The 72,089-nt window shown below is 35.3% G+C and overlaps 1 long non-coding RNA gene across 3 annotated transcripts; it reads left to right on the top strand.

Moving 5' to 3' along the window:
• Positions 1-12,752: 12,752 nt before the first annotated feature.
• LOC125095770 (uncharacterized) lies at positions 12,753-63,085 on the top strand. Of its 3 annotated transcripts, none has more exons than XR_007125947.1 (4): positions 12,753-12,843; positions 13,347-13,374; positions 60,667-60,729; positions 62,800-63,085. It is a non-coding gene; the product is annotated as an uncharacterized LOC125095770 (long non-coding RNA). The 3 variants fall into 3 exon arrangements; XR_007125945.1 differs by lacking the exon at positions 12,753-12,843 and adding an exon at positions 12,957-13,241; XR_007125946.1 differs by lacking the exons at positions 12,753-12,843; positions 13,347-13,374 and adding an exon at positions 39,207-39,344.
• Positions 63,086-72,089: the final 9,004 nt, after the last annotated feature.

Here is a 72,089-nt window from a genome sequence, read left to right as displayed (position 1 = left end):
TTTTAAACAGGGAAGATGGATATTCTTTAAATTCCATTGTAATGTGGTTTGACTACAAATCTGTGTTTGTGAGGGAAGGCTGAGAACATTTATTTTAATTTGATGATTGACATGAACAATTTGCTGACATGGAGCAGAGTGAAAGGAGTCCTCATCTGGCTGTGGATAAAAATGCTGAGCACGACTGACAAGAACCCATCAAGGAATTATGTGAGTTAACCCACACCATTGCAGATAGGTCTTCCAGAAACCAAAGCCAGCCAGGGATTTATTCAACTGTGAATCAAATTGATTTGTTTCTTTGTTTGCCAGCAGTGTTTACTTTATAAAATTTGACTTTAAATATTTTATATGGGTCACCCTCCTCAGCTCATTCTTGTTCCACCCATGGCTTGTGCTTTAAACTCAGCTGCTACAAAGAATATTGCCTGAACTCCGAAAGCTGAGGATTTGCCATTTCAACCTCCAATTGTGGCTATCTATACTTCAGAAGCTAAGGTATTTTTTTTAAGATTTTATTTATTTATTTATTTATTTATTTATTTATTGACAGAGACACAGTGAGAGAGGGAACACAAGCAGGGGGAGTGGGAGAGGGAGAAACAGGCTTCCCGCAGAGCAGGGAACCCAATGTGGGCTCAAGCCAAGGATCCCGGATCATGACCTGAGCCAAAGGCAGATGTTTAATGACAGCCACCCAGGCACACCTAGGGGCTAACGTCTTATATTAGTCTTAGGTGCATGTCTCTCTCTTTCCCTAGGCTGAAATTTTCTTGGGAAAATCAGTCCAATTATATAAGCACAGATAAAAAATTTATATTCCTGTTCAAAACCTCCCTTGGGACCACTGAATCTATAACTTGGTTTACTCTTCAGTTACAAGTCCCTTCTTTGTTTCTGATACCTGGATATTACACTTTATTTCTTCTGGATCAAATATACTTTTTTTTCATGTTTTTATAATATACTGAATAAGAATTTCCATTTGTTTTGGAAGGAAATGGGTGTTGAATTTTATCAACTGTTATTTAGGCATCTGTATGAATGACTTATTTTCTTCTCATCCTCTATTAATATAGATGATAGTATTGACAAACTACTAATATCGAACCAAGTTTATATATATATATAAGTCTTATATATATATATAAACCAAGTTTATTTCTGATAAACTTTCTTGCTATATTTCATAGTTCTTTAAAGACCTTAAGCAAACATCAGCCATGTGAAATGAATAACCTGATTTCATAGCTACTCAGGGTTATTTATTTCTTAGAAGCTTCATTGAAATCCACTATAAAGCTTCCAGGGCCTTGTTCCACTCTGTGGGTCAGATCTTGATTAGTACTTCAGTGTCTTCCTTATTTCTAGTTCTATTTCAGTTTTCTCCCTCTTCTTGAGATGATTATCATTCATATTTTCCCAGGAAAGTGTGCCATTTCCCCACAGGGTAAAAATATGTGGGTGTAGGAGAGTGAGGTCAGCAAAAATGGCCCAGGAGGCAGCTCTGAGTGCCTCTGCCTCCACAGAAACATCAAGAAATCAAGCAGAAACAGAACTAACTTTGTTAGAACTCTGAAAAATGGTCAAAGTTTACAGTATCCAACTGAATCCTGAATCAAGGAAAAGGCAACTTGAAAATAGTAGGAAAGCTTTGTGGTATTTTTAATTCCTTTTGTCCCACTCCCTCCTGGATCACAGCACTTTTGAAGATGACAGCCCACATTCCCAGAGTGGGACCCCAATTCCACTCTGGAGGGAGCACCACATGGTCACAAATAATTGTGCTTCCTGTTTCAACCTGACTGGGGGAATCCTGGAGCTCATTTAGGGTGGAAAAACATTGAGTAGTCCTCAAAAGCATTTTAAGTTTAACTGTACAGCTCACAACAATCCTGGGCACAAAGTTAAAATGTTTAGATATTTAAAACAACATAGTCTTAAACAATCAATGTGTTAAAGAGGAAAGCACAAGAGAAATTAGAAAAAAAACCTTAAGATAAATAAAAATGAAAACATGACATACCAAAATGCATGGGATAAAGCCTAAATGTCACTGAATTGTTCACTTTAAAATGATTATAATTTTGTTTTGTTAATTTCATGCCAATAGAATATATTTAGATTTACAAGTATAAAATTGTATGCATTGTATTGTTTTCAGATTCACTCCTGGCAGGCAAATATATCTAATACATTTTGGCTAAATAATAAATGTTTGTTCATCTCTCCTTTTTGTATGTGTCTTACTCAAGGACTTAACTTTCTTTTTTCTGAAATATATTCCCTAATTCATACTTTAGAAAAGGTCAGTAATTGATAGAGTTTTTGTCATATGCATGTATAATGTTATCCTTTTACTCTCACCCTTTAACACAGTTTGGCTAAATGACTTAGCTTAAAATTTTATGCTTAAAGTTACTTTCCTTCAGAAAATGGAAGATATGACCCCCTTGTCTTCTGGCAACTAGTGTTGCCAAGAAGCTTAATGTCCACCTGTCCCTCCTTGCTTTTTAAATAATCTATTCCTTCTCATCGGGAAATTTTAGGATTTCCTGTGTTTGTAGGAGAGGATTGTTCGTTTGCTTATAAGCTCAACTTAGAACCTAATTGCCTTTTCAATACGAAAATTCATCTCTTTATTATATTCTTTTATTGATTCTTTAAATATTTATCACATTTTCCCCTACTGACATTGCTTTTAATTAGATGTTGGATATTCTTGTTTTATTCTAATTTCTCTTTTAAAATCTCTCCTATGCATTTGTACAACATTCTAGGAAAGTTCTCTCACTTAATTCTTCATCTCACTAAATATTCAAATTTTTATTTTAACTCTGGTTAGTTAACATATAGCATAAGATTGATTTTAGGAGTAGAATTTAGATTCATCACTTACATATAAAACCCAGTGCTCAACTCCTTAATACCCTTCACCCTCCTTAAGTACCCTCCTTAATACCCTTCACCCATTTAGACAATCCCCCACCCATCTCCCTTCCAGCAACGCTCATTTTGTTCTCTATAGTTAAGAGTCTGTTGTGGCTTGCTTCCCTCTCTCTTTTTTTTTCCCTTCCCCTATGTTCATCTGATTTGTTTCTGAAATTACACATATGAGTGAAATTTTATGTATTTGTCTTTGTCTGACTGACTTATTTCATATAGCATTATATTCTCTAGCTCCATCCACATTGTTGCAAATGGCAAGATTTCACCTTTTGATGGCTAATCTTCCATTGTGTATGGATACCACAGCTTCTTTACACACTCATCAGTCGATGGACATTTAGGCTCTTTCCATAATTTAGTGATTGTTGATAATGCTGCTATAAACATTGGGGTGCATGTGTCCTTACAAATCAGTATTTTTGTATATTTTTGGTAAATACCTACTAGTACAATTGCTGAGTGGTTAGATAGTTCTATTTTTAACTTTTTGAGGAACCTCTATACTGTTTTCCAGAGTAGCTGCACCAGTCTGCATTCCCACCAATAGTGTATATCTTTTCTTTGATGTCCATTTTTATCAATATCACCTTCTGGCTTTTAGAAATGCATTATTTTAGGGGGCATCTGGGTGGCTTAATTGGCTAAGAGTGGGACTTTCGATTTCGGTTCAGGTCATGATCTCATGGATGGTGGGATCAAGCCCCATGGGGCAGGGGTCAGGTTCTGTGCTCAGCAGGGAGTCTGCTTGAAGATTTTTCTCCCTTTGCTCCTGCCCCATGCATGCATGCGAGAGCTCTCTCTTTCTCTCTCTCTCTCTGTCTTTCAAATAAATAAATCTTAAAAAAAAAAGAAATGCATTATTTTAAAGCTCTGTTTCACCATTCTATAAATTTTGTTTCTTCAAGTGTAAGCTGTTCAGTTTGTTGAGTTTGTCTCATTTTCATGGTGAGTTTTGAAGCTGAGATGCACTGTTGCATTTACCTGCTGTATGTGTGTATGACAGCCTGCAAGCATGGGAGGTGGAGTATGGTGATATAACTCTATAGCTTATATTCAGTCTTTTTATAGGTGAGAGAGGCAGAAGTTTTTGATGAGCCACCCAACAGGATACTACAATGACTGGTCTTCTGTGTATGTTCTCCAAGCTCCTCCCAGAGATTATCACTGTCATGTGTCTGTCTGACCTGCTATGTCCCAGGTAAAGGTGGGCACCTCAGTTATGGCAGTCTAGACAAAGCTGCGAGGAGAAGAGATGTGTAGAGTTTGAACAGTGATGACCTCTGATGTAGTACTTCCAGGAAATCCTCTGCAAATTTCTGCTGGATTCCCTTCCTCCTCTGGCACCTCTCCCCTCTGGGTGGGGAAACACTCTCAGTCTTACTTCAGTACTTGATCTTGCTGCAACTGTCTTATGCACGGTTTTAGATGTCATTATATTTTTCAGGCTGATTCTGTTTATTTTACAACAGAGATTCTTCACAGCCCTGGTTTTTCCTTTGTGTTACAGTGACTGCCAATTTTAAAATTGTATTCTGTGTTATCTACGGATTTTGCAGCAGGAGAAGGTTTTGGCGCATGCTTACTCAGCAATTTTAAGAAACAAGTTCGGTCTTTCTTTCTAAAACAGTTACTAACTATAAAATAAACCACAATCATAATACCAAAAACACATTTCCTTTATTCTCTGTAACTTTCAAGACATCCTTACCAATCTTACATGGGTCTTACATACCCAACTTTCTTTGTTTCCTTCACTTTATCTTCCTTAATTGTCTTTATCATGTAGAAGTGATCCTTCCTTGTCTTCACACACTATCTCTTCCCTTTGGAACTTTGCTTTTTTTAATGTCTTCCTTGCTCACTTGGCTTCACCCAGGATGGTCTTTGCCTCTCTTCAATTTATCAAGCAAGCACCTGCCTCAAAACTTCCACATTTTATTTTTCCCTGAGATGCTCTTTCTTCAATTCTTGATTTGCATGACACCTTCTCAGTGTGGGTTATCTAATTAAAATTACAATCCTGTCCAACCCTCTTGATATTCTTTCCCTGCTTTATCATCACCATTCTCATCTTTGTCCATTTTTTTTGTTAATTTATTCTTCTCACAACCTGTGTTGGAATCAAGGGCCAAAGAGAAACCAAATCTACTCACCCTCAATATAACTAGTAAAAAGTATTTAGTGACAGAAAGGTTTGAAACTAAAGTTGCATTTAGATTTCAGAATTACTGGCAGAGTGATAAGTCATCAAGTAGCCATGTTTCTCCACCGTAGAGTGAATCAAATGTTGCTTTATAGAGTCATACTGAACCATGTTTCATAGGACTGGTAGATTCAAAACTTCTTGAGAAGTTCCTACAGATAATCAACCACAGCTGCTTGCTCTCCTTCTTTGTCATCCCCTTTTTGTGATCAGTTCCAGAATCAGACAAAACTGAGCACAGTTTGACAGGCAAATCCACATCTGAAGACATGAAGAGGGGATGGTTCAAAGGCAGGGATGAACAATTATCCCAACTGATCGTTCCAACTGATTTGATTGCAAAATGATAAAACAATTTATGAAAAGAAATTGGTTAACAGGAAGGTTTCTTTTCATTTACCCAAAAAGGAGTATCATCAGTTGTCAGGTATTAATTCTTATTGATTGGTACAACATGGAGTTTTCTCATTATTGTATAAGTATATGACAATTATTTGAGAGTTAAAGCATAAACATGAGATGACACATTTTTATTCATCACTCTAAATATCTTACTTTTATGTTTTAATACAATTAAACATTTCAAATATATTATTTCAGATATATAAAATATATTGTTTGGGTTTATAAAATATTGTAAGTTTATAAAACAAATGTTGGAACAAAATAATTGACCAGCAATAGTGAGTTAGTGGAAAATACTTTAAATGTCATAAATGAATAATTAGTTGGGATAAAGTTTCAGTGATAGAGAATTAGTAGGAGAAAACTTAATAATATGATATTTATTAGAACAACTTATTAGAACAACTTAAATATACAAAGGTAAGTTATTACACAAAGGTAAGCTAAATATCTAGCCATAAAACTGTAGTTGGAAAAAAATGGATGATGTCACATCCCTGCTCAGAACCCTTGAATGGATTCCAATTGTATATATGATAAAACCCAAAATATTTATAATTGCATATAACTTATTGCATGATTTATCCCCTCATTTACTCTCATAAATCCCAAACTGCCTCCTTCCCACACTCACTCTCTGGCTAGCTGATCCTTTAACATCCTGGAATCCCCTGAGCACTCTCAGCACCTATAGGCCCTTTGTACATGATGTATTCTTCATTTGAAACATTTCCCCCTCACTTTTTTGCCTGTATTTTCCTATTATAGTTCCTTTTTCCTTTATGTGTATGATTATTTTATAAAAATATGTCTCTCTCCCCAGACTATACATTGTGTGAGGGCAGGGACTCTTCACCTTTCATTACCACTGTCCCCCATGTCTAGCATAGCACCCAACACATTATAGGTACCTAGGAAATAATTATTGAATATGTGAACAAATGAAGAAATGAATAAGCAGATTAAGTCTCTAATTTACTACTAAATACTTGAAAAGTATGTAAAACATATTTCCATAGCAAAAGAAATTATATATAGAATAGGAAGGCATGTCCTAAATTCTTAAGAATGATTATCACTGGGTAAATAAGATAAAGAATATAATTTTCCCTAGTTTTCCATTGTTTTATTTCTCTAGTTTGTGGAAATGAATATGTATTGTTTTTTAAATTAAAAACATAATTTAAAAACCCTAAATATAAATCCTGTTATTAGACATTCTTTATTACTAACCCAAATTGTTAGACATTCACAATTACTACTATTTGCCATTAATAATAATACATAATGAGCATCAGTTACTAAAAATTCAGAGAGAAATCAATAAATGGAAAAGCAGAAAAATTCCTGAGTTAGATGAAAGTGAGTAAAGATACAAAAACATGGCAAACCAAACCAGTTTGGCTGTGTCTAGTGCAAGGCGAAATACTTTTAAATATAACCATGGGCCAAATACTGACTCAGTCACTTAGCTGTAACTATTTTCCATGTCTGTTTTCCTATCTGAAAGGTTGGAAGACCTCACAGGTTTTGTGAGAAATAAATTAGGTATTAGAAGTAAATATTCTTAAAATTATTGCTTAGTACAAAAATGACTGGGTTTTCAATAGTATCCCTTAAAAACTGATACTCATCCAGGACTTCAGGATGTGACCTTACTAGGAATTACATAGTAATTGTTCTCTTGCATCTTGCTGATTTCACTTAGCATAATGTCCTACATGTTCAGCCATGTTGTAGCAGGTGCCTGAATTTCCTTAGCTTTTAAGGCTGATGACATTCCTAATATTCACATGCCACACTTTGTTTATCCCTTCATCCATTGTTGGACATTTGGGTTGTTTGACTATTATGACTTATGCTGCTATGAACATTTGTGTAAAGGTTTTGTTTGGACATGTGTTTTCACCTGTCTTGGATGTGCATCAAAGAATGAAATTGCCGAGTGGTGACTCGACATGGTGACTCATGATTAAACCGCCAGAATTTCCTTGATGACTAATGATGTTGAACATCTTTTTATGTGCTTGTGGTCATTTATATATGTTCTTTGGAGAAATGTCTATTCAAATCCTTAGCCCATTTTGCAATTGGAGTTATATTTGTTTGTTTTCACATTGTAAGACTTCTCATACTCTGGTTATCTCATATCTCAATGTTATTAATTTTACTTTCTCCAGGATCAATTCTGTTCGTGTATTGTCATATGCTTTTAAATTTTATTTTTCCCTGTAATTGTCCTTTACATATACTGTGCCTCATTTATATCATTCTGTAATACTCTATGTCAGAGTTGATATTTTGAAAATTTCCATGAGTGGAAATTGTGTAATCTAATAAATCTTCAGGGATAAAGTACAATCTGTCAACAGATTTTACAGGTAATTTAATTTGCTGTGATATTTGAAAGGTTCATAATGTTCTCTCTCCATTTGATTTACATTGTTCTTATAAATACAAGAATTAATTGACTTCTGGAGTTTGAGATATAAACTTGGATTTTATCTTAACTTTAGGGTGGATGAATTATCTTTATTTTTTTGTAATTCTTTTCAGTAGTTTTAAGAGTATATAGTGGACAAAGTTGGAAAGATATATTATTCTGTCTTTTCTCTCTGAATCCTTTAGAAATTTTAGATTCAGTGGCAGCTATTATAGGGTACTACTTTCTGGAGAGCACTATGGATTTGATCAAAAGTAAAGTAAAGAAATATACTTTCAACCTTCTTTACTACCTGGGTTGTTTTCTATAATGAAGCAAGTCCTCTGGACTCTCTTGTGCCTTCTCTGGCATACAATCATAAACCTGGGCCAAGAGGAGAATGTGTCTTTTGCTCATTCCAGGTCATGATCTTTTAATAGCTGCCCTCAAAATCCACCATTGATTGTAAAACCTCAAAATAAATTACTGTCATTCGGGACAATTACAATATGACTCTATTCTGGAAAATACTTGCCTCATCACCTCTGGAGAAGTGTTAGTTTTTCTTTTGAAAACCCTACTTTTATAGAACTTAAAGGGTTAACCAATGACATAGCTTCAGCTCAAGGAGTGGGAGTAAAGTTTCTTTAGTTCTCAGACTAAGTCTTCAACCACTAAACCACACTACTACTCCCTCTAATTACTCCTTTAGGTAATAGGTGTAAAAATATGTTTTTGAGGTGATGAGATAAAATTAGAAGTTAGGTTATTGGGTTGAACTTCACATCTATCTTAGCCACTAAGACAAAAATCCACAATGAATAAATGGGGACAAAGGGTTTCTTAGCAAAATAAAGTTAACAGAACCTTTAAATAAATTCACACCACAAAACCAAAGAGGTATTTAGGAATTTCTCAGAGACCCCCAAATTCAGAGGTTTTCTAGTACTTACTGGAAAATGATACAGTAAAGAAGATAGATGTTTTTTCATACAAAGGAAACATTTTTTTCTAAAAATTCTTGGCAATTTTATCATCAGAGTTAAAGATATCTATGCTGTTTGGTTTTGTTCTTTCAAATTTTAAAATATATATAATAAATTAGAAAGACGTTTTCATATCTCTGTAATAATTTTAGTAATCTTAATCTTAAGTAGTCTTACTATCAAGATTACATACTAAAAAGGACTGGAAATTTATTCCCAAATGGGAAATATGGATATTCTGCAACGATTGTCATTAAAAATCTTGAAGTAGTCTCAGTAGCCTTCTCTGAGGAACTGTGTACAATTCTTTTTTTTTTTTTTATCATTTTTTTAATTTATTTTCAGCATAACAGTATTCATTGTTTTTGTACCACACTCAGTGCTCCATGCAATCCATGCCCTCTCTAATACCCACCACCTGGTTCCCCCAACCTCCCACCCCCCCACCTCTTCAAACCCTTCAGATTGTTTTTCAGGGTCCATAGTCTCTCATTGTTCACCTCCTCTTCCAATTTCCCCCAAATGCCTTCTCCTAACTCCCCATGTCCTCCATGCTATTTGTTATGCTCCACAAATAAGTGAAACCATATGATCATTGTATCATATGGTTTCACTGTGTACAATTCTATTCCTGATATAATGAATGTTACTCCTAACATCAGATTTGTGGATGCTACTCACATCGCTTAGTTATTAATACAGCTGATCAAGTAGGTCAAATCTATTTCAATCCTTGGCCTCAACATTTTTAAAAAAAGGTTATGAATCCTTGTCCTCTCTCTTCATGAGCCTTCCAAAATATGTGAAACTTTAAACATTCCAAATTATACTAATAAATTTGAAGTACAATCTCTTAAATAAAGGAAGTTGAGAGGAAAATACTGCAGAACACTTTGTTGCTTTCTTTTATGATTTGGCCAGTCAACATGCTTCTTTATCCCACTAGAGGGTGGTCTGGTCACCATCGAATAAGAAATGAAAACATATAGGATGTGGAAAAAAAGGATCAAACTTTATTTGATCATAAAGCATATGTGCTATACTTCATCTTATGCGATTCAGTTACTTATTGACCCAATTCATTTTTCTAATGTCCTTTTCCCCTCCTTCCTTTACTTCTCTGTGTTTTTGTTTGTAACCATAGTTCTCTATTACATTTGTATGTATAATGTGTATACGGTTGTAAAGACCTATGGGAAATTAATAATACATACTTTTAACTTTAACCTATTTCTTGGTTCCAAATGAATATTGTGTCAAACCAATATAATTAACTGTGTGTTGGGGGGAAGTATTATTAACACAATATAATGTTACTTTTCAAAAACACAGATGAAAATTTATGAATTTGTAGATGGGTTGAAAATTGTTCTGAATTATTAAAGTGGCTGATTATAGAATTCTGTGGTTCTAGAATTACAGTTTTATTACTTTAAAAGAAATCGAGTAAATTCCAGTAAAGATGAAGTAAGAGAGTTGGATTTAAGAACCCTACTCCCCTTGCTCCCCACACAAACACTCAAACTTAAACAAATATAAATGTGGGTAAAAGGAAAACAAAGAAAACCTATGGTTGTATTAGCTAAATGCCTAGAGGTAGTTTCAAGAAGAACCCAAATAGAGCCTGCCATTCTCTCCAAATTGAGGAAACTGAAATGGAAATTCAGGGAGACTAAGCCACATAAAATTTATAGGGCAAGACACATAAAGGAGGAAGCTGCACAGAGAGAGCTATAGAGGGGGTAGCCTTGGAGTTTATGGTGAGTACCAATCTGTGTATGCATGAGTCAAAATGACCCAAGGCTAGGGGAAAAAAAACAACAACAACAACTAGAAAAGAGAAGATAGAAAAACTGCCAGGATTCACACAAAGCTGGGAATAGTTTGTGTTTCCACTGGAGTGCTAAGGCTACTATAACTAGACATGCCTTAGCAGTGTTGTTAAATTAGTTGTACATAAAAGGCTTCTCTAGTCCTGACTGACCAAAGCTTAAAAGTTAAGTCTGAAAACAATCTGATTTCAAGTAATATAATTACAAGCCAGGAAAAAGAAATAACACTATTTATAGGAATACAACAAACTCCAGTGGACAATAATATTCACAGTATCTGCCTTCCAATAAAAAACTACCAAGCATGTAAAAAAAAGTGTGAAAATGTGACTGATAATGAGGAGAAAACTTAATCATTAGAAATATGCCCAGAAATGACAAAGAAGGGAAACTATCAAGTGAGAATATATAGCTTTTATAACTATTCTATTTTGTCCTAGTCTGTGATCTTACTAAAAATCCATGGGTTATCAAGGGGTGAGGTAAGAGGGACTTATTAAAACAATGGACACAAGTAGAGTGATCAGGAATTTATCAGAACAAGGTAAAATTATCCCCAGCTAAGGTAATCATAAGTTATTGAGGTATAACTGCTGAAGTAAGCAGGCATGTGCTGGGTAATTCCTATCTTCCACTACATAGACTTACTTCAGAGATAGGAGTCTTTGTTCAATAAATTGCTCCTCTTCACCTAATTCCTATACTCTTGCAGGCCCTTTTCCTGACAGTCAACATAGAACCTCCTTCTTGAACAATCAAGATTTTTTTCACTCTTTTCTTCCCTCTGCGCTCTACTGACATTTCCATCTATTACTATCTTTATTTTCTGTATCCATTTGCGACCATAGTTCCAAGTAATATAAGTTGGCATGATGGAAATGAGTGATTTATGTTTTGTTTATAAACTGAGAAGTGATGTCAATAGTAGAAAGGATGGGGATTTTCAAAACACTCTGGTGATTGTGTTTTTCATGAGCATGTGATAACTCATTATATATTCAAAAGTCCCCCCACACTCAAGGAGGAGATTATACAATGCATGTAGACCAGGGTTGGGGAGGAATCTTGGGAGCCATTTCGGTAGTGTCTATCATGTGAAATGTTGGAAAATAAAATGCTCCATGTCAATACAGAGAATTTCTGCAGGAAGTCCCCATAAATGAGTTCACATAGCATGTACACATTTTTTTTCTGTTTTCTTTCAATTAGCATAATGATTTTTTTTAGTTGAAGTAAAATTTACACACAATGTTTCAGGTATTGGCATAATGCTTTTAATATTTAATATTTAATGTTGGATTGTATATCATTAGTTCCTTCATTTTCTCTGAGCAACATTTTGTGTTTTCAGTGTCAGGGTTCATATATTTTGTTAAATTTATCCTTAAATACTTCATGATTTTATTGTTATTTTAATGGTAATTATATTACCATTTAACTTTTTGTGCTGGTGGTATGTTGACATACAGTTGTTCTTAGAGATGTACCTTGTATCTGCTTCCCTTCTCCTTTCTAAATCCACTTATTTAATTCGAGTAATTTCTTTGTAAATTTATAAGGATATTCTGTTTAAGCCATCATAGTTTCTAACTATGAAGACAATCTTACTTCATCCCTTTCCATCTGTGTCTCTTTTGATCCTCTTTCTTGCCTCATTACACTGAAGATGACCTCTAATGAAATATTGTTAGAAGAGATAAAAGAGGAGGACACCCTTGAATCATTCCAAATATTAAAAAAGAGAGTGCCCAATGTGTGACCATTAAATATAATTTAGCTCTAGCTTTTTTGTAAGTGGTCTTTTTCAAGCTGAGATAGATCTCTTATTCTTAAATTAGTGAGACTTTTTTTTTATAATCAATCACCTACTAATGTAATTATGAGAACTGACTATGAAATGTTAAAAAAAATACAACCATATATATATATATATATATATATATATATATATATATGACCAACATTGTAGTGATGTATCATCCTTTTTAATAGTAGCCAGAGATTTAGCTTTCTTGTCCAGAGCTGTTTATAAGCACATGTATAAAAGTATTTATCTTTGTTTATTTTAAAAATATGCCTTAAATATGTGCATATTCCCCCCAGCAGTAATAGTTTAAGTAAATTATTATAATTAGTTACAATTGCAAGTAAACTCCACCTTAATATATAGAAAGAAATGGTAGTGATGTATTACATGCTGAGTTGGTTACCTTAGACATTTGCTTCAAGAGACAATGTCTAATCTGTTTTACCTGCTTTGCATGGCTTCAGCAGCAAAAGCCTTTAACATTAAGGAATCTATTATTGAACTTGTAGAATCTAAAGAATTTCTACTGAGAAATTACAGTTGTAATTGATAACAAAACTATTGTGAATTTCACTTACAGTATTTTTGCAACCAAGATACTAGTTTTCATATTCCATTCAATCTATATTTTTAAAAGGTATTTTTGTTTACTTCTCAAAGATTTGTTACCTTTTAACATTGATCAAAATAATGAGTCCCAGTCATATATGCTACTAAAGGCATACTTTTTTCTTTCTGCTAGCTGAGGCAAGGACAGATCGTGAGAACTGGTAAGTGGTCAGCATTATGCTTAACTGTTAGGATAAGCTAGTAGAGCTGTCCTTCATAATTTGTTCAAACATCTGGCTACCACTGTTAATAGGTTAGGGAAGAACATATGGTTCTCATTTAAAACATTGCAAACATCATCATGATGGAGACTGTGAAGTTTTAAGAAAGACCAATACTGTTTTGATTATAATCTCAGACAGAAAGGAAAAAACAAAAACAAACAAAAAAAACCCTGAATGCTCAACTAAGAATTCTAGAGTCTTATTTATCAGAAATTTCTATTCTGTATTGTGGTGTTCTTTTGATTTTTATTTTAAAGAACAAGCAATTAATACAGAAAGGTACTGTTGCCACTTTTTTCCTGCTTTTGAAATTAAATTATAACTAAAAATGAAAAAGAAAAGAAAAATGTATATTGAAAGCAATTGTAAATCTATGAGCTTTTACTTTTAATAACATCTTACAATTGAAATTTCAAAGTTACACTTTTCTTCCAGAAGTAATTCTATGGATTAGGAATAAAAGCGTGTGTGTTTTCCAATTAGCAATAACAAATTTCTATCTCTGATTAATCCAGCTGCTTAAAATATGTGTTGTATTTGACCATTTGCCAAAAAAGTCTGAGGCTGCATGAGCCAGCTGGCAAAAGGTTAGAGGGTGGGAATCTCAGCTGATTAGGACTATGGCTATGACATTTTCATAAACTCTACTTTCAAAATGCCAAATGATGAAAAACCCAACCTTGGCTGCCATGCAATTTTGCCCCACAATGATAGCTTCAGAAATTTTCAGCTCAAAATAACTCTTCTAACTCATATTATCTGCACCCCTAGAACAAGTCATTTACTTATAAATATTTTTAAAACCCTGCTTAAGAGAAAAAATAGATACTAAAGTTATATTTTTATCAGTTGTAAGAAGCCTCTGATTGTAATTTTGTCACACATCCTATCTCAAAAAAAAAGAAAAATTAAATTTAAAGATATTCATGTCAAAAATTAATTGTGTTAACTTTATAACATTACTTTTAAGAAGAGAGACCAAAACTAGTCAGAATTGTTAATTTTTTTCACTTTCCCCACCAATTAAGTTTGATATTTACTGTATTAGGATAAGACCACAAGTCTCTAATGATCAAGAGAATCTTGCGTTACTTTTATAGATTGGTTCCCATGCACAGGCATTTTTGTGTATGCACATGTATATGAGTCCACCAGGTGTCGATGTGCAGCCTGCTACACTAACAAGTCTGTCATACACTTCCTTTGATTTTTTTCACACCTGGTGCTTGCTACAACATGTCTGACTGGCCATTTGAGTTATCTGAGAAGCTGTCAAAAGGCTGGGAAGATTGGGGAAGATTTCAAAAACCTGGCTGAGCATGCCTTCTCAAGAATAATACTTTATGACACTTTTATCCTCCATCCCAAATCTCAGATGCTTGATTTTTTTTTTCCTTTCCACTGCTGAAATGGGGACAATAAGAAGCCTAGGGGGAGTTAGGATACTTGTAAAAATCACAGAATGTTTCAACTTTCACCCAAATGTGGATATTTATATTTTCAAAGTATAAGGTAGTGATGTATGGTAATCCTTTAAACAGGTCATTCTTTAAATAGAATATAAAAGAAATCTCTTCTAATAACACATGATTTGTAATAGTTCGCTTATATGAATATTTAGTTTTAGTTATATTTGTTTTTATTTCCTTATGTTATTTCAAAAGGTAACACAGTTACATGGCTTAAAAATCAAGAAGTATAATGTATATTAAGGAAAAAGTCCTCCTTCTCATGTTTGCCCATGAGTACCCCAGCCTCTCCACACCCATACCCAAACATTGTTGTAAATTACTTGTGCGTCCTTGTTAGCATTGTCAGATTTAGTGGAAAAAACAGAGGGCTTCTGATTTAGTTTAAATTTAAGATAAACAATGAACACTTTTTTAGTATCAGCATGTCCTAATTATTGTACAGGATATACATATACTAAAGTAAAATCATTGTTTATCTCACATTAAAATTTAACCGAGTGTTCGATATTTTATCTGGCGACTATGATCCTTCCTGAAATTTTTACACAAATGGAAGGAATATGGTTGCATCTTCTGTCATTGTCCTCTGTCCCTCTTCTTTCACATAAATGGTAGCATACCTTATGTACTGTTCTGCACCTGATTTTTTTAAACCCAATAATATCTTTGAAGATTATTCTACACAATTATCAGCTGGGCGGGTAGCCTGTTTCTTCCTCTCTATGCCTGCCTCTCTGCCTACTTGTGATCTCTGTGTGTAAAATAAATAAAATCTTTTAAAAAGTAAATTTAATGCTTTTATCCCTCTCATTTTATGTTTTTGATGTCACAATTTATATCTTTTTATATTGTGTATCCACTAACAAATTATTGTAGCTTTTATTACTTTTAATTTTTTGTTTTTTAACTTTTATACTAGAATTACTTGTGATTTATACATTGCCATAGCAATATTAGAGTGTTCTGAATTTGACTATATATTGCTTTTAGTAGTTTTATACTTTCACATGATTTTATTTTACTAATTGGCATCCTTTCTTTTCAGCTTGAAGAATACCCTTTAGCATTTCTTGTAAGGCAAGTATAGTAGTAACAGACTCCAGCTTTTGTTTGTATGGGAATATCTATGTGTTCTTCAGTTCTGAAGAATAGCTTCAGGGTAGAATATTCTTTTTTTTTAATTTTATTTATTTATTTGACAGAGAGAGAGAGAGAGAGAGAGATCACAAGTAGGCAGAGAGGCAGGCAGAGAGAGGAGGAAGCAGGCTCACTGCTGAGCAGAGAGCCCGATGCGGGGCTCGATCCCAGGACCCTGAGATCATGACCTGAGCCGAAGGCAGAGGCTTAACCCACTGAGCCACCCAGGTGCCCCAGAATATTCTTGATTATCAGCTTTTTTTCCTTTAGAGCTTTGAATATATTATCCCACTCTTTCTGGACCTGCAAGGCTTCGGCTGAGAAGTCTGCTTATAGCCTTATGTGTGTTCCTTCATATGTAATGAGTTTCTTTTCTCTTGGCACTTCAAGATTTTCTCTTTGACTTTGATTTTTGACAGTTTTATTATAATGTGTCTAGGTTAAGTCTTCCTTGAATTCAAACTGACTGGGCATCCTTAAGCTTCATGACCATTGGTGTCCATATCTTTCCCTAAGTTTGTAATTTTTCACTTTAAGTAAACTTTCTGTCCCATTCTATCTCTGTTTTTCTTCTGGCACTCCCACAACTTGAATATTCTTTCTTTTGATGGTTTCCCTTGAGTCCCATAGGCTTTCTTCACTTTTTTATTTTCCCCCTATACTTTTTCCTTCTCTAACTAAATACCTTCAAATGACTTCTTTGAGTGTGCTGATTTTCTTCTGCTTGATTGAATCTGCTATTGTAGCTTTCTAAATTGTTTTTTAGTTTACTCCTTGTATTCTTCAGTTCCAAAATTTCTGTAGAGTTCTTTGTCATATTTTCCATCACTTCTTTAAGCTTCTCAGTTTGTTCTTGTATTTTTCTTGATTTTATTAAATTGTGTTCTCTCATATCCTGCTGAGCTTCTGTAGAACAATTATTTTTAGCTCTTTGTTACACAGCTCTTGTATCTCCCTTTCTTTGGAGTCAGTTACTGGAAGTTTATTGTATTCCTTTGGTCGAGTCATATCTCTCTGATTTTTCATGATCCCTGTAGCCTTACACAGGTGTCTGTGCAGTTGAAGAAGAGTGACTCTTCCAGACTTTCAGGACACACTTCAGTAAGGAAATACCTTCACATATAGGTGAGCACATTGAGACTGGTGGTATGGAGCATCAAGTATCGGGACATGTGGCACCTATAGGGCTAGGCGTCTTGGTGTCTCTGGCTCAGGAATCTGGGGTCTGTGACTTTGACTTTTGCAAGGTTTTTAGTGCTAAGAGCTGGGGAGGATTCTCAATGGTTACAAGATTGTTGAGGCTGAAGCAATGCCTCCAAGTGCAGTGGTGAAGAACTAGTTCAGGTGATAGTGGTGGCTGAAGCCAGTGTTGTATATCCACTTTAATGTGGAGGTCAACTGTAAATACTTGTGTGGTGGTAGAGACTGGTTACAGGCACCCATGCAGTGGTAAGTGCCAGGACAGGTTGCTGGGCCCAGGGCCAACTGTTGGCAGACATAAAGCTGCTGGGGCCATAGCCTGTACTTCAAGGGTTGGACATGGACACAGTGATGGGGTCATCTGCATTGCATTCAAACAGGTGCATCCCTGACCTGGCAGCATGAGGGTGTGGTGACTATACTGGATCCTGGGGACTGAGGCTTCTTTCTTTTTTTTTTTTTTTTTTTTTTTAAGATGTTATTTGGGCCTGAGGCTTCTATGATAAGGTGAGAAGAAACTCAGAAGACCTAGAATCCATGAGCACGAAAACCTGTGAGGCCCTCAGTACTGAATGCCAAAGCAGGTCTATAACTATTGCTCTGATTATTGGTTTCCTCAATGGTGAAACCTGCTGGAGCCCTCAACTGAATCATCCAATGGAGTCCACGATGAGATTCTCAGTAATGAAAGTTGTGGATACTCTAGCAATTCTTTTTTTATTTATTTTTTTTAATAATATCTCTGTTCAATGCTATCAGTTTACTTCTGAGTAATGTTTTCACTGCATTCACTAGTTGTTTTTTTTGTTATTGTTCTTTTTTTTTAAATTTTATTTTATTTATTTATTTTTTTATAAACATATTTTTTTATCCCCAGGGGTACAGGTCTGCGAATCGCCAGGTTTACACATTTCACATCACTCACCATAGCACATACCCTCCCCAATATCCATAACCCCACGCCCCCTCTCCCAACCCCCTCCCCCCATCAACCCTCAGATTGTTTTGTGAGATTAAGAGTCACTTATGGTTTGTCTCCCTCCCAATCCCATCTTGTTTCATTTACTCTTCTCCTACCCCCTCAACCCCCCATGTTGCATCTCCTCTCCCTCATATCAGGGAGATCATATGATAGTTGTCTTTCTCCGATTGACTGATTTCGCTAAGCATGATACCCTCTAGTTCCATCCACGTCGTTGCAAATGGCAAGATTTCATTTCTTTTGATGACTGCATAGTATTCCATTGTGTATATATACCACATCTTCTTTATCCATTCGTCTGTTGATGGACATCTAGGTTCTTTCCATAGTTTGGCTCTTGTAGACATTGCTGCTATAAACATTCGGGTGCACGTGCCCCTTCGGATCACTACGTTTGTATCTTTAGGGTAAATACCCAGCAGTGCAATTGCTGGGTCATAGGGTAGTTCTATTTTCAACATTTTGAGGAACCTCCATGCTGTTTTCCAGAGTGGTTGTACCAGCTTGCATTCCCACCAACAGTGTAGGAGGGTTCCCCTTTCTCCGCATCCTCGCCAGCATCTGTCATTTCCTGACTTGTTAATTTTAGCCATTCTGACTGGTGTGAGGTGGCATCTCATGGTGGTTTTGATTTGTATTTCCCTTATGCCGAGTGATATGGAGCACATTTTCATGTGTCTGTTGGCCATCTGGATGTCTTCTTTGCAGAAATGTCTGTTCATGTCCTCTGCCCATTTCTTGATTGGATTATTTGTTCTTTGGGTGTTGAGTTTGCTAAGTTCTTTATAGATTTTGGACACGAGCCCTTTATCTGATATGTCATTTGCAATAATCTTCTCCCATTCTGTCAGTTGTCTTTTGGTTTTTTTAACTGTTTCCTTTGCTGTGCAAAAGCTTTTGATCTTGATAAAATCCCAATAGTTCATTTTTGCCCTTGCTTCCCTTGCCTTTGGTGATGTTCCTAGGAAGATGTTGCTGCGGCTGAGGTCGAAGAGGTTGCTGCCTGTGTTCTCCTCAAGGATTTTGATGGATTCCTTTCTCACATTGAGATCCTTCATCCATTTTGAGTCTATTTTCGTGTGTGGTGTAAGGAAATGATCCAATTTCATTTTTCTGCATGTGGCAGTCCAATTTTCCCAACACCATTTATTGAAGAGGCTGTCTTTTTTCCATTGGACATTCTTTCCTGCTTTGTCGAAGATGAGTTGACCATAGAGTTGAGGGTCTATTTCTGGGCTCTCTATTCTGTTCCATTGATCTATGTGTCTGTTTTTGTGCCAGTACCATGCTGTCTTGATGATGACAGCTTTGTAGTAGAGCTTGAAGTCCGGAATTGTGATGCCACCAACTTTGGCTTTCTTTTTCAATATTCCTTTGGCTATTCGAGGTCTTTTCTGGTTCCATATAAATTTTAGGATTATTTGTTCCATTTCTTTGAAAAAAATGGATGGTACTTTGATAGGAATTGCATTAAATGTGTAGATTGCTTTAGGTAGCAAAGACATTTTCACAATATTTATTCTTCCAATCCAGGAGCATGGAACATTTTTCCATTTCTTTGTGTCTTCCTCAATTTCTTTCATGAGTACTTTATAGTTTTCTGTGTACAGATTCTTAGTCTCTTTGGTTAGGTTTATTCCTAGGTATCTTATAGTTTTGGGTGCAATTGTAAATGGGATGGACTCCTTAATTTCTCTTTCTTCTGTCTTGTTGTTGGTGTAGAGAAATGCAACTGATTTCTGTGCATTGATTTTATATCCTGACACTTTACTGAATTCCTGTACAAGTTCTAGCAGTTTTGGAGTGGAGTCTTTTGGGTTTTCCACATATAGTATCATATCATCTGCAAAGAGTGATAGTTTGACTTCTTCTTTGCCAATTTGGATGCCTTTAATTTCCTTTTGTTGTCTGATTGCTGAGGCTAGGACTTCTAGTACTATGTTGAATAGCGGTGGTGATAACGGACATCCCTGCCGTGTTCCTGACCTTAGTGGAAAAGCTTTCAGTTTTTCTCCATTGAGAATGATATTTGCGGTGGGTTTTTCATAGATGGCTTTGATAATATTGAGGTATGTGCCGTCTATCCCTACACTTTGAAGAGTTTTGATCAGGAAGGGATGCTGTACTTTGTCAAATGCACTTTTTCAGCATCTATGGAGAGTATCATATGATTCTTTTCTTTCTTTTATTAACGTGTTGTATCGCATTGATTGACTTGCGGATGTTGAACCAACCTTGCAGCCCTGGAATAAATCCCACTTGGTCGTGGTGAATAATCCTTTTAATGTACTGTTGAATCCTATTGGCTAGTATTTTGGCGAGAATTTTTGCATCTGTGTTCATCAAGGATATTGGTCTGTAGTTCTCTTTTTTGTTGGGATCCTTGTCTGGTTTTGGGACCAAGGTGATGCTGGCCTCATAAAATGAGTTTGGAAGTTTTCCTTCCATTTCTATTTTTTGGAACAGTTTCAGGAGAATAGGAATTAGTTCTTCTTTAAATGTTTGGTAGAATTCCCCCGGGAAGCCGTCTGGCCCTGGGCTTTTGTTTGTTTGGAGATATTTGATGACTGTTTCAATCTCCTTACTGGTTATGGGTCTGTTCAGGCTTTCCATTTCTTCCTGGTTCAGTTGTGGTAGTTTATATGTCTCTAGGAATGCATCCATTTCTTCCAGATTGTCAAATTTGTTGGCGTGGAGTTGCTCATAGTATGTTCTTATAATTGTCTGTATTTCTTTGGTGTTCGTTGTGATCTCTCCTCTTTCATTCATGATTTTATTTATTTGGGTCCTTTCTCTTTTCTTTTTTAGAAGTCTGGCCAGGGGTTTATCAATCTTATTAATTCTTTCAAAGAACCAGCTCCTAGTTTCGTTGATTTGTTCTATTGTTTTTTTGGTTTCTATTTCATTGATTTCTGCTCTGATCTTTATGATTTCTCTTCTCCTGCTGGGTTTAGGGTTTCTTTCTTGTTCTTTCTCCAGCTCCTTTAGGTGTAGGGTTAGGTTGTGTACCTGAGACCTTTCTTGTATCTTGAGAAAGGCTTGTACTGCTATATATTTTCCTCTCAGGACTGCCTTTGTTGTGTCCCACAGATTCTGAACTGTTGTGTTTTCATTATCATTTGTTTCCATAAATTTTTTCAATTCTTCTTTAATTTCCTGATTGACCCATTCATTCTTTAGAAGGATGCTGTTTAGTCTCCATGTATTTGGGTTCTTTCCAAATTTCCTCTTGTTATTGAGTTCTAGCTTTAGAGCGTTGTGGTCTGAAAATATGCAGGGGATGATCCCAATCTTTTGATACCGGTTGAGACTTGGTTTAGGACCAAGAATGTGATCTATTCTGGAGAATGTTCCATGTGCACTAGAGAAGAATGTGTCTTTTGTTGCTTTGGGATGGAATGTTCGAATATATCTGTGATGTCCATCTGGTCCAGTGTGTCATTTAAGGCCTTTATTTCCTTGTTGATCTTTTGCTTGGATGATCTGTCCATTTCAGTGAGGGGAGTGTTAAAATCCCCTACTATTATTGTATTATTGTCAATGTGTTTCTTTGATTTTGTTATTAATTGGTTTATATAGTTGGCTGCTCCCACGTTAGGGGCATAGATATTTAAAATTGTTAGATCTTCTTGTTGGACAGTTCCTTTGAGTATGATATAGTGTCCTTCCTCATCTCTTATTATAGTCTTTGGCTTAAAATCTAATTGATCTGATCTAAGGATTGCCACTCCTGCTTTCTTCTGATGTCCATTAGCATGGTAAATTCTTTTCCACCCCCTCACTTTAAACCTGGAGGTGTCTTCGGGTATAAGATGAGTTTCTTGTAGGCAACATATAGATGGGTTTTGTTTTTTTATCCATTCTGATACCCTGTGTCTTTTGATTGGGGCATTTAGCCCATTAACATTCAGGGTAAGTATTGAGAGATATGAATTTAGTGCCATTGTATTGCCTGTAAGGTGACTGTTATTGTATATTGTCTCTGTTTCTTTCTGATCTACTACTTTGAGGGTCTCTCTTTGCTTAGAGGACCCCTTTCAATATTTCCTGTAGAGCTGGTTTGGTATTTGCAAATTCTTTCAGTTTTTGTTTGTCCTGGAAGCTTTTAATCTCTCCTTCTATTTTCAATGATAGCCTAGCTGGATATAGTATTCTTGGCTGCATGTTTTTCTCATTTAGTACTCTGAATATATCATGCCAGCTCTTTCTGGCCTGCCAGGTCTCTGTGGATAAGTCTGCTGCCAATCTAATATTTTTACCATTGTACGTTACAGACTTCTTTTCCTGGGCTGCTTTCAGGATCTTTTCTTTGTCACTAAGACTTGTAAATTTTACTATTAGGTGACGGGGTGTGGACCTATTCTTTTTGATTTTGAGGGGGGTTCTCTGAACCTCCTGGATTTTGATGCTTGTTCCCTTTGCCATATTGGGGAAATTCTCTCCAATAATTCTCTCCAACATACCTTCTGCTCCCCTCTTTGTTTCCTCTTTTTCTGGAATCCCAATTATTCTAATGTTGTTTTGTCTTATGGTGTCACTTATTTCTTGAATTCTCCCCTCGTGGTCCAGTAGCTCTTTGTCCCTCTTTTGCTCAGCTTCTTTATTCTCTGTCATTTGGTCTTCCATATTGCTAATTCTTTCTTCTGCCTCATATATCCTAGAAGTGAGAGCCTCCATTTTTGATTTCACCTCATTAATAGCTTTTTTGATTTCAACTTGGTTAGATTTTAGTTCTTTTATTTCTCCAGAAAGGGCTTTTATATCTCCCAAGAGGGTTGCTTTAATATCTTCCATGCCTTTTTCAAGCCCGGCTAGAACCTTGAGAATCATCATTCTGAACTCTATATCTGACGTATTACCAATGACTGTATTGATTAGGTCCCAGCCTTTGTTACTGCTTCTTGTTCTTTTTTTTGTTGTGAATTTTTCCGCCTTGTCATTTTGTCCAGATAAGAGTATATGAAGGAGCAAGTAAAATACTAAAAGGGTGGCAACAACCCCAGGAAAATATGCTTTACCCAAATCAGAAGAGATCCCAAATCGTGAGGGGGGAGAAAGGGGATAAAAAGGGGTTCAGAAAGAAAAAAAAAAAAGAAACTATTAAAAAAAGAAAGCCGATAAAAAATATAAAAAGGAAAATATATATATATATATATATATATATTAGATAAACTATTTTAAAAATGTTAAAAAAGAAAACGGTAAAAGTTAAAAAAAATTTAGCAGAAGAAGAGAAAAAAAAATTGAAAAAGAAAAAAAATTAAATTAACTGCAAGGCTAAAGAATCATGGGGAGAAAGCCATGAGTTCCATGCTTTGCTTTCTTCTCCTCTGGAATTCCTCCGCTCTCCTTGGTATTGAAACTGCACTCCTTGGTAGGTGAACTTGGTCCTGGCTGGGTTTCTCGTTGATCTTCTGGGGGAGGGGCCTGTTGTAGTGATTCTCAAGCGTCTTTGCCCCAGGCGGAGTTGCACCGCCCTTATCCCGGGGCCGGGCTGAGTAATCCGCTCGGGTTTGCTGGGTTTGCTTTCGGGAGCTTTTGTTCCCTGAGCGCTTTCCATAGAGTTCTGGAAGACGGGAATGAAGATGGCGGCCTCCCGGTCTCTGGCCTGGAGGAGCCGAGAGCCCGGGGCCCCACTCCTCAGCGCGCCCTCAGAGAACAGCGCCCAATGTCTCCTGTCACCCTGGCCTCCGGCCGCGCTCCGAGCTGACCGAGCCTGCGACCAGTTCAAGCAACCCCGAGTTTAGAGCTTACTCCTCGGCTCTGTCTCTGTAGCCGGCTTCCCTGTTCTAATACTGGTAAGCTCTACGACACTCAGACACCCCTGATCCTTCTGTGACCCTGTGGGACCTGAGGCTGCGCTGACCCCGCCTGGGCTTCACCCCAGTTAAGCCTCTGGAGCGATGTCCCTCAGTGGAACAGACTTTTAAAAGTCCTGATTTTGTGCTCCATTGCTCCGCCGCTCGCCGGGAGCCGGCCCCTCCCCCCGCGGTCTATCTTCCAGTCGCTTTGGATTCACTTCTCTGCCAGTCCTTCCTTTCAGATAGTGGTTGATTTTCTGTTTCTAGAATTGCTGTTCTTCTTCTCTTCAATCTCCCATTGGATTTGTAGGTGTTTGCAATCTTTAGATAAGCTATCTAGCTGATCTCCCGCTACCTGAAGTAGTCTCAGCCTGCTACTTCTCTGCCATCTTGACTCCTCCCCATTCACTGGTTTTGATAAGTTGTGCTTTCATTTCATTCTGTTCAAATGTTTTTAACTAAACAATTATCCTCGAGATTTCTTTAATTTAATTTTAACATTTTAAAATTTGTCTTAAGATTTCTTCTCTGACCCATTTAGAAGTATGTGGCTTAATGTCCAAATATTTGGGGGATTTTCTGGCTATCCACCTGTAAATGATTTATAATTGAATTCCATAGTATTCTGAGAACAGACATTGCATGATTTCTGATCTTCTAAATTGGTTAAGATATCTTTTATGGTCCAGAATGTGATTTATCTTGGCTTGTATGCTTTGTAAGTTTGAGAAGAATGAGTATTCTCTCTTGTTGGATGAAGTTGTCCACAGATGTCAGTAAACCCAGTTGATTGATGGTGCTGTTGAGTTCAACTATATTCTTACAATTTTTTTTGCCTGCTGGATTTGTCCATTCCTGAGAACAGGTCTTGAAGTCCCCAGCTCTAACAATGGACTAATCTATTTCTCCTTGTTGTGCTATCAATTTTTGCCTCTTGTATGTTGATGCTTTTTTGTAAGTTAAGTGTATCTCTCCACTGAGGATTGCTATGTTTTCTTACAGAATTGACTATTTTGTCATTATGTAGTGTCTTTCTTTATCCCTTAAAATTTTTCTTGCTCTGAAGTCTGCTCCTTCTGAAATTAATATAACTATGCCAGCTTTCTTTAGGTAAGTGAAAGTATGGTTTATCTTTCTCCCATCTGTTTACTTTAATCTACACGTGTCTTTATATTTAAAGTGTGTTTCTTATAGACAACATAATTAGGTCTTGTTTTTTGGTTCACTCTGGCAATCTGTCTTTTTTTTTTTTTTTAATTTGAATAGTTGACACTTTTCCAAAGAAGACCTACAGATGGCCAACAGACACATGAAAAGATGTTTGACATCACTAATCATCAGGGAAATGCAAATCAACACCACAATGAGATATCATTTTACACCTGTCAGAATGGCTAAAATCAAAAAGACAAGAAATAACAAGTTTTGGTGAGAATGCGGAGAAAAAGGAAACTTCAGACACTGTTGGTGGCAATGTAAAGTGGTATAGCTACCATGGAAACAATTTGGAGTTTCCTCAAAAAGTTAAAAATAGAAACACCATATGATCCAATGATTCCACTACTATTTATCTATTATGCAGTCATTAAAAAAGTGAGGCTATGCCACTTGCACCAACATGAATGGATCTAGAAGGTATATGCTAACTGAAATAAGTTAGACTGAAAATGACTGGTAAATTGGTATATTTAGACCAATGATATCTAAAGTGACTATTGACATAGTTAGATCAGTATCTACCATATTTGTTACTGCTTTCTATTCACCACTCTTGTTATTTATTCTTATTTTTGTCTTTCTTTTTCTGACATTTGTGGTTTTGAGGATTTTATTATATGTTCTATCTTCTCTCCTTCTTTAGCATATCAGTTTTACTTCTCTTTTTACCTTTTTTAGTGGTTGCTGTAGAGTTAGCAAAATATATTTACAACTAATTCAAGTCCACTTTCAAATTACACTATACCACTTTGTGAATAGTGCAAGTATCTTAGAATAACAGAGTATGCCTCATTCTTGTTTCTCATTCTTTGTACCATCACTGCCATTTCACTTATCCATTGGCATACCTAAGAGTGTATATATACATAAGCCACATAATTATATACATTTTGCTGTTATTATTTTGAACAAACTGTTATCTGTTAGATCTCTAGAATAAGAAAAATAAAAGTTTTTATTTTACTTTCACTTCTTCATTTTTCAATACCTTCCTTTCTCTGTGTAGATCCAAGTTTCTGACCTCTATAATTTTCCTTCTCTCTAGAGAAATTCTTGGGGTGCCTGAGTGATACAGTCAGTTAAATGTCTGACTCTTCATTTTGGATGAGGTCCTGAGCTAAGAATCTTTGGATCAAGCCCAGTGTCAGGCTCCTCATTGAGTGTGGAGCCAGCCTGGGATTCTCTTTCTCCCTCTGACCCTCCCCCCATGCTCATTCTCTCTCTCTCTCTCTCATAATAAATAAAAATATTTTTAAAGATTTTATTTATTTATTTGACAGAGAGAGTGAGAGAGCACACAATCAGGGGGAGCAGCATAAGGAGAGGGAGGAGCAGATTCCCTGCACCCAATGCAGGGCTCAATCCCAGGACTCTGGGGTCACAATCTGAGCCAAAAGCAGACACCAATAAATAAAATCTTTAAAAAAAATTCTTACATTTCTTACAAGTCAGATATACTGGTAACATATTCTTTCATTGTTGGTTTGTCTGAGAAAATGCTTGTTTCTTTCATTTTTCGAAGGATAATTTTATAGAATTCTAGGTTAGCAGTTGTTTTTTTTGTTTGTTTGTTTCATTTTGTTTTGTTTTTGTTTTTTATTTCTTTTCAAAAGTCAAAATACTTCACTCTAATCTTTCCTACCTTGCAATGTTTCTGAGAAGAAGCCAGATGTGATTTTTCTTCTTGCTCCTCCAAAGGTAAGATGTATTTTCCTCTGATTACTTTCAAAATTTTTTTTCCTACTTTTGGTTTTCTGAAGTTTGAATATTTATATAGAATTTTTAGAATTTATTCTGTTTCATGTTCTCTGAGCTTCCCAGATTTGTGTTTTGGTGTCTGACATTAATTGAAGTAATTCTCAGTCATTATTCAATATTCAATATTCAATGTTCAATATTCAAATATTTCTTCTGATTTGTTCTCTCTTCTTCTGGCACTCCCATTAAACATATGTCATACCTTTTGTAGATATCCCACTGTTAGATATTCTGGGGTTTTTTTCTTCAGAAAAAGTTTTCTCCTTGCTTTTCAGTTTTGAAAATTTCTACTATCATATCCTCAAACTCAGAGATTTTTTTCCAGCTTTTCAGCTTTGTCTGGTCTACTAATGAGCTCATCCAAAGAATTCTTCATTTCTGTTAGTGTTTTTGATTTCCACTATTTGTTTTTTATTTTTCTGAGAATTTTGATCCTTGGTTTTTATTATTTATCTGTTTTTGTATGCTGTATACTTCTTTCATCAAAACCCTTGGCATATTAATCATAATTTTAAAAATGTCTACCACATATGACTCTAATTCTGATGCTTGTTCAGCCCTTCAAATTGTATTTCTTAGTTTTAGAATGCCTTTGAATTTTTGCTGAAAGTCGGACATGAGGTACTAGATAAAAGAAACTGAGTAAATTGGTCTTTAGTAATGCAGAGGTAAGGTGTGCAGGAAAGAGGAGCATTCTCTAGTCTTGCAGCCAGGTCTCAATCTTTGGTGAACCTGTGCCCCAACAATGTGAACCTCACCATTGCTCTGCAGCTCCCTCCACCTCATGTGGGAAAGGATGGTTAGAGGGACCTGGAGTTTGGTATTTCTTTCTCCCATATGGAAAGCCACAAGGAGCTGGAGTTGGCAATTTCCCTTCCCCAGCTCACTTAGCTTCTGATAAAATCCCAGGAGATTAGGCTCTGGTTAACTAGTTTCTCCTGAGGGCAGACCTTGATATGAAAAATAAGGGCTTATTTCAAAATGTTTTCTTTCCCCTTCCCTTGCCAGAAGCATGAGGGGATTTTTCTCTGATATTTACTGTAAAAACCTGGAGTTAAAATCCACAGAAGTGTGAGACTGCCCCTATGCTGGCTGCCCCCAGAATTTTACCTCAGACTTGTCCACACTAGGCTTCCAGTATTCATCAATTACAGTTCAGGGGTTCCTACTCCAACCCTGGTTCCCTTTGAGGTTTCTATTCCTACAAGTTTCAGTTCTCTGCATCTGTCTTTCTCTCTCTCCTATTTGGGGGGGCAGGCATTTGTGCTGTGATCTCACTTCTCTGACAAATCTTAGAAGAGTGATGGATGTTTTACTTCATTCAGCTTTTTACCTGGGATAAAGTGAAAACATCTAAGCTTCTTACATGTTAGACCAGAAACTGGAAGCCTCTACTTTCTTTTTACTGGCATTTATGTAGTGCAGCTCTGCCCATACTTTTACTGGCAATCTTTCTGTCACATCGATTTAGGTGTGCTTCTTGGGTGAGAATGAAATATTCTAATTAGAAATTTTGTTTCTTTAACGTGATTGCTGCTCATTTAGCCCATTTATATTAATGCCATGAGTGATGTGTTTTGGTTTCAGACTTATATTTATAACTTTTATATACTATGTGATCACCTTTCTCTGTTTGTTTTTCTTTATGAAAGTCCTGATAATTAGGAAAGACTTTATTTTTGTTCTGGAAGTAACCACTATCATTAGAATCATATATTAGAATAATATACTTAGTTCATGCCTTAATTTCTTTTATTTTCTCTGAATTCTAATCAATTGTTAAATCATCTCATTTCTTATTTCTTTTTTTGTTGTATCACTCAATTTGAGACAATATCACTTCTCTTAGTATCCATGCTTTATTTAACTTATGTGAATTTTGAGTATTACATGATCTATGATCTTTGTCTCTCAACTGTTAGAAATGAAGCAATCCACACATTTTACCTCTTAGGATATTTTCCCCTCCTAATTTTTGTTTGTTGTACATTTTCTGCATTCTCAATACAACATTTACATTATTTTCCTTAACTACCATATTTCTGTTGGCTCTAAAGATACATAAAATTTTTGTTCATTTTCAGTTCTGTGGTTGCAGGGCATTTTCCCTAATTATTTTCTAATTTTCCTGAAATATCTAGCATTTGCAGAGAACTCATCCTCAGTTTCACTAACAAGGGCTCATAGGAACACAATTATCTGAATTCTTTTGTGGTCAACCTAGTTTGCTTGTTGCTTTTAAGCTTTAAGAATACTTCAAGAGTAACCTGTGTCACTTTGTTTCCCCTTGGTTTTCCAGAGACATCTCTTTAGTGCCTTTGTACCAATTAGGAAATGGGGCTCCATCCCAACAGATGCAGTCCTCTGTGCACAGTACTTGGCAAGGAGAACAATGAGAAAGGTCATACACACAATACGGATACTGTTCTTTGTGCTACTTCCAGTTCTGTCTTCACTTCTGAGATTTTTTTCCTATTTCTTTCTTAAAATTGTTCAACCTTGCCATGATTTACTATCATTTTTATAGAACATTAGATTATATTTATGTTTAATTTAGAATTTTCTAGAAGTTTATGTTGTTTCTATGTAGCTTAATTCTACTGTAGCATAGGCGATTTTCCATGATTTCCATGGTTTGAAATTTAGTGAGACTTGCCTTATGACCCAGAAAATGGCCAATTTCAGTAAATATCTCAAGTGCACTTGAAAAGTTAAGTGCAGTGTTCCAGATCTGTGAATTAGGTCAACTTTGTTAGGCACGCTCTTAACTACTCTATCTTTGATTTTTTTTTTTTTTTTGGTCTGTTTCATTAATAACAGTAGGATAACAAAGACTTCCTACAATTATGGACTTGTCCATTTTTACTTTCAGTTCTTTCAGTTTTTATTTTATGTATTTTATGGTTATTTTCTTAGTTTCAAACAAATTCAAAATTATATCCACTTAGTAGACCAGCCATTTTTTTCCTTAAAAAATATCTCTGATACTGTTTCTCACCTTAAAGTCTGCTTTGTCAGCTATTAGCACAGCTATGACAGCTTGTTTTGGTTAGTCTTTACATTATAACATTTACATCCTTTTACTTTTAACCTTTCTACGTCCTTATATTTAAAGCATATCTCTTATAAACAGCATACATCTGAGATTTTAAAAAAAATTTTAAATCCTTGCCTTTTCATTGAAGCATTTACTTGATATTATATCCATGAACTATTTACTATTTATCCTTTAATATTTACTATTTTATTACTGTATTGAATTACTTAAATTATTCAAATATTTATTATTCTATTCTTCATTTCATCTTTCTTCTCTATAGTCTTATTAGTATTACTCTATGGATTTCTTTTTTTTTAATTAACATATAATGTAATATTTTCCCCAGGGATAAAGGTCTGTGATTCATTAGTCTTACACAATTCACAGCACTCACCATAGCACATACCCTCCCCAATGTCCATCACCCAGCCACTCCATACCTCTCATCCCCCTCCCCTCCAGTAACCCTCAGTTTGTTTCCTGAGATTAAGAGTCTCTTATAGTTGGTCTTCCTCCCTGGTTTCATTTTGTTTCATTTTTCCCTCCCTTCCCCTATGATCTTCTGTTTTGGTTCTCAAATTCCTCATATCAGTGAGATCATATTATAATTGTCTTTCTCTAATTAACTTATTTCACCTAGCATAATACCCTCTAGTTCCATTCATGTCATTGCAAATGGCAAGATTTCAGGGTTTTTGATGGCTGCATAGTATTCCATTATGTCTATATATACCACATCTTCTTTATCCATTCATCTGTCAGTGGACATCTAGGCTCTTTCCATAGTTTAGCTATTGTGGACATTGCTGCTATAAACACTTGAGTACACGTGCCTCTTTGGATCACTACATTTGTATCTTTAGGGTAAATACCCCGTAATGCAATTGCTGGATGGTAACTTTTTCAACTTTTTGAAATTTTCAACTTTTTGAGGAACCTCCATACTGTTTTCCAGAGTGGTTGCACCAGCTTGCATTCCCACCAACAGTTTAAGAAGGTGTTCCTTTCTCCACATCCTGACCAATACCTGTCATTTCCTGACTGTTTAATACTCTATGGATTTCAACATAAATCCTAGATGGAATAAGGCTGCTCTAAATAATAAGTACTTTTTGGGGCGCCTGGGTGGCTCAGTGGGTTAAAGCCTCTGCCTTCGGCTCAGGTCATGATCCCAGGGTCCTGGGATCAAGCCCCACATCGGGCTCTCTGCTCAGCGGGGAGCCTGCTTCCTCCTCTCTCTCTGTCTGCCTCTCTGCCTACTTGTGATCTCTGCCTGTCAAATAAATAAATAAAATCTTTAAAAAAAATAATAAGTACTTTTTATCACTTCATTATCAATGCAAAGTTGAATTTCATTAACCCCCTTCTATTTTTAGCATTACTAATGTCATGCACTTTAAATTTACATGTTTTCAAGCATATCTTATTATTATTTTTATAGAGAAAAATCACCATTTAGATTTACCCAAATACTCACTTTTTAAAATTGTCCTTCATTTCTTTCTGTGCTTCTGTGTTTCTACTATCATCCAATTATTTGCAGAGCTCCCTAATTATGTCTTTCATTGTAGGTTTGCTGCCAATAAATAAATCCTCCCAGCATCTGTGTACCTAAAAGGACTTCATTTTCAAATAATTGTTTCTGCTAAATAAAGATTCTGTATTGATAATTATTTTCTTTTAGCATATTAAAATTATTTCATTTTCTTCATGCTTAGATAATTTCTGTTGAGAATTCAGCTCTCAGTTGCTTCTTTTAAGGTAATGTGTCTATTTTTCCCTTGGTTGCTTTGCAAATTTTCCTCTTTGTCTTTTAGCATATTTACTGTGCTGTTACTGTGCAGATGTATGTGCTTTTTTGTTTCTTTTAATTTGACATTTTGGGGTCCATAGTTTTTCTTTAATCTTTGACTTGCATCTTTGAACAGTTTTGAAAATTCTCAGCTCTTTTGTCCCCGGATACTACTTCTATTCCATGGCCTCTCCACATCTGGAATGGCCAATATATACATTTTAGATCCTTCACGATATCTTTTATGTATTTTCTATACTGTTTTGTTTTGTTTTGTTTTGTTTTTCATTTTTAAAGCTTCTTTCTGGGGTGTCTGGGTAGCTCAGTCAGTTAAGTGGCTGCCTTCAGTTCAGGTCATGATCTCAGTGTCCTGGGATTGAGCTCTGCATTGGGCTTCCTGCTCAGTGGGAAGTCTACTTCTCCCTCTGCCCTTCCCCCCAACTCATGCTCGCTCGCTCTCTCTCTTTCTCAAATAAATAAATATAATCTTGGGAAAAAAAAAAAAAAAGGCTTCTTTCTGTCTTTCACAGGAGGGTCTTTTCTCCAGACCTATCTGCCAGCTTACTCACCCTCCATGTCTGATCTGCTGCTGAAAGTGTTTGTTGACTAGTTGATTTCAGTTTTTTTTTTATTTTATAGCTCTATAATTTCAATTTGATTTTGTTTAATAGATACCCTTTATCTGAAAAAAAATTCCATCTTATCATTTACTTACTTGAACAAATTAACCCAATAACTTTATCACCTGTGGAGCTGCTGCTAGTTTCTATTTTTTCTCATGTTTTTTGATTACCTAGTTCTATCTCCTAAGAGGTTGATAATAAAATACTGAATGGAGAATATTGTGTGCAAATATAGAGACATGAAAGATATTACCTTCATTTAGGGTTTATGTTCTTTTATTTGAAAGATAGCTGGAATAGGGACAGATTAACTTGATCCATTCTAGAATGGATGTTTCAAACTGGGTTTCTATCTTAGTAATGGGTAATCTATTTCTAATTTTCCCTTTACCTTAGAAAATAGTCTTTTAAGGATCTCATCCAAAAGCTCATAGTGTTGCATGATCCCTCCTCTTTGTCTTGTTCTGAACTTCAGTGTTTGCATTCTCAGCCAAATGCTTCATTACATGATTTGACTTGCATGGAATTGTCACTATAGTATTGCTTGACTTCTTGGCCTCTTGACCCCCCTATCTCCCCCAACTCACACACAGCTGAAGAATCAGTAAATTCCTCCCTGAAAAATAATACACTTTGCTCTCCATGATTACCTTCTCCTTGGCTTTTCTCTTCTCAAATCCAGGCTGCCTTGTTACCTCTAGATTTCAACATTTTTTCCCCATGCCTGTGAAATTTCTTTAGTTCTCTGCCACTGCTTTCATCTTATCCTCTTAGTCTCACACCCTTAGAAATTGGCAGGTCCCTAGAGGAGAAAATTGGTTAAGTCACGTTAGACTTACCTCAATGTCATTTCCCTGCTCTGAGCTTCTCCATCACTCAAGTTGTAGGTGCCTTGACTGTTCTCTAGAGCCTTCAGAAGATTGTTGCTTCTATTTCAATTTTATCAGCTTTTTATAGTGTTCCAGGATGGTTTGTCTGATAAAAATCTACACCATCATAGCCAAAGGCAAAAATGCTGACCGCTCATGCCAGTTCCATTGTATGTGAATTCCCTTCATATATATCACCTGGAATAGCCCTTCAACTGGTCCACTCTACTTTTACAGTCTATTCTCAGCAGAACAACCAGAGTGATAGCTAAAAATGAGGTGTTCTCGAGGATTTGATTAAAAAAAAAGTCTATGAGGCCCTAAATAATACTCTCGTCCCTGAGAGTCCTCCTGTTCCCCATCCACCCTCATTTCCTGACTTCCTGAAACCCCACACACCCTTCCACATTAGAGTCTTTGCAAGAGCAAACGCCTCTTCCTTGAATGTCCTTCTTCCCATATGGTTCTAATTTCTTCATCTCCTTCAGGTGTTTGCTTCCTCATGCTTCCTAAGCCTGGTACTTTTGACTTCCCTTAACTAATCTCCCTCTCTTCTTTTTCTTCATCTATAATTTTGACCACCTTCTAACATAACATGAAAACTGCTGTTCATCTTTTTTTTTTTTTCCCCTTCATCTAAATCCTATTCTATTCCTGATTAGGGAGGTAACTCTAGGAGGACTAGATTCTGTGCTTTTAAAAAATTGATATATACTAAGCATTTGGAAAAATAGTAGAAGTACTCAGATATAAGATGAACGGTAAACATGTACAAATACTTTGGTAGAGAAGGGCAATCAAAATAGTATAATAATTAGGAAATTTATTTCTTTCATTATTTATTGAGTATCCACTATGTACCTACCTTGGTACAAAATAATACTACTACCAATAATAATAATGGTAACAATAATAATAATAATAAACAAGACAGACCCTTGAAACCTAAAAACCATTCTCTAAAAGGGTGCTTGGGCGGCTCAGTCACTTAAGAGTCTGCCTTCAGCTTAGGTCATGATCCCAGGGTCCAAGGATTGGGTCCCACATCAGGCTCCTGATGAGCAGAGAGCCTGCTTCTCTCTCGCTCTCCACTCTCCCCCTGCTTGTAGTCTCTCTCTCTGTCAAATAAATAAATAAAATCTTTTAAAAAAGGGAAATGTATATGTATGTGTACACTACATGTATGTATTTGAAGTTATCACTTTATATACTTTATTTATATTTATTTATATACTTTATTTTAAATTTTTATTATTTATTCTTTTATTTTACTGAAGTACAGTTCACAAACAATATTATATTAGTTTCAGGTGTACAATAGAGTGATTTCACAATTTTATACGCTAAGCTATGGTCACCAGGATAATTATTGATAGTTATGATCTGCCACCATACATTATTATAACATTATTTATTGCATTTCCCATGCTGTACTTTTTATCTTCATGACTTTTTTATTTTATAACTGGAATTCTTAATCTCCTTTATCTATTTTACCCATCCTCCTGACTCCCTCCCCTCCAGTATTTGTCTTCATTTATGTTTCTGATTCTGTTTTTTTCTGTCCATTTGCTTTGTTTTTTAGATTCCACATATAAGTGAAACCATATGGTATTTCTCTGTCTGACTTATTTCACTTAGCATAATACCCTCTGGGTCCAACCATGTGACAAATGTCAAGATCTCATTCTTTTTTATGGCTGACTGATATTCTATTCTATACTGTTTGTATAGTGTGTGTGTGTGGCTGTTGACAGATGAATGAATAAAGAAGACACTATACACTTTAAATATCTTACAATCTCATTTGCCACTTACACCTTAATAAAACTGGAGGAGTGGTAAGAATTACTAGCTACTTTCCCGGTGTTCTTAAAATGATTTGTGAATGTTCCCTCATGGTTCTAGGAATTCCTCCTACCTTTCCCACTAACAAAAGATGGTGAATATCATGTTTTTAAGGGTCATAGTCATGAACACTTCCTCTCAGAACTCTAATTAGATTTGTACAATGCCTTCAAGGAAGCTGCAGCACAAATCAATTTTTAGGAAGCATTTAAACTAGATAAAAAACAGGTTAAACTAGGAAACACTTTGTGAAGTCCATTTGATTATAAATTGATAGTTTTTTAAAAGTGTTTTCCATTTTCAAAAGTTTTTATCAACTTTTACTTCACTGGGTTGTAGAGTTCCCACATCACAGCTCAAATACATCTTCTGTTAGGACACATCTAAATCTTGCAATCTCCCAAAGCTAATTTGTTCCTCCTCACACAATCCCAACTTTGTAATTTTGACACCTATAACCTTTACATCTCTCCACCAATAAGACATAAGACAAGGGGAAATTGAGGTCATGACAATATTTTCTTTTTCCCCAGAAAAGCCTTCTACAAAGAGGACATATCTGAATGACACAGCAAGAAATCTTAAGCAATTATGTAATACTTGGCTCTGACATACACTCCCTGAACACAGATCATAAAGTCAAAGTTAAATCTGTACATGTCTTCTGGTAAACAGCTTCTGAAATGTTTTCAAAATAACTGATCATTGGATTTGTCTAATTAGAAACATTTCTCATTTTCTCTGTAAGGCAGCTGTGCTAGCATCAAGGCAACTCTAGAGTATTCAGTGGGAGCAATAACAGCAGGAGTCTGAAATCTACAGATATTCAAGGAAGTAAGAGCGCCCTTGCACAGCTGTGGCATTAGGTATAATGGTATGCTTAATCTTATCAACAGTTGTAATCTTCAAAAGTAAGCAGAGGGACAGCAAGCATGCCAAATACTAATGACCAAATGATCCAGTTTCTCTCACTGTGATCCAAGGGCAACACCATCTCATCATTATTTTATGATTATGTTAACAATGCAATTTCCTTATTCAGTTACTGAATCAGATTTTCTTTGTGTCCCAGGACTCTTCATTTTAGTAAGCCCACCAGGTAAATCTTACGCATATTAAGGTTAAAAGCGACAAAAACTGACAGAACTTGAAAAAAAAACAAAACCCACAATGACCTCTAACATCTGTTGATGGTGAGTGGTGTTGACTCATTCTTCCTCTGTTCAACCTTAAGTTGAATTTTTGTAAATAGAGTTGCTTTTGTTTATACTACATCTTTTAGTTTTTGCTCAGTGTTCTGGGAATATGTCTGTAGGAAAACCCTTGGATGTACTGTAGATATATTTTGGAAGAAAATACTTGGCTATGTTTATCACAGTGAAATTAGAAAGAGCTGAAGACTGAGATGCCAAGGAGTATAAGAGAATTAACATTAACATTTATATTTAGGGCCAAAACAGCCTAGATAACTAGAAACATTTTGATAGTGTTTAATATGAAGTTGAACATAGTAGAAGTGGTTCCAAAATATTTGTACAATGGGATTCTGACTGCAAGGTTGTAATCAATCCATCATCATAATCACCATCAATATTCATGTTGTGTACTACCTTTTATTAAGCCCACTTGCATAACTATTTCATTATATTCTTAAAACTGTGTGAGTGGACTCTAGACAAATCTTTCTTCTCCCAATATGATTTCCCTTGTCCTCTCTAGTATTCTAATTCCAGGAAATGTCATATTCATCCACTCAATTGACTATGCCAACAAGTTTGGAGTTACCCATGACTGCCATCTCTTTCCTGTCCCTTTCCCTCCCTGCCCTCCAACATACACATGTCTGATATGTTAGATTTATTCACTCAGAAGACTACTTAGATTCTCATAAAAATACCTGGTAGATGAAGATAAAAAGCCTAATGTAATACATCATGTGTTTATGGGCCTATTAGAATCTAGATGATTAAGCTCAAATATCTGACATACTTTCACATAAAACAACAAAGAAATGATCCAGAAATTTGTATGGAACCAGAGGAGACACCGAATTGCTAAGGAAATGTTGAAAAACAAAAATAAAACTGGGGGCATCACATTACCTGATTCAAGCTTTACTACAAAGCTGTGATCACCAAGACAGTATGGTACTGGCATAAAAACAGACACATAGACCAGTGGAACAGAGTAGAGAGCCCAGATATGGACCCTCAACTCTATGGTCAAATAATCTTCGACAAAACAGGAAAAAATATACAGTGGAAAAAAGACAGTCTCTTCAATAAATGGTGCTGGGAAAACTGGACAGCTATATGTAGAAGAATGAACCTCGCCATTCTCTTACACTGTACACAAAAATAAACTCAAAATGGATAAAAGACCTCAATGTGAGACAAGAATCCATCAGAATCCTAGAGGAGAACATAGGCAATAATCTCTTCGATATCAGCCACAGCAACTTCTTTCAAGATATGTCTCCAAAGGCAAAGGAAACAAAAGCGAAAATAAACTTTTGGGACTTCATCAAAATCAAAAGCTTCTGCACAGCAAAGGAAACAGTCAAGAAAACAAAGAGGCAACCCACAGAATGGGAGAAGATATTTGCAAATGACAGTACAGACAAAAGGTTGATATCCAGGATCTATAAAGAACTCCTCAAACTCAACACACACAAAACAGACAATCATATAAAAAAATGGGCAGAAGATATGAACAGGCACTTCTCCAATGAAGACATACAAATGGCTATCAGACACATGAAAAAAAGTTCATCACTAGCCATCAGGGAGATTCAAATTAAAACCACATTGAGATACCACCTTACACCAGTTTGAATGGCCAAAATTAGCAAGACAGGAAACAACATGTGTTGGAGGGGATGTGGAGACAGGGGAACCCTCTTACACTGTTGGTGGGAATGCAAGTTGGTGCAGCCACTTTGGAAAACAGTGTGGAGATTCCTCAAGAAATTAAAAATACAGCTTCCCTATGACCCTGCAATTGCACTATTGGGTATTTACCCCAAAGATACAAACAGAGTGAAAAGAAGGGCCATCTGTACCCCAATGTTTATAGCAGCAATGGCCACGGTCGCCAAACTGTGGAAAGAACCAAGATGCCCTTCAACGGACGAATGGATAAGGAAGATGTGGTCCATATACACTATGGAGTATTATGCCTCCATCAGAAAGGATGAATACCCAACTTTTGTAGCAACATGGACAGGACTGGAAGAGATTACGCTGAGTGAAGTAAGTCAAGCAGAGAGAGTCAATTATCATATGGTTTCACTTATTTGTGGAGACTAATGGATGGCATGGAGGACAAAGGGGAGTTGGAGAGGAGAGGGGAGTTGGGGGAGGTTGGAAGGGGAGGTGAACCATGAGAAACTATGGACTCTCAATCTGGGGGGTTTGAAGGGGCTGGGGTGGGAGGTTGGGGGAACCAGGTGGTGGGTATTGGAGAGGGCACGGATTGCATGGAGCACTAGGTGTGGTGCAAAAACAGGGAATACTGTTATGCTGAAAAAAAAATAAAATTATTTTTAAAAAGTGGTAATCTTTTATTGGCCAGAAAAATTATTTGAAATTATTTAATAATGACATCATATTGCTGATTTTGATGCTCCTACTAGGGTGGCTATTAGGATGCTGACTCCTACTCACCCTTACAAATACTGTCTGGCAGCCTATGTTCCATTGATTGTTCCTGGTACATTCCACTGGATATAAGTGACCTCAGCAAGCACCTCTTCCCATTGATCACCACTGTCATCAATGTGCAAGTATTATATTTTCATGGACATTTAGCTGTTTACCAAAGTATACCATTTCTCAAATTTTAGTTTATAGATTACTCTCTGTTTTATCTATCTTTATTCTTGCTTGTTTTTCTGCCCTTTATCTGTGGGGGTAACTCATCCTTAATGGTTATGTTTCCTTTGATAACCTCAGTGGATCTGGGTTATTTATCTAGGCCTATTTGACAATGGTACCTGGAAACCTGACAGTGCTCTCTCTACAGAAACAAATCTTGAAAGAATTTATTGGAACCATATTACTTTACAAGAAATACTTAAGGGAACTCTTAAGGCTGAAAGCAAGTGACCCAAAGGATAATTCAAATCTACATGAAAAACAAAAAGAACTGCCAATGGTAATTATTAAGGTAATTATAAAAAAGAATGTAATTACATATTTCTTCTCTCTTCTTCTAATTGACTTATTTTAAAAGCAATTATGTGAAGCAATATGTGTGGCATTGGACCTCTAAAATACAGATATACATCTTTGACAATACCAGTACAAAAGAGATGGGTGGGAACAAAGATATGTTAGAGTAAGGAAATGACACAAAATAGTGTAGTGAGATTTCAAGAACAAGTGAAAAGAACCAGAAATAGAAAATAACAAGGTTAATACAGCAAAGTCTATAAATATATACTTACTCTCTTTCCCTAAAAGGAATAAAACTATTTAATAATTATACCAATGCATATTTGAGCTTTTAATATATACAGATGTTATGTATAAATGATAGCACAGAAAGGGGGAAGAATAAATAGAAGTCCAGAGAAGTAATGTTTCTATAATGTGCTGGAATTGAATTAGTAAAAGTCTGAGGTTAATAATAATTAATTAGGAAATATATTGTAAGCTATAGAACAACTATTCTTAAATAACTCAAAATATAGATTGAAAAATAATGAAAATAATTAGTATATTACACTAGAATATATCTGTTAATGCGAAGAAAGCAGGAAAGGAGAAATAGGAATAAAAAAGACAGGATGCATATAGCAAACAAAAGTAAAATGTAAAAAGTAAATTTAACTTTATCAATAATAACAATAAATGCAAATTAATTGAAAAATTGAATCAAAAGCAAGGATTGTTGGACTCAATTTGAAAAATGTAAGATCTGACTTGTGCTGTCCACACTTTAGATTCAAAGACAAATTTAGATTCAAAGACAAATACCTAATACCAAATCCTCAAAATATCTGAAAAAATCTGAGTAAATTGAAGGGACAAAGTGATAATGTCATATAATAGTTGGAGACTTGAATAATGGATAGAAAAGCTAGACAGAAGATCAATAAGGAAATAGAACATGTTCACAACACTATCTATAAACTGAACTTAACAGAAATTTGTAGACTATTGCACCTAATAACACAATGCATATTGTTCTCAAGTACACTTTGAACTACAGAATTAGCTATATATTAGGCCATAAAACAACTCACTAAGTTTACAAGGATTGAAATCATACAAGGTATGCTCTATGACCTCAATAGAATAACATTAGAAATTTATAACAGAAAGATGTTTGGGAAATTCACAAGTACATAAAAATTAAATAGCATATTCCTAAATAATAAATGGGTCTGAGAAGAAATAATAAGAGAAGTTGGAAAATATGTTTGAGATAAATGAAAGGCTCAACATACCAAACATTATGGGATGCAGTTATAGCAGTTTTGAAGAAAATTTATAGCTGTAATTGTCCATATGTATATATGTAAAACATCTCAAATCAATAACCTAAATTTCTACCTGGAAAAATAGCAAAGTAAATCCTAAGAAAGCAGAAGGAAGGTAATAATTAAATTTAAAGCAGAAATAAATGGAATACAAGGTAGAAAATTAAGAGATAAAATCAGTGAAACCAGAAGTTGGTTCTTCAAAAAGGTTGACAAAATTGACAAAACTTCAATTAGATTGACCAGAGAGAGAGAGAGAAAGAGAGAAGACTCAAACCAATAAAATCAGGAATGAAATAGGAGACATTTAACAAAGACCTTGCAAAAACAAGATATAAAAAAAATACTATGAACAACTATAGGTCAACAAATTAGATAAATTAGATGAAATGGACAGATTCCTACAAGAAACACATTATAAAAACTGACTCAAGAAGAAATAAAAACTGAATAACAAGCGTAACAAGAGATTGAATTAACAATCAAAAGACTTTCCTCCAAAACACAAAAACCCAGTATCAAATGGTTTCACTGGTCAATTCTATGAAACATTTAAAGAAGAATCAATACCAATTCTTTAGAAACTCTCAAAAAAAACTGAGTGGAAACTTTTCTGAACTCATACTATGAGGTCAATATTATCCTGATACCTAACTCAGACAAAGATATCACACAAAAGAACTATAGACAGATATTTCTTATTAATATAGATGCAAAAAATCCTCAACAATATACAAGCAAATGCAATCCACTAACATATAGAAAGTCTTATACACCATGACAAAGTGATATTAATCCCAGGAATGCAAGACATGTTTATATCTGCAAATAAATTAATGTAATTTATCTTGTTAATAAGATAATAACAAAAACACAATCATACCAATAAATATAAAACATTTAACAAATCCAAAAAATTCTTTCATGATAAAAAGATTCAAAAAGTTGGAATAAACATAAATTTAACCTGATAAAAGACTTCTATGAAAAACCTACAGCTAACATGTTACCTTTTGGTGAAAGACTCAATGCTTTCCCCTTAGAATAAGAAACAATACAATGATGTCTGCTCTCACCACTTTTTTTTTCCTGGAAGAAAGACAACTCATAAATTTTATTTTACTTATTTATTTTTATTAACATGTAATGTATTATTCATTTTAGGGGTACAGGTCTATGATTCATCAGTCTTACACCATTCACACCACTCACCAGAACACATTCCCTCCCCAGTGTCCATCACCCAACCACACCATCCCTCCTAACCCCCTCCCCTCCAGCAACCCTCAGTTTGTTTCCTGAGATTAAGAGTCTCTTATGGTCTGTCTCCCTCTCTGGTTTCATCTTGTTTCATTTTTCCCTCCCTTCACCTATGATCCTCTGTCTTGTTTCTCAAATGCCTCATATCAGTGAGATCATATGATAATTGTCTTTCTGTCTCTCTCCTATTTCGCTTAGCATAATATCCATAATAGCCAAACTAGGGAAAGAGCCTAGATGTCCATCAACAGATGAATGGATAAAGATGTGGTGTGTACACACACACACACATACACACACACACACACACTGGAATACTATGCAGCCATCAAAAAATTGAAATCTTGCCTTTTGAAATGATGTGGATGGAACTACAGGGTATTATGCTCTCACCACTTCTATACAACCTTGTCATAGAGGTCCTAGCCAGACAAAGAGGGCAAGGAAAAAAAAAAGATCACTCCAATCAGAAAGGAAGAAATAAAACTATCTCTACTCACAGATGATGTGATCTTGGGTATAGAAATCCTGAGGAATCCACAAAAATCCTAGAACTAACAAATCAATAAAACTACAGGATACAATATCAAAATACAAAAATCAGTTGTATTTCTCTAAACGAGCATTGAGAGATGTGAAAATTAAATTAAGAAAATAATTCCATTTATAGCATTAATGCTAAATATTTTATTTATTAAATTTATTTTAAAACACATATCAAAAGAAGTGAAAAATCTGTCCTCTGAAAACTGCAAAATTTTGTTGAAAATTTAAAGAAAACCTAAATAAATGGAAAGACATCCCATGTTCATAGATCAAAAGGCAATACTGTTCAGATGGCAATATTATTTAAATTATCTATAGATTCAACACAATTCTCAAGAAAATACTAGCCAGTATTTTTGCAGAATCTGACAAGCTGAACCCAGAACTCATACCGAAAAGGAAGGAACCCAGAATAGCCAAAACAAACAAGAAAAGAATAAAGATGAAGGTCTCACATTTTATGATTTCAAAACTTATGATAAAGACACAATTTTCAAGAAAGTAAGTTACTGGTAGAAATGTTACTATAATTTTGATAATGCTATAAATATGGATCAAAGGAATAGAATTGAGAATTAACAAATAAATCCTCACAATTATGCTTGGTTGACTTGTGACAATGGTTCCAAGATGAATCAATGAGGGAAAGAAGAGTTTTTTGAGCAATGGCCCTGGGACAACTGGTTCTTCACATGCAGAAGAATGAGGTTGAACCCCCTACTTCACACCATACACAAAATATAACACAAAAATTAACTCAAAATGTGTTATATATCTAAATGCAAGAGCTAAAACTATGAAACTCTTACAAGAAAATATAGGATAAATCTTTGTGACCTTGAGTTATACAAAGATTCCTTTGATTTCACACCTGAAATACAAGTGACAAAAAGCAATGGATAAATTGTATTTTATCAAAATTTAAAATTTTGGTGTTTCAAAAGTGAGTGAAAAGAGTGAAAGTGAAAAGAAAACATAGAATGAAAACTATCTGCAAATCATGTATGATAAAATAATTTTATTTAGAATATATAAAGAACTATAATAATTTTAAAAAAAATGAACCTGGGGTGCCTGGCTGCTCAGTTGGTTAAGCGTCCAATTCTTGGTTTTGGCTCAGGTCATGATTTCAGGGTTGTGAGATTGAGCCCCGAGTGGGGCTTCATGATGGGCATGGAGACTGCTTAAAATTCTCTCTGTCCCTCTGCTCTTCCTCACCCTCCATGCACAAGCTCTCTCTCTGTTAAAGAAAAAGAAAAAGGAAAGAAAGAAAGAAAAGAAAAAGGAAAATAGGCCAAAGATCTCAAGAGCTAAAGAAATATTTCTCCAAAGATGTGAAAATGGTCAATAAGCACATGAAAGGAGGCTCAACATTATTATTCACTAGGGAAATGCATATCAAAACCACAATGATATACTACTTCACACCCACCCAGGCCATAATCAAGATATGGAACAATTGAAAGCCTCAAATAATGCTGATGGGAATGAAAAATGGTATGGAAAACAGTCTGACAGTTCTTCAACATGTTAAACAGAGTATCCTATGGCCTAGCAATTCTATTCCTAATTAGAACTAAAAACATGTGCTATAAGAGATATGAAACCCAAGAGACATATAAACATATATCCACACAAAAATTTGTATGTGAATGTTTTATACCAATACTTACAATAGCCAAGAAGTAGAACCAACCCAAATATTCATCAAGTGATGAACAGATAAATAAATAAGATATATTCACATAATGGAATATTATTTGGCAATAAAGAGGAATGAAGTATTGGTGTATGCTATATAGACAAACTGAAAACATTATACTAAAGGAAAGAAATGTCACAAAAGACCACATACTGCATGATTTCATTTATGTGAATGTTGCCTGGGTCTGTGGTTGTTGGGGCAAATAAGGAAGGACTGCTGGATAAAGATTGTGTGTATCTATATTTGTTTACATATTTTATACTTTCTTTCACTGATGATTTTAGTTTTCACAGGAACAGATCTTGATCATATTTTGTGACATGTTTACCTATATTATTTTTTATTGTTTTTTAGCTTCTATTATTGGTTCTTTTTTTTTTAATTTTTAAAATATTTTATTTATTTGACAGAGAGAGAGATCACAAGTAGGCAGAGAGGCAGGCAGAGAGAGAGGGGGGAAGCAGGCTCCCCACCAAGCAGAGAGCCCCATGCAGGGCTCCATCCCAGGACCGTGAGATCATGACCCAAGCCGAAGGCAGAGGCTTAACCCACTGAGCCACCCAGGCCCCCCTTATTGGTTCTTTTTAAAACCCAAATTTCCCACTAATTTCACTAAGCTGCAAGTTTAATGACCCTTCATTGTGGTAAGACATGGCCAGCTATATTATCTATTGTTTTTTTCCACCAAGAGAGATTAATGTTTTATTATATAACTTCAGCACCTCACAAGGAGCTGGAATGGGATGACCCAGATTTTTAAGAATTAAGTTTCAATAATGTCATGAGAGTAGGGCACTCATGATTAGGTTAATATACTTATGCAAAGAGATACCAGAAAAGTTGTTCACTCTGTTATAAATGCACATGAAGCAAAGATTATATGGGTATTTACCAAGATGGCAGCTATCTACAACCCAAGAAAAGAGACTATAGAATGAACTTACTTTGCCATCTCCTTAATTCCAGCCTCCAGAACTATGAGAAAATTAGTTTATTTTGTTAAGGACACCAAGTCCATGACACTTTGCTTTGGCAGCATGAGCTAAGATAATTACAAATTTGAAATTGACAGGATATTCTCATCAGTTAGATTTGCACTGGAGACAAAGGACTGATGAAAAAGTGAATAAAGGTGCCTTTGGCTCAGATCATGATCCCAGGGTCCTGGGATCCAGCCCTGCATTGAGCTCTGCTCATCAGGGAGCCTGCTTCCCCCTCTCTCTCTGCCTGCCTCTCTGCCTACTGGTGATCTCTGTCTGTCAAATAAATAAACAAAATCTTAAAAAAAAAAAAAAAAGAAAAAGTGAGTAAAAAGTAATTACGAAAAAAAGTTATTATTAAATGAACAACTGAATAAACTGCTATTTACTAAGATAAGAAAAAAATGGAGATGCAGATTGAGGAGGAAAATCAAGAATTAGTACTGGATGTATTAAATTCAAAATATTTAAGTAAAGATATTAAGTAGAATGTTGGATATTTAAGAGTGAAAGGGCGATATTTAAAGCCTTGGATTGCATTAGACTGCCTACAAAATAAATATGATGGGATAAAATAATAGGTCTGAAACTTGAGTAGCAAAGGGGCCTGCAAAAAATCAGCAGGAAATTAAGGAAAAAACAAGATAATGGTGTCCTGTGAATTGAGTCATCACATTTGTAAAGGAAAGTATGATCAACTTTATCAGTTGTTGCTGAGAAGGTAAGTAATGAGGATTCATATTGATTATTCATACAGGAAGACTTTGGTGATTTCAGAGTATGGTGGGAGAGTATGAAACCTTAATTGGAATAGTGAAGACCCATAGGGTGTTATTGTATCATGATAAGGCAGCAATCTTCTCTCCCCCATGTTAAACATTTGAACAACTGAATAGATAGTGTTCAAAGACTTAAAGACACCCCCCTACTCCCGCATGGCTTTCCTTTCCGTCCATCACTTACCAATCAGAGATACCAACATACCCATTCACAATCATGACTGGAGAGCTGAACCATGGGAAAGAATTATAGGCAAAAGGGAAAACAAAGAAAATATAGATTATTCAGGTCAAACACAAAACTGCGACAGTGAAAATGTCACTTAACCTAAATAGCAATTTTTGAAATATTATATTGATATTCTAAAGAGATGTAAAGTTAAAAAATAAAAGCACACTAAAAGTGGAGGTCATAAAACCAAGTTTCTAAAAAAAAAAAAGCAAATCTAGGGACATCTGGGTGACTTAGTAGGTTAAGTGGCTTACTCTTGATTTTGGCTGAGGTTATAGTCTCAGGGTCCTGGGATCAAGCCCAGCATCTCAGCATGTGGCTCTGTGCTCAGCAGGGAGTCTGCTCCCTCTTCCTCTGCACCCCCATTCCCCCACTCCCGATGCTTTCTCTCTCACTCTTTCTCTCAAATTATTAAATCTTTAAAAAATGCAAATGTATGTTTTTAGAGATATTTACCCAACTATCAGTGATTAACAGGACCTTGAAGTTAAAAACAAACAAATGAAAAGGTCAATAATTTACTGCAATCCAAAATTTAAGGAAAAAGCTCATCACCATCTCTCTCATTTTAGAAAAATATGAACCATCGGTATAGGGTTAACAAATAATGACAAAAGAGGTTGTACATATCTATCAATGGCCAATTTCTAAAAAGTAGTCGAAACAGAAATTTGTTATAGGAAGGGCAAATAGAAGTTTACTGGTGACAGAAACAGGCCACTGGACAAAAGGTTACTTTCAATGTGAGTCAATTTCAAAGTACTGGCAGAGACAGGAGCATGTGGTCAGGAGGCAGGAGAGTTTCACCTATATCTTCATATTGAACTTTGACTCCTATTGAAGTATGACTTCAGACTTAATGAAAGAATTTCAAAGTGTCCTGAGCACTGCTATGTTTCCCTGATTACAAAGATATTCTGCTGCTCTGGTGACCCATTATAGTCTCTGTGATGTGGTCTGGACTAAGAGGAATCTCGGTATCAGGACCCTATATTGCCTCAAGACAGGTTCCATATGAATTAGCTGTGCTTATGTTTCCTAGGATACTAGGACCAGCAATTGCAAAAGCAATGTTATTCCAAAGAAACAAGCTTACTTCAGGACATGACTTTCAAGAAGTTGGGCCAAAGACCTCTATGGTGAAGCATTAGAGAGTAGTGAGTAAACATGGACATTGAGATCAGACTCCTGTATTCAAATATATTCCACCACCCCCCACTGTGTAACAGTGGGTGACATGCCTAGCCTCTCTGTGCTGTGGTTATCACATCAGTAAAATGAGAAAGACAGTAATACAACATCAAGGGGTACTAAGAGGATGAAAGAGAATTGAACAAGATCAGTGCAAGGTAATATTGTACATGCTATCATACTGAAATCAATTATTTGGGTTAAAGGACATATTATATCCCTGTAATTCAGTATTGTTTGAAGTATCCAAAGCCACAGTGTAAAGCTTCATGAAATTGTAATTAGAAAAAGTGAATGAAAATATATGAGGAATGTCAAAAAACTAATCCAGGTACAGTGTGAGTCCATGTTATGATGCTTGTGGAGGAAAACTAATAAATTTCCATTGGCAATTTGTGTATCTAAATGTCACTGGAATTGGATTTAGTAGGACATCTGTGGCTTAAAGTTGCCCTATATCAGTTTTTATAGCCTAAAATAAGTCCATAGCCCAGGGCTTGGAAATAAAACTGGAAAGATCCAAGCTATTTATTATTAGGGCATTTTTTATCTTTAAAAAATAACTACAGAGTTTGTTTATTCAAAAGCAAATATTTTATACTCAAAGGGATAATAAACTTTTTAAAAGTCTAGTAGCGAACACTAGACAGACTTTGAAGTTGTTATTTTTATCTGTGGCTAATACATAAAAGTGAAAATAATTAAATTGTGTCTTTCTATTTTCTGAGAGGGGCAAAAGACTGAAATACTTTTTATTTTCCTCATTTTTTCCCTTTTAAAATACACAGTCTAAATGGTTCCTAGCCAATCTTCACTTTCATTGCCTTGTATTCAAAGATGGTAGACCTGAGCTGAGGTGGTAGCTGTTAGCTATATGTGGCTACAAAATACTCTAAATGCAACTATTTTATGGTGACTAACATAACACAATAAAAAATAAATAAATAAATGCAACTAGTGAGGTTAGGGAACTATAATTTTAATTTATTAGTTTTTATTGAAATTCTGAAACTGACAGTCTATTAAGTTGTTGAAAACATTAGGTACGTTTGGATCAATGTGAATGTATGAATCTGCTTTTTCAGCTATAAATTTTATGGACTGTAAATATGGATCATGTATTTCTAATGAAAATTTAACATTCAAATTGGAATGTTCTATAAGTATAGAGTATACACTAGATTGAGGAAAGGGGAGAAAAAAGAGAAAGAGAGGCAAACCAAAAAATAGACTCAACCAGAAGAAACAAGGTGATGGTTACCAGAAGGGAGGTGGGTGTGGGGATGGGGGAAATAGGTGATGGGGATTAAGGAGTGCACTTGTGATGGCTGCTGGGTGTTGTAGGGAAGCATTGTATTATACATGTGAAACTAATATTACACTGTCTATTAACTCACTGGAATTCAAATAAAAACTTAAAAAAAAAAAAAATAGATTTCAAAACCTCACTATGAATAACAAAGAGTAAGTTAAGTTCATTAAAATGTTTTATATTGATTTTCTCCTGAAATTACATTTTGGACATATTGAATTATATAAAATATGCTCTTAAAATTAATTTCACCAGTTTCTTTTTACTTTCTTTTTAGTAGAGACACTAGAAAATTAAAACATTATTAGATCTTGCATTATGTTTTTATTAGACATTGTCCTTATTTCCAAGAAGGTACAAATTCTTGGAAATAAAGATAAGAAATTATAAATTTCTTACAAGAGGATAAGAAATTATAAATCTAAAGCAAAGCTTATCATTTTTTAAACAGATTTTATTTATTTATTTGAGGGAGAGAACGTGATAGAGACAGTGCAAGAGGAGTGGAGAGGCAGGGAGATAGGGAGAAGCAGGCTCCCCTCTGAGCAGAGGGCTGGACTCAGGGCTTGATCCCAGGAACCCAGGATCATGATCCAAGCCAAAGGAAGAAGCTTATCGGACGGAGCAACCCAGGTGCCCCACAAAGCTTATCTTTTAATATTAATCCTTTGAGTGAAATATAACCTGATAGGCATATTTCACACCATAATTTGTCCTGAAAATTTAATTGAGTCCCCCGATTTTTTTTTTTTTTAGGATCTATAGATTTTACCTAATGACCATGAGTCTCATAAAATAATCTGGTAGTAAATTTGCTTTGCTTTTTCACTTAATCAATAAAGACCTTATTTTTGACTACCTAATATATAATTTAGTCTTAGAGAAGTTTAATGAATAGTTTTCTTGGCTCTTTTGAAGATTAATAAGTATTATTTAGTTTCTATTGCTAAACGAGAATTCCATTTTATATATAGTGTTTTTATTTATTTATTTAATTTTAATTTTAATTTTTTATTTTTTATAAACATATAATCTATTATTAACCCCAGGGGTACAGGTCTGTGAATTGCCAGGTTTACACACTTCACAGCACTCACCATAATACATACCCTCCCCAATGTCCATAACCCCACCACCCTCTCCCGACCCCCTCCCTCTAGCAACCCTCAGTTAGTTTTGTGAAATTAAGAGTCTCTTACGGTTTGTCTCCCTCCCCATCCCATCTTGTTTCATTTATTCTTTTTCTATCCCCCAAGCCCCCCACATTGCATCTCCACTTCCTCATATCAGGGAGATCATATGATAGTTGTCTTTCTCCAATTGGCTTACTTCGCTAAGCATAATACCCTCTAGTTCCATCCACGTTGTCATAAATGGCAAGATTTCATTTCTACATAGTCTTTTTAAAAATGTGCAGACCTAATTGTAGTACCACCTACATAACATATAAAATGTTATGCTCTGCATAATTTAAATTTCATTTAAACTATATTTTATTTAACCTTAAAATCCTTTTGTAGCTAAATCAAATACCAAAACTCACTTCAAGGACAATCACATCATCTTAGGCATTTACTTGCCTACTCTGTATTTTTAGTGCATATGTACCATATTGAATAATGTGTGGCCAACTTAAAATCCTTGTCAAAATATAGGCTTTTTCTGTTCTTTTCAGGATCAGCTAGTGACTGGTGAGTAGAAATTCATCCATTCATTACTAAGTGAATATCTGAAATGTTACTGCTTTGAAGATATGGAGAAAAAATAGTGCAGTATTTTTCTTGCATTAATTTTTATTAGAATTATTCAGACATACAACAAAGTATGGTTTAGTATAGAGAATTCTCATATTTCTATTACCAACGTTCATCAACTCTCAATATTTTTCTAATCTTATTTCATCTATGTCCCTAAACAACTTTTTCTCAAACATTTAAAGTATCATTTTATTCACTCATAAAGTCCTGATAAGAACACTTAAATTTTTAGCACAGTTGCCACACCATTATAACATCAAGCAGAATATTACCTAATGTGAACTCCATAAGCAAGTATCATTTTAAAATTAGTGCAATTGTTCAGGATATGGACAAGATGTCCTTTATTTATGGCTTTGACATTGATCCTGAGAACCAGCTATCTCCCATTCTATAGCAATGGTGAACTAGATGCATATGTACATGTACTTGGCTTATTAGTGTGGTAGCTTTGCATGGGCTGGCCTAGTTGCTCTCAATAGTTGCTATTGTCTATAAACATTACATCTGTAAAGTTTTGTGGGATAAATATTTAGCTTTGAAGCCAGTTAAAATAATACTTCTATTATTTAAAAACAAAGGAGAGATAAAGAGGGATAAGAAATGAGAGGTTAAAAAGTAGACCTTTTGGACTGAAGATTTGAACAGTTTTCTTTCCATTTTTATATGCATGTAAGTACCAATGAATGCACTTTGCTATAAAGGGGAAGAGAAAAATGGAGTTTTAATTTGGAATAAAAACCAGGTTTAAAGGAATCTCTTTATGAGATTAATTAGCTAATGATGTACAGGAATGACTGGACTGCACAGGGAAGCCCCACACCACTTTCCTAGGAATTCACGGAAAATCCTAGAGAATTTATTTGGCTTTAAATGTGCTCTCTTTCAACATTCATTCTGGAGAATTATATGAGCTATGAGAGGCCCCATGAAAGGATCAAAATGTGCCAGTGATTTCTTCATAAAAGATACTGTTTCTCCTAGCTTTCTTCCCACTTCATGCAATATTTCTACTCCTCCAACTCAAGGAGTCTAGTTTTACATTATAGGTCTTAAAAAATGTCACAGTTTTCTTCCCCATCCTTATTTTTCTATTCTCTTACATTTTCAAAAAATCATACATTGAAGAGCTTACCATAGTTCATATATTACATCTCCCTATAATCCACAGAAAAAGGATCACAGCAGAAAATAGAATCCTGGACATCTCTGTCTCTGAAAGATTGTTAATCCTGGTTAATCCTACATCTGATGAAAGATGTCTGTCTGCACGTCGAAAGGAAATTTGTTAAAGCCTAATCAAAGGATCAAAAGGTCTTAAGAATCAGGGCTACAGTGAAAGACAATGACGGAATTATTAAACATGACTACATTTCATCATAAAAGATTAATTATTTACTGTAGAATTAAAGGGATAAAATGAAATTAAAATCCATCAACCATTTTCATTTAACCAAAGCAAAAAAAAAAAAAAAAGAACATCATAGTGACAAAGAACAACCTGGTCTTTTCTTCAGACTGTTTCCCCCACTTTGGACTATAATTATTAATGATAATCTCATTCTTGCTGCTAAAAGATTAGACAAAATAATAAAAAATTTGTCACAGGAAGCATCTGTTATTGGATATTTTTCTGGAATTCAAATATCAAAATATGGATTAGGTGGTATTTTATACTTACATAATAAGAGAATATTAATATATGTACAACTGTAAAAAACTTGAATTGTTTGTATTTTTACACATATACATATTATTTCATGTGTAAATTACTAACACAAACATCTTCAAATATCCACAACTAATGATATATATTATAGATTTTAAGAGGTTAAAATACATGTCATTAGAAATTAAACATATTCAAGGTGTAGCATTATAATTCATCATCTAAAAACATTTTAAATAAGATAAAGTTTGTCAAAAAAGAATTTTATGTTATCTGTCTTACATAATGGAGGTAATCCTGAACACCCATCTGTATAATGTCTTTTAAAATCCCCTATAGTTAGATATACTTTATCTACAATATAATACAAGCACTTTAAACCTAAAATGTAGTCAATTTTGACAAATGTGTATACACATGCAAGCACCATATGAATTAAGCTATAGGAAATTTTCATCATAGCCAAAAGATCCCTCATATCTTCAACAGTCAATTTCTCCCCCATCTATGACCTCAGACAATGACTAATCTACCTTCCATCACCAACAGTTAAACGTTTTCCCTAGAGTTTTATATAAAATGGAATCATATAGGATGTGTGACTCCCTTCTGTGTGGCCTTGTTTGCTTAGCCTAATGTTTTTGACATCCATGATGTTAAACATAAAGGTAATTTATTCTTTTAAATTGCCAAGTAGTATTCCATTGCATGAATATGACACAACTTGATTATCTAGTCTTCAGTTGATGGGCATTTGGATGATTACCAGTTGGCTTGTTTCCAAATTGCGCTTATTCATAGAACATTCATAGAGCATAGAAAATTTAAAAAATATATAAATAAAATCATTTTAACGTTTACATTCCCACTAGCCTTGGGTGGGAAGAGTTCTAGTCATTCTGCATCCTCACCAAAGCTTGGTATTGCCCATCTTTTAAATTTTAACTATCGTGCTTGAGGTGCAGTAATACAGCACTGTGATTTTAATTTGCAATTCCCTCATGACAAGTAATTCTGAGCATTTTTTCCATGTACATTGCCATTTGCATTTTCCAAGACAATTCTGTTCAAATTTTCTGCCATCTTATTATCAAGTGTTATTTATTTATTCCAGATAAATATTCTTTGTCAAATATTTGAATTGAGATTATTTTCTCCCTGCTCCTAGCTTGCTTTTTCATTTTCTTAACTGTGTCTTCTGAGGACCAAAAGTTCATTTTGATGAAATCTACTCATATTTTTTTTTCTTTTATGTTTTTTTTTTGTCTACTCCAATATCATCCATATTTTCTCCCATCTTATCTTTTAGAAATTCTGTAGTTTCATCTTTTATATTTAGACCTGTGACCCTTCAACCTATTTTATTTAATATTTTAATTTTAAAATTTTTTAGCTCAATTTATGGTGTGATTTAAGGATTAAATATATATAAAGCATATATAAAGCAATGTTTGTTGAAATGTTACCGAAATTTATTGAAAAGGCTGTTTTATCTTTTATTGAAAATATATTGATCCAGGACACCTGGGTGGCTCAGTCAGTTAAGCGGATGCCTTTGGCTCAGGTCATGATCTCAGGGTCCTGGGATCAATCCCCACATGGGGCTCCCTGCTCAGCGGGGAATCTGCTTCTCCCTCTCCCTCTGCCTGCTGCTCTGCCTACTTGTATTTTCTACCTGTCAAATAAATAAATAAAATCTTAAAAAAATTTAAAAAAAAAAGGAAATATTTTGATCCTATATGCACTGGTCTATTTCTAGAACCTCTTTTCTGTTTCTATATGTTTATCCTCATAGAAATATCATTATGTCATGATTCTTACAACTATATTACACATCTTGAAATCAGGTAATGTGTAAGTCCTCCAATTTTGTTATATTTTTTTCAAGAACATTTTGGATATTCCATATTCTTTTAATTTTCATTAACCACTTAAATTAGTTTGTCAATTCTTTTTAAAAAGCTTGCTGAGATTTGTATAAGGATAAAATTAAAGCTACAATTTAGTGGTTCCCAAAGACTGCTCTCTGGCAAACAACATTAGCATCACCTGAAATACAATATAAAAATATAAATTCTCAAACACCCCCTCATGTCTACTGAATCAGAAAATCTGGAGATGGAAATTTGCCTTTGCACTATTATTGTCATTGTATTTTACTTCCTTAAATGTTAACTTTTCATATTCTTATTTCTCTTGTAAATTAATCAATTACCTTTTAAAAACATTAAAAAACAAGAAAAACAAACATCTTGCATTTTCTGACATACATACCATTTCTGGTTGTTTTCATTTCCTTGTATACATTTGAGTTTTAATTGGAATTATTGTCCTTAACCTAGAAGAAAATCCTTGAAGATTTCTTGTGTTGTAGATCTATTGAGACAGATTTGTTGAGATATTGTTTACTGGAAAATATCTTTACTTTTCCATTTTTAAAATAATTTTGTTATATTTATATTTATAGGTTCAAATTCTTTTGTTGTTATTTTTATTTCCATATTAAGGATGTTACTCAGTTCTTCCATACTGCACAGTCTCTCATGATATCAGCAGTCATTCTTAATTTTGTTTCCCTGCATGAAATGAGCCTTTGTATGAAAAGGCTGCTTTCATGATATGCACTTTATTATTAGTTTACAGCACATTAGTTATGATGTCTTTGTATGCTTTGTTTTGTTTTTTCCTTTATCTTGCTTGGTATTTAATTTATTGAACTTATCAAAAGGATAAGTGATAATAATTATTGGTGAGGTGTTTTTTAGTTTGTTTGTTTGTTTGTTTAACGAGGGAACATAAGCAGGGGGCACGGGGAGTGGGAGAGGGGAGAAAGCAGGCTTCCCACCAAGTAGGGAGCCCAATGCGGGACTTGATCCCAGGACCTGAGAAAAATGACCTGAGCAGAAGGCAGACACTGAATGACTGAGCCACCCAGGCATTCCAAGCAATGGAAGTTTATTAAGTGAAGATACAGAAAAAGCTCTCAAGAGTGAGAGGGATCCCAACAGGGTTGCCCATGAGGATGTCAAGAAAAGGAAAAGGCCATTGTGTACTGTTGGTTGGGATGTAAATTGGTGCAGCCATTGTGGAAAACAATATGGAGATTCCTCCTGATATTAAAAATAGATCTACCATATGATCCAGTGGCCCTACTTTTAGATATATATACAAAGGAAATGAAACAGGATCTTGAAGAGATAACTTCATTCCCATGTTTGTTGCAGCCTTACTAACATAGACCAAGGTATAGAAAAAAAACCCAAGTATCTGTCAATGGATGAATAGTTAAAGAAGATGTGATTTACATGCACAATGTAATATTATTCAACCTCAAGGAAGAAAAAATCCTAACATGTATGGCAACAATGATAGACCTTATGGGCATTATGCTAGGTGAAATAAATCAGGCAGTGATAGACAAATATTGGATGATATCATTGATACGTGAAATCTAAAAAAAACTGAATTCATAAAAAAAGGGACTAGAGCGATGATCACCAGGGTTGGGGGAGGGGTATAAGAAATAGGGAGATACTGACCAAAGACTATAAACTTCCAGTTATAAGGAGAATAATTTCTAGAGATCTAATGCATAGTTCGATGATTACAATTAATAATACTGAACTGTATATCTGAAACTTGCTAAGGGAGTAAGTCTTAAATATTCTCTCCATGAAAAAGGAATGGTAATTATACGATGAGATAGAGCTGTTATCTTATGCAATGGTGATAATCATTTCGTAATATATTAAATGTATTAAGTCAGCTTGGTGCACATCTTACATCTACAAAATGTTATCTGTTAACTATGTCACAACAAAGGGAAACAAAACAAAACACACACACAAAAATAAAGACAGTAAGTACCTCATTTACTGAATTTTTCCATTTTTTCTGATGTTAATAAGATTTTTTTTTTAAACGTGGGGAAAACCAACCTCTTAACTAGCCTCTTCTAATTGCCTGTGTTAGGATATATCATGGTACAAAATATATAGGGCTGTCATCTAACCCCAAATATGTATGATTCTGTGATATAAAAAGAACTCTATGATAATCGATAAGTGCTTCACATAAGATGTTACTGTAGCCAAAATAAATAGAAAATCTCAAGTCAGAATTCCCAAAGGTCCTTTACTCCCTCAACCCACTTATTTTAAACTTTACCCTTTATACTCATCACACATTGCAACTTCTGTTCAGATCAAATCTTCACTTTTTAGTAGGACTAGCGTTTATAAGATGCTTTCTTGTCCACCAGTTTTGACCCCATACTAGTACTGTGATGTGTGTGAAGCAATCTAACTTTTTAAAGAAAGTTCAGTGCTATCTTTTTTTTTTTCTAAAGATTTTTTTTTATTTATTTGTCAGAGAGAGAGGAGAGCGAGCAAGCACAGGCAGACAGAATGGCAGGCAGAGGCAAAGGGAGAAGCAGGCTCCCCGCCAAGCAAGGAGCCCGATGTGGGACTCGATCCGAGGACGCTGGGATCATGACCTGAGCCGAAGGCAGCTGCTTAACCAACTGAGCCACCCAGGCGTCCCAGTTCAGTGCTATCTTAAAGTCACATAAGCATTAAGCCAAGCATCACTTTGGATACCAATTGCAATGCTGTTTTTTTTGTTTGTTTGTTTGTTTTTGTCAGAGAGAGAGGGAGAGAGAGCGAGTGCAAGCAGACAGAATGGCAGGCAGAGGCAGAGGGAGAAGCAGGCTCCCTGCCGAGCAAGGAGCCCGATGCGGGACTCGATCCCAGGACGCTGGGATCATGACCTGAGCCGAAGGCAGCTGCTTAACCAACTGAGCCACCCAGGCGTCCCTGCAATGCTGGTTTTTACAGACCATGAGAAGATTCTAATTTTGGTCTACACATATAAAATTCAAGGAATCGTTATTTCAGAATTTAATACTACTTATTTTCTTTGTCCTTGAATTCTGAATCTGTATCCCACTCTGTCTGAGCTATATCAGTTATTAGTTTGTGATCTCTCTCTTTTTTTTTAAGATTTTATTTATTTATTTGATAAAGATTATAAGTAGTCAGAGAGACAGGCAGAGAGAGAGGAGGAAGCAGGCTCCCCGCTGAGCAGAGAGCCCGACGTGGGGCTCGATCCCAGGACCCTGAGAACATGACCTGAGCTGAAGGCAGAGGCTTTAACCCACTGAGCCACACAGGCGCCCCTAATCTGTGATCTCTTAAATAGAGAGTTACACTGCCTACCTGGAGACTGGCTGTACCTAGCCATGCTGGATTCCACATGCTTTGAAAATACTCTTTTCTTTTAAAAGATAAATATTACACTATAATATGCCTACAGTAACATGCACTCATGTGTATAGCTTGAGGACTTGTTACATGTATTTAGCAAATGTAACCTCCACTCAACTGAAGAGGGACAAAATTTCTGGTACTCAAGCAGTTTCCCAAAATCTCCTCCCCACTCAGTAACAATTTTCCAGAGGTTACTAATAGTTTAACCTTTAGTACCTTTCACTTACTTTACCTGTCCTTGAATATCATTAAACTGAAATTATACATTAAGTACAATTTTGTATCTGAATTATTTCAATTATATTTTTCCACCTATCCCCATTAATGTTTATGTACAATGTTTGCTATTTTGTTGCTATATGGCATCTTACAACGCAAATATAATTTATTCACCCCTTCTCATGTATAGTTGACACACATTACATTAGTTTCAGGTGTATAAGTAGAGATTCAACATCTCTGTACATTATGCTGTTCTCACAAGTAGAGCTCTCATCTGTCACCCTATGATGCTATTACAATACTATTGACCATATTCCCTACGCTGTACCTTTCATCACTGTGATTTATTCATTCCATAACTGGAAGCCTGTACTTCACACTGTGCTTCACTCATTTCACCCATCCTCCCACTGTCCCTTTTGGCCACCAGTAGTTTGTTCTCTGTATTTATAGGTCTGTATCTGGTTTTGCTTGTTCATTCATTTTGTTTTTTAGATTCCACCAAAAAGTGAAATTGTATGGCACTTGTCTTCTTCTGATTTATTTCACTTAGCATAATACCCTCTATGTCCATCCATGTCACAAATGACAAGATATCTCATTCTCTTTTATGGCAGAATAGTATTCTGCATTTATATATATATATATATATATATATATATATATATATATATATATATATATAAAGTATACATACATATACTACTTTATATATTTCTTCTTTATCCATCCATCTGTCAATGGACACTTAGGTTGCTTCCATATTTTCACTATTATGAATAATGGTTCTGTCAGGTTTTAAAAGTGGTAGTATCAGTTTTTAGACCCAACAGCAACATATCAGAGTTCCAGCTGGTTTCTTTCTTCAGCAAAAATTGGTATTTTTTTCTTAGAATATGTATCTTTTCATTTTACAGTCTACAATAAATGAGAATGTTTGTAACTTCCTGGACAAGAATCTCCAGACAGTTTAATTCTAGTACATCCCCCCTGCCTTTTCTACTTTTGCTGGCATACATTTTTACTTATAAATCTGCTCTAAACCCTTCAAGGTATTTTGATTATTGTTGTTTTAAACAATAAGTTATTTTCACAGTCATTTTCATATTTACCCTTTATAGTATACTTCTTTCTTTCTAATGGTTCTGCATTTTCACCTGGTATCATTTTCCTTCAGTTTCAAAGATGTCCCTTAGTATTTTTTACAGTACCATAACTGTTGGCAATACATTCCCTCAGATTTTGTGTTTCTTATATCATCTTCATTCTTCCTTTATTCTTAAAGGGTATTTTTGTTTTATAGGAAATTCTAAGTTGGCATAGATTGTTTTTTCCTTTTAGCACTTTGAAAACGTTAGTTCATTATCTTCTGACTTCCATGGTTTCTTTGCCTCTTTCAACATCTGAATCATGTGTGATTCTACTTCTATTTGCTATTTCTCATCTTGATTCTTGGCCTCATTTTTCTGTAGCTTTGCATATCTCATGCATTTTATCATATATCTGACATTGTGTGAAATCATTGTAGAGCATGAGAATATTGCTTTTTTCCTCCTAAATATGCATTCTCTTTCCTCTGTTAAACAGATAAAAAAGATGATTATCTCGGTTCCCTTAGAAAATGAGCTAGGCTAGGTTGCAGTTCTATTTAGGCTCACCCCACCTGTCTTGTCCTGTGCATTAGGTTTGGTCCTCTTAGGGTTTTTATTGAGAAAATGTTGAATCGTTCTTGCCCCATCCCTTAAATACTACAGAAAACTTGGTCTTGCCTCTGGAAATTTTAGCTTAACCTTTTAGCCTCACAAAATACACAGTTGAAAATCTCTGCAAATAATGTTTGGGGTTATCTGATATCTGTTAGCAGCAACCCCTTTTCTGGAGCGTGTTGCTGTTTTCAAAGCAACATCAGAGTGTGGGAGTTTTTATTCTATACTTTTAACTAGCTCTCCCCCAAATTTTGTCCTACCTCATCACTCAGTAAATATGTGGGGCAAAGAAAGGTGCATTTGGGGACTTTTCTAGATTCCAAACCTTGACTCAATCCATGTGACCATCAAATGGTCAAAAGAGAAATCAAATTTCTCTTTTTCCCAGCAGAACCCTTCTTTGTTTACTGAGCCCAAATATCAGTCTGTTTTCAGAATCAGTTTCCCTCAGGGAATAAAATGAGTAATTATTGTCAATTTGGAATGGCTTTTCTGTGTCTGAAACTTTATTTTTTTAAAGATTTTATTTACTTATTTGACAGAGAGAGGGATCACAAGTAGGCAGAAAGAGAGAGAGGGAAGCAAGCTCCCTGCTGAGCAGAGAGCCGAATGCAGGACTCGATCCCAGGACCCTGAGATCATGACCTGAACTGAAGGCAGCAGCTTAACCCACTGAGCCACCCAGGCACCCTGTCTCTGAAACTTTAGTTCATCTAGGTCTTTTTGCTTCTTTCTGGTCATTAAAATATAATAATAATATAAGAAATAATAATATATAACATATTCTAAATAACATATAACAAAAATATAATTTATCCATTTTCTTCCTAGTTGCTATATTAGGAGTGAAGAGCTGCCTGTTATTTATACCATCTTACTTAGAACTAGAAGTCCTCGGGGAGCCTGGTTGACTCAGTTAGTGGAATATGTAACTCTTGATCTCAGGGTTGTGAATTCAAACCCTACGTTGGATGTAGAGATTACTTAAAAACAAATTATAAAAAAAAAAAAAATAGAAGTCCTTCCCCTTTTTTATTGTTTGATTTTGTTTTATTAGAAGACAGACTTCTCATGTTATATTGAGGTTATTGGATAATTTCCTACATATCTTGGCCATTGATATTCTTTACTCATTAAAAGGTTGCTGGGATTTGAAAGATTAGGAGTCATTATTAGGTACAATGTGGGGCATCCCTTGACTTGAACTTTTTCCTCTTCTTTGATAGCTAAGAATATGGTTTTTAGAGCAATTCCTGGATTCTTGCATATTTTTACATTGATATTTAATATCCAGTGTGTTCAAGGCACTTTACATACATTGTTTCCAACCTCAGCCATTCTTAAAAATTGAGTAACTATGTCTTCCTTTCCTTTCCAGGTAGTAAATGGCATGGATTCTGGAGCCTGACTGCTGGAGTTTAAATCCTGGCTTTAGCACTTGGTAGGTAGTTAGCCTGGGTAAGTATCTTTGAGTCTCTGTATCTTAATTCCTCTTCTGCATTTTGGGGATAATAATAGTTCCTATCTCATAAGCTTTTTGTTTCTTAAGGATTAAATAATTTAACAAATTTAGGGAATTTAGAACAATATCTGGCAAGTAGTAAATACTTACTAAATATTAGCTATTATTTAATTTATAGGGAACAAAATTATGGTTCACTTAGGATTAATAATTACTCTAATTTGGCATAGCCAGAAAATGTGGCAAATAGCTTTGAATATAATTAATAGACTCTTAAAACCTGTGTTCTTTACCCTACACCATGAGCAGATAAAATTAACCTATATGAATTTAATGTGTTTTTATTTGTTAGCAACTAATAATCAAAAATGGCTGAATTAATTTTCACTAAATGTGACATTTATGTTTTCAATTATTTTGTTTTACTGTATTTTATTTTTAAGATTTTAGTTATTTATTTGACAGAGAGAGCAAGAGAGCATAAGCAGGGGGAGCAGCAGAGAGAGAAGCATGAGGGTTTGATCCCAGGACCCTGGGATAATGACCTGAGCCAAAGGCAGATGCTTAACCAGCTGAGCCACCCAGGTGTCCCTATAGTGATTTAATTTAAAATATACCATTTTAAATTCTAGAGATACCTCAAAGAGAAAAGCAGCCATCATCCTTAAACTATTTTTAGTTACTAAGGTATGACAATAAATGATAAGCCCAGATAAAACCTATTAATATAAACATGTCATACATTTTTAAAAAGAGAGAATAAACACTGGATTTACTTATGGAGGCCCAGTCAACTCTGATTTGTATACATGAATGTGTACATTATCCCAGAAGGCTCTGTTGTGGAAAACTGTATGTTAGATTATTAACAACAAGAATTTGCTTAGTCACATCAATTCCCCTGATTAGTGCTCAAAGGGTCAGTTAGGGAAAATCTAAATATAAAACTATTTGTCCTTACCCACGTTTTCCTGATGAGTATCTGGAGTGTTGGGTTGCAAGCCTGAGAAACACAGGTGGTCCACTCAACTAGGAACTTGTCTTTTCAGTCCTGCTGGTGTGGCTCTGCCATTGTTGAGTTTTAAACATCTCCTTGGTCTGTATAAAAATAACCTCTTCAATTTTAGTGTCACAAATATCTGCTTTTCAAAGGATCCTGACAAGTACAAACTACCAATCAGTTAGATTCATGCAACTCTCAGGAGATTTCTTTCATAGAAGGAAAAGAGCAAGCTAATCACAAAACTAAGACACATCATTTTTGATTTAGAAATTTTCCCTGATGTATCACTTTTATACAAAGTACTTGGGAAAATAGTTAAGAGGATAAATACAATTTGGTCATATAAGCTCTACTGCTTAGACTCCTTTATATAAATTTATTATTAATATAATTTGGTAATCATATAAACCTAGTCATTTTATCAATACCTCATTGTTTGCCATTATTAAGGGATAAACTCCCCTTCTTCCTTGCTCAAAAATGAAAGAAAAGCCAATAGTGGGTTAAGCAATTGGGAATTTTATTTTCTTCCATGTACAATTCCAGGAGAGGACAGGCTAGTGATATTACTGGGGATTTGAAGTGTCAGAGACCTAGGCTTCTTGAGTTTTCATTCAACAAGATCACTCTGTGACCCAAAATGGCTATCAGAGTTTCAGCCATTATGTCCTCACTCCAGGAAATGAAATGAAAAGAAGGGGATAAAAGACATGACTTCTCTCTCCCTTAAGGACACTTTCCAGGAGGTACCATTCATGTTTACATAATATTGTCCATAACTTGGTAATATGAACACACTTGCTACAAGAATGGAAAAGAAATGAAAGTTTCTTGGTAAATAGTCATGTGGCCAGCTAAAACTTGGAAGTTCTATTACAGGAGAATATAAATGTATTAGCCAACACAACAATATCCACATTGATAAATTTACTCTCTTATAAACTCTTTACCAGTTTGTCTGGCTGGAAAGGATGTTCTAAATATTCCTAAGTACTTCCCTGACTAACTAACCAGAGGAGGCTGAACAAGATTTCCTTTTTTCTCAGCATTGGAGAAGGTCATGGAAAGGAAGTGATCACAGGGTTGACCCACAAGCTGGACCCAGACAACTACAGGCTCCTCATCTCCTCCCTGTCCTTGGAATGTATATTCCACCTACCATTGCCATAACCAGTGCTGTGTCAAGGATGTAGAATGTAAGGTATTACTGAGACCATCTGAACTGAATATGTGACTGAAGGCCTCTACACAAGCTTTTAAGATTCAGTGAAATCTACTCACCTTGCGAGACAAGTCTCCTATATTAGTTCCCTAGGTTATTAAATCTGCTACTTGGGCACCTGGGTGGCTCAGTGGGTGAAGCCTCTGCCTTCAGCTTGGGTCATGATCTCAGGGTCCTGGGAATGAGTCCCACATCAGTCTCTCTGCTCAGCAGGGAGCCTGCTTCCTTTCCTCTCTCTCTGCCTACCTCTCTGCCTACTTGTGATCTTTGTCTGTCAAATAAATAAATAAAATCTTCAAAAGAAAAAAAAAAAACTGCTACCTACCATTCTGCAGTGGTCTGACTCTTCAGTCTCTCCTTCCCCTCCATGTATAGAGGCCAGTTTCAGATTTCACCTGGGAATCTCCAGAGTTTGTCAGCCAATATTCAATTACTCAGGGTTATGACATTACGATCAATGAGCATGAAATAATATAGTCAACATGGCTGTGCTTATCTATCTATCTTAGATTTTGGAACTGGAATTCATGGATGACATGACCTTATTTTAAGACCATTTCTAAAAAAAAATAAAAATAAAAATAAAAAAAGACCATTTCTAATAGAAGCAGAATGAGAATGATTAGCAATGTCATGACTCTTCTCCCTTACAAACATATTCCATTTACCACTTAAGTAAACCTATAGATGAACCATACATCTACTGGGATTAGAATCATGCTCCAGATCCCACATTTACTGGAATGCAGGTGACTTTCTGGTGCAGTTGCTGTCATAGGACAGTGCTGGGCAGATCCAGGATCTGGTGCATCTCGGTCAAACAGCCAGCTTTGTGTGACTTCTTATTCCAGCATATTCTCTACCCCTCCATGCCCCAAGTCTATTACCTCTTACTCACCATCCCAGCCTAGGTCTTCTTCCCTGTCTATGCATTTCAGCCCAACTATACTTCTGCAGGTCAGCTACAACTCCGATTTGCAAGAAACATAAATTCAGCGAAAATTAGCTTAAGCATAGGAAAATTTATCCATTCATACTATTGATTTATTTGCAAACACCAACTACATGCTTGACTCTGTGCTAGGTTCTAGGGATAGATCAGTGAGCCAAGTTCCTAACTTGAATGTGTGATTCAGAAGATAAACCAATAAATATGTAGTAGTATATCGGAATGAGATAGATAGATAGATATCAGTTTGAGATATATATATCTCAAACTTCTACCATATATATATATGTATATATATATATATACATATATATATAATGGATTTTTAAAATGATTTGTATTCTCAGAGAAGGACTCCCATACATAGAAAAGAAGAAGGGGTGTTCCAAAAAATAGGACAAGAATGCAGCCCCATCTCAGAAATGAGCTGAGCCCCAGATCTCAACCCAACTGAGACTTGTAGTCCTGACTGAGCTTCTCTGTTCACATCTGCTTCATTCTTATTTCTTTCTGCAGACTATCTCTGCTTCTCTAGGCTACAGGCCAAAAGCAGAGCTTAGAATACAAGTTTCGCATTTTATCTCTTACAATTTTGGCCACCAGAAAAGATGTCCTGCTGTTATTGTGTGACCTCCTGATTATACAGCCTGATATTGACCAATTCTAGATTTAACCTTGGAATCACTGTGCCCTCCATTTGACACCCAAATTGTCTGTTTGCTTACTATTATTAGGTGGGTCAGTTTCTTGATGTCCCCTCACACTACCCTAAGAAACAATTTTATGACCAGTTTTATTTTTTTTCTCTTATTTACATTTAATTTACCCCATATTTATCAAGTGCTTACCATATACCAGGCTATTTTAAATGCTGTTCTTGAGTGACCTCATTGAATACTTGCGTATGCTTTGGGTGAAATATACCCACACTTTAGAATTTTCTACACTTGTGATTGAATCTTATTGTATAGCTGGCTGCAGGTATTTTAAGTTGGCTTAACATAATGACTTATTGTATTTTTCAACTAAAACTAATTAAAATTAATCTGGAGTTTACCTGCCTTGGGTGCAAGGTACTATAGGTTAGTCAACAAACACAGATGCTGGAGCTAAGTCAAATTCTCTGCCTCAGCAATTACTGGTTAGGCAACATAGGCAAGTTACTTTATCTATATGTACTTCATTCTTCATGAATGTAGGGAGGGGGGAGAATGACAGTAGTACCTTCCCCCAAAGTCTTTAGTGAGTGAGAATATGTGAAGTGCATAGCAAAGTGCCTGACCAATAACAAGGGCTATAAAATTGCAGAACAACTCGTGCATGATTTCCAATCAGAAGATTCCTCCCTGTCAGAGCTGATCTGTATCAAACCCAAGCTAATAACCACCCTGACAGGTTCACTGACATCATATTCAAAATTATGATTTGGGGCTAAGGAATATTTCTGCTACCTGGCCAAGAAAGATTCTAGACACTTCAGGTTAAGACAAAGAGAAAAATAATTAATTATCCGCTGTGTGCAGTAGAGATGCAGGAATTCTCACATGAATCCCAAATTCCTCCAGACTCTTCAAAATGTGCCTGTGGTTGCTATCAGTGCACATTTGCTAATAAAATGTCTCTCTTCTCAAGTTGGCTATCTCTTCCCACTGACATCAAAGCTAAAGAAAGCCAGACTTGAAGACGGTTTTATGGATGAAAAAGAAAATACAATGATACAAGGGCTCCAGAGCCAAGTAGAGAATTGAGACTGGATGCTAGTAAAAAATCGTACTAAGAACTGGGCAGAATGAATATGCCCCTGTCAGGGAGGTGATGAAAGGAAACAGACCAGAAGAAAGGTCTATATGGTTTTGATGTGTTTCCTACCACAGACACGCAAGATAGCTTGAGGGCTCACATTATCTGCAGGGCTCATGCCTCAGACAACTTCCCATCAAGGAGAATCAGAGCTGGGTGCTCTGCAAGCACTTCCCCACCTCCCAGTCCTTGCTACTCACTTTCTGGACAGGGTGGAGGTTCCACTGTGTCCTTCCTGATTTTGTCTTTTAAAATAAGGCACATCTTAAGGGCAAGCCAGATTACGTTGCTCACGCCTCGTACTTTTCTCTGTATGCGTATTTCCAATTGAGAAAACCAAAGCACGTGTCAGATGGTCTTGGATCGGAAACCAAGAAAAACAAAACAAACTGGTAAATGATCAAACACCCAAAGAAACTAAAAAATGCTTCTGAATTATTTTAAATGTGCAAATATTTCCCTAGAGAAAAGTGTTATTTTTGCAAAGGGATCTGAAAAAGTACCAGGACATCTGCCTTGCTGAGGAAGAAGAAAAAACAATCTTTCTGTCACATATTTTTAATACGCTGAGCCCAAAAAAGGAACAGCTAGCTACAAACCTGAGTACCTTTCATTTAAATCTATGAGGTTTCTTTTGGATCTCTACGCTTTTAGGAAATAAAACACTTATAAATGGTTTAAGACTCATGAGAGAGATAGTGCTGAAAGGTCATTCTTTTTTTCGAATTGTAAAAAGAAAAATATCAACTTCTAGAAAAAGAGAATCCATATTTTAGTTACATCTGGTTTTTTAAGTTTTTATTTATATTCCATTTAATTAACGTACTGTGCAGTATTAGCTTCAGGTGTACAATATTGTGATTCAGCAATTCCATATATCACCCAGTGCTCATTACAAGTGACTCCTTAACCCCCATCACCTGTTTTTCCCATCCCCTACCCATCTCCCCTCTGGTAACAGTGTGTTCTGTATAGTTAAGATCCTGTTTCTGTTTCTTAGTTTGCCTCTTTCTTCCTTTTTTTAAATCTCTTTGTTCCTTTGTTTCTTTTTAAAGTTTTAATTTAAATTCCAATTAGTTAACATTCAGTATATTAGTTTCAGGTGTACAAATAAGTGACTCAACAATTACATACATTATATTTGTAATCATGTAACTCTTGATCAATTATAAGCAGAGCTGAGGCAGTGTCTGAAAATGCTTTCTTGGGGATTTTAATTTTGCTTTTCCACATTGACACAGGTAGACAATGAAGAAAAACCTTCTGTCCATAATCTACTATACATGTATGCACAATTAACTTTATTTATTTATTTATTTATTTTATTTATTTCTTTGACAGAGAGAGACACAGCGAGAGAGGAAACACCAGCAGGGGGAGTGGGAGAGGGAGAAGCAGGCTTCCCGCTGAGCAGGGAGCCTAAAGTGGGGCTCCAACCCAGGACCCTGGGATCATGACCCGAGCCGAAGGTAGACACTTAACAACTGAGCCACCCGGGTGCCCCTACACAATTAACTTTATTGAAAAATAATTTACATTTGATAAAATGCACCTATTTTGAGGGCTCAGTAAAATAAGTTTTAGAAGTCAATGTGACCTTATAATCACAATTGGAACAAGACATGAAAGAGTTACATTGCCCCAAAACTCCCTGGTGTCAACTTCTTTGTATTCAATTCCTCCCCCTTGGGCAATCCCCAATCTGATTTCTCTAACTGTAAATTAGTTTTGCAGGTTAGAAATGTTCATGTATGTGGAACCCTACAGAATGTGTTTCTTGTGTCTTGGGTCTTTCACTTAGTATAATGTTCTTAAGGCCCTTCCACATTGCTACATATATCTGTACTATGTTACTGTTCTATGCTGAATAATATTATTTTATGAGTAGAGCATGGATAAATTAAGGCTTATCCATTCCCCTTTTAGTGAACATTTATAGGGTGTCCCGCATATTATGAAGGAAGCTGCTGTAAACTTTCACGTACAATTCTTTCTGTGAACTTCTTTTCTTTCCACTTGGGTAAATAAAGGGATGAAATTGTAGTCGTAAGTAACTGCTAAACAAGGTTTACAAAATGGTTGTGGTATTTCATTTTACAGCCTGAAGCACAGTGTAAGAATGTTCCAGTAGCTCCACACCCCCACAATACGTGTATTATTAATCAATTTTATGTCAGCCATTCCAGGGGTGTTGATTTCATTGTGATTTAATTTACACTTCCCTAAGAACTTGTAGTGTTGACCATCTTTTTACATGTTCACCGGCTATTCATAAATTTCTTTTATAAGGGTCAGTTCAAATATTTTTTCCCATTTTTATTTGATTGCTTCTCTTTTTATTATTGGCTGTAAGAGTTCCTTGTACATGCTGAATATAAGTCATTAGTCAGATATGTGCACTGACAATATATTCTTCTAGTCCCTGATTTTCTTTTTCCTTTTTTTTTTTTAACGGCATCTTTTGAAAAACAGGGGTTTTAGGTTTCAGAAGTTAAATTTAGCATATTTTTTCTTTTGCCATTAGTAGTTTTTGTATACTTTTTACTTACACAAAGGAGGGGGCAAAAAAATTTTTTTCCTGTTTCTTTTTTTCCTAAAGGCAATACAGCTGTAGGCTTAAATTTTTTACACTTTATTATCCATTTCAAATTAAGTTTTGAATATGATGTGAGTTTAGAGTCCTTTTTTTTTTTTAAACCACATATGTTCAGCTGTTCAGTCTCATTTGTTGAAAATGCCATCCATCCTTTCTCAGTAAGATTACATTGACAACTTTCTGAAAATCAATTGACCACAGTTTTGAGTCTCTATTCCACCACCACTTGATGGAACTATAAAACAAGACACAAATGGTACTCACAAATGTAATTTTGCATTTTCTACTAGCCTCATTAAAAGTAAAAATAAACAGATGAAATTAATTTTAATACAGTGTTTTATTTAGCCTAATATATTCAAATTATTATTTTGCCATGCAATCAACATAAAAGTTATCACTGAGATATTTTACATTCCCTTTTTTTTTTTTTAAAGATTTTATTTATTTATTTGACAGAGAGAGATCACAAGTAGACGGAGAGGCAGGCAGAGAGAGAAGGAAGCAGGCTCCCCGCTGAGCAGAGAGCCCGATGCGGGACTCGATCCCAAGACCCTGAGATCATGACCTGAGCCGAAGGCAGCGGCTTAACCCACTGAGCCACCCAGGCGCCCCTACATTCCCTTTTTCATACAATCTTCAAAATCTGATGTACATCTACATCAAGTGTATCTGTTTGGACTAGCGACATTACAAGTCCTCAACAGCCCCATGACTATAGAATGACAGCGAATTCAACACAAACTCTGATTTTCTGAAGTTTTATATTAAGTTTTCAAATCAAGTGATGTAGATTCCCTAACATTGTCCTAATCTTTCCAAATAATAGGTCTTCAGCATTCTATATAAATTTTATCATCAATGAGTCAAAACATGCTGCTAAAAGTTTTCATTGGCATCATGTTAAGTCTGTAGATGAAATTGACAATCTTAAATATTTCAAATCATGAACAGGTTATATTTATTTAATTAGATCTTTTTTATCTCAACAGTGTTTTGTCTTTCACTATTGAGTATTTTCATTACCACGGTTTTGTGTATGTTTATTTAAATCTATTATGATGTTTTCCATACTTGTTGAAGCTATTATGAATAGCATTTAAAATCATATTTGTCAAATTTTTGTTGCTATTGTATACAAATCACTGATTTTTGTCATTGATCTTGTTTCTTGTATCCATGCCAACCCCATTAATTCTGGAAGTTTTTTCATAGATTTCTTTGGAAGAGAGAATCAAACCTTTTAAAAATAAGACAGTTTTTTTCCCCCCAATACTTTATGCTTTCTATTTCCTTTTCTTGTTTTATTGCACTAGTGAGGATTGATAGTAAAATCTTTTTCTCCTAAACTTAAAAGGAAAACATTTTGTCTTTTAACTTTATGTGTGATGTTTATTTCATGGATACCCTTTATCACTTTTAGAACATTTCCTCTGATTCCCACTTTGCTGAGAATTTTGGTAATAAATGGGTGTTGAAGTTTGTATAATACCTTTTCTGCATCAGCTAGTTTGATTGTATAAGTAATAGTCAATATTGAACCAACTTTGGATTTCTGGAATAAACTCTGCTTGGCCAGGATGTATTTTTTTAAGTATAATCCTGAGTAAAATTTACTAATACTATTTTTGAGGTTTTGCATCCATGATCATGAGAATTGTTTTGGTCTTCAATTTTTCTTTTTAATTTTTTTTTAAGATTTTTATTTATTTATTTGGCAGAGAGAGACACAACGAGAGAGGGAACAGAAGCAGAGGGAGTGGGAGAGGAAGAAGCATGCTTCTGGCTGAGCAGGAAACCCGATGTAGGGCTCGATCCCAGGACCCTGGGATCATGACCTGAGCTGAAGACAGACGCTTAATGACTGAGCCACCCAGGCGCCCTTCTTTTTAATTTCTTAATCTTATCTTAGTATCAAGGTCATGAATTGAGATAAGTTTGTGTAAGATTTGGTATTACTTCTTCCTTAGTGTTTTTGTTTTTCTTCCCCCACCCCCATCAGTGAAATCATGTGGATTTGAAGTTTTCTTTGTGGGAAGTTTTGGAGTATTAATTCAATTTCTTTAATAGAGATCTATTGAGATCTTCTTCTTCTTCTTCTTCTTCTTCTTCTTCTTCTTCTTCTTCTTCTTCTTCTTCTTCTCTTTCTCCTTCTTCTTCTTCTTCTTCTTTTTCCCAAGTCATTTTTGGTAAGTTTTGTCTTTCAGGGAATTGGTCCTTTTGCACGAATTATTAAATTTGTTGATGTAAAGTTGTTTATAATATTCTATTTTTATTCTTTTAAAAATGTTGGTAGAATCCTCACTTTCTTTCCTATGCCTAGCAATTATGCATTTCTCTTTTTCCCCCCTTAATTAACCTTGCTAGGGATATGTGTATTTTTTATTAAGATTTTATTTATTTATTTGACACAGAGAGAGATCACAAGTAAACAGAGAAGGAAGGGGAAGGAAGATTCCCACTGAGCAGAGAGCCAGGGCTTCATCCCAGGACCCTGAGACCAGAACCCAAGCCGAAGGCAGAGGCTTAACCCACTGCACCACCCAGGTACCCTGTGATATATGTATTTTATTGGCCTTTACCAAGGTACAACTTTTAGATTTGTTACTTATCTTTGTGTCTTGTACTTCATTGATTTCTACTCTAATTTATACTACTTCTTTATTTTTCTTTATGTGTATTGTATTCTTGATTTCTTCAACTTCTTAACCTAGAAATTTGAATTCAACTGATTGTAAAACACCTTATTTCTTCTAATATTGGCACATAAAGCTATAAATTCTTTTATAAGTATTGCTTTAGCTGCATCACATCAGTTATGACATTGTGTGTTTTATTATCAATTACTTTAGAATTTTTTTTTTAATTTCTATGGTCTCTTCTTTGAACAATGAGTTACTTAAAAGTGTATTCTTTAATTTCCAAGCATGTAGATATTTTATAGTTATCTTACATCTATTGATTTCTTAGAAAATTTTCCCTGTAGCAAAAGGTTTCAATCTTTGAAAGTTAGTGAGATTTTTTAGATCAATTGAGATCCTTATTATATCCCTACATATGGTTGATCTGGTTGATCTTGGCAGATGTTTCTTTGATGTTTGAAAAGAATGTGTGTTCTGCAGTTAAATTGGATCCTAATGTTCTATAAATAACAATAAGATCAATTTGGCATACAATGTGTTAAACTACAGATTATTTGCCTTATTTGTTATTTTTTTCTTTAATTATTTAATACTAATTTTTTTATTTAAAAATGAGTAAATCTGGGGTACCTGGGTGACTCATTTGGTTATGCACCTGGCTTTGGCTCAGGTCATGATCCCAGGGTCCTGGAATTGAGCCCCTCATCTGGCTCCTTACTCAGTGGAGAGCCTCCTTCCCCATCTTCCTCTGCTGCTCCTCCTGCTTGTGTTCCCTGTCTCTCTCTCTCTTTGTCAAATAAATAAATTTTAAAAATAAATAAATAGGGGCGCCTGGGTGGCTCAGTGGGTTAAGCCGCTGCCTTCGGCTCAGGTCATGATCCCAGGTCCTGGGTTCGAGCCCCGCATCGGGCTCTCTGCTCTCTCGGGGAGCCTGCTTCCTCCTCTCTCTCTGCCTGCCTCTCTGCCTACTTGTGATTTCTCTCTGTCAAAGAAATAAATAAAATCTTTAAAAAATAAATAAATAAATAAATAAATAAGTAAATAAATAAAAATGAGTAAGTTATTTACAATGTTTTTATGTATCATAAGTTTTATAACTCATCACAACACATGCTGGAGTAGAAAAC

The sequence above is a fragment of the Lutra lutra genome, chromosome 3, assembly GCF_902655055.1.
Source record: "Lutra lutra chromosome 3, mLutLut1.2, whole genome shotgun sequence".
NCBI classification, from domain to species: Eukaryota; Metazoa; Chordata; class Mammalia; order Carnivora; family Mustelidae; genus Lutra; species Lutra lutra.
The sequence above is the reverse complement of the archived record's forward strand: the minus strand, read 5'-3'. Positions and strand labels throughout refer to the sequence as shown.